The sequence below is a fragment of the Lactuca sativa genome, chromosome 6, assembly GCF_002870075.4.
Source record: "Lactuca sativa cultivar Salinas chromosome 6, Lsat_Salinas_v11, whole genome shotgun sequence".
NCBI classification, from domain to species: domain Eukaryota; kingdom Viridiplantae; phylum Streptophyta; class Magnoliopsida; order Asterales; family Asteraceae; genus Lactuca; species Lactuca sativa.
Genome location: NC_056628.2, coordinates 9,733,647 through 9,805,735, shown reverse-complemented (window position 1 = coordinate 9,805,735; position 72,089 = coordinate 9,733,647). Strand labels below are relative to the sequence as shown.

The 72,089-nt window shown below is 36.8% G+C and overlaps 5 protein-coding genes and 1 pseudogene across 6 annotated transcripts in view; 3 read left to right on the top strand and 3 right to left on the bottom strand.

The window, feature by feature from the left end:
• Window positions 1-17,340: 17,340 nt before the first annotated feature.
• Window positions 17,341-22,219, top strand: LOC111900384 (FT-interacting protein 7). 2 transcript variants are annotated; one of them, XM_052764543.1, is made up of 2 exons: window positions 17,341-17,590; window positions 19,001-22,219. In XM_052764543.1, exon 2 carries the CDS (start codon window positions 19,041-19,043, stop codon window positions 22,014-22,016), a length of 2,976 nt encoding a protein of 991 aa, XP_052620503.1. In that variant the 5' UTR covers window positions 17,341-17,590; window positions 19,001-19,040; the 3' UTR covers window positions 22,017-22,219. The 2 variants fall into 2 exon arrangements, with proteins under 2 accessions (XP_052620503.1, XP_052620504.1); XM_052764544.1 differs by lacking the exon at window positions 17,341-17,590 and adding an exon at window positions 17,897-18,118.
• A 2,141-nt stretch (window positions 22,220-24,360) lies between these two features.
• LOC111900441 (xyloglucan-specific galacturonosyltransferase 1) lies at window positions 24,361-26,438 on the top strand. Its single transcript, XM_023896327.3, has one exon. The coding sequence runs from the start codon at window positions 24,366-24,368 to the stop codon at window positions 26,274-26,276; it is 1,911 nt and encodes a 636-aa protein (XP_023752095.1). The 5' UTR covers window positions 24,361-24,365; the 3' UTR covers window positions 26,277-26,438.
• Window positions 26,439-34,587: 8,149 nt separating this feature from the next.
• LOC111900383 (glutathione peroxidase 1) lies at window positions 34,588-36,086 on the top strand. The gene is made up of 6 exons (XM_023896269.3): window positions 34,588-34,741; window positions 35,061-35,137; window positions 35,212-35,273; window positions 35,345-35,463; window positions 35,534-35,701; window positions 35,793-36,086. Exons 1-6 carry the CDS (start codon window positions 34,700-34,702, stop codon window positions 35,835-35,837), a joined length of 513 nt encoding a protein of 170 aa, XP_023752037.1. The 5' UTR covers window positions 34,588-34,699; the 3' UTR covers window positions 35,838-36,086.
• Window positions 36,087-36,334: 248 nt separating this feature from the next.
• On the bottom strand, window positions 36,335-37,594 carry LOC111900431 (AT-hook motif nuclear-localized protein 5-like; annotated as a pseudogene).
• An 18,083-nt stretch (window positions 37,595-55,677) lies between these two features.
• LOC111900382 (tubulin beta chain) lies at window positions 55,678-57,440 on the bottom strand. Its single transcript, XM_023896268.3, has 3 exons — window positions 56,970-57,440; window positions 56,605-56,874; window positions 55,678-56,471 (listed from the first exon to the last, which is right to left on the bottom strand). Exons 1-3 carry the CDS (start codon window positions 57,361-57,363, stop codon window positions 55,795-55,797), a joined length of 1,341 nt encoding a protein of 446 aa, XP_023752036.1. The 5' UTR covers window positions 57,364-57,440; the 3' UTR covers window positions 55,678-55,794.
• Window positions 57,441-70,614: 13,174 nt separating this feature from the next.
• The window catches only part of LOC111900381 (5-amino-6-(5-phospho-D-ribitylamino)uracil phosphatase, chloroplastic), a 1,891-nt gene continuing 416 nt past the window's right edge, over window positions 70,615-72,089 (bottom strand). Inside the window, exon 1 of the mRNA XM_023896267.3 lies at window positions 70,615-72,089. This exon is cut by the window's right edge and continues 416 nt beyond it. Within this exon, the coding sequence (XP_023752035.1) occupies window positions 70,823-71,899 (1,077 nt within the window). The 5' untranslated portion in view covers window positions 71,900-72,089 and the 3' untranslated portion in view covers window positions 70,615-70,822.

Here is a 72,089-nt window from a genome sequence, read left to right as displayed (position 1 = left end):
CCCCCCACCACGGGGTTGTTGTGAGTAATCACCATAGACTCTCTGAAACACAAATACACAAATCATTAGGGAATGGCTAAAACTCACTCACAATTACCCATCCCTACATGCTTCTTAGTATCCTAAGGTTCTTACTTGGGTCGCGTACAGATCTGGTGCTTTCAATAGTACAGGCCCAATACTACCTTCCACACCAACCCCTATTTTTCCCAATTCCTCCTCCTAGGATCCTAATTCACTAGTACTCTAATCCGTTGTAACAGCCCAAAATCTCAAGTATTGTTAAATTGCATTTTGGGGTGTTTTAAAGGGGAGACTCGGCGAGTTGGAGCAAGACTCGCCGAGTAGGGTCGCAGTTTTGGTCGCGGATTCGCGACTGGACTCGACGAGTCCAGGTATGGACTCGGCGAGTCGACGCTGTTCAGCAGAAACCCTAGCCGTTTGGTTTTGGATCGTATATAATGTCTCTTAGGCCGTCATTGTCCGTCTTTTGGCCGATTGAGAAGAACCCTAATCGTTGTGGACGTCTAGAGCAGGAGAGGAAGCTTTTGGAACCTTGAAGAATTGGTTAGGCAAGAAGAAGAAGAGTTTTGGCCAAAGGAATATCAAGGGGATCGAGTTCTGAGGTTTGGAGACACAGAGAGGGTGTTATTCAGGTAATATTTCGGATCATTTCTGCTATATTGAAGTGTGCACGAATTTAGGGTTTATGAAACCCATTTGGAGATTAGACGGATTGTTGTGTCGTTACCCAATGTTTATAACCTTGTATTAGGACCCTTAGAGGTCCAGAAGGTCCCATGTTTGTTTATTCGGGAATATATGTATCTCAGGAAGCAGTTCGATCGACTGCATGGCGTGGACTCGCCGAGTCGGATGATCAGACTCGGCGAGTAGCTTGAAGATTCACTGGGACTCGCCGAGTTGTTCTTCAGACTCGGCGAGTGGAGTCGGGGTGGCCCCGCGATTCTTCCAGGAGTGACTCGTCGAGTCAAAGAGGATACTCGACGAGTAGAAGGGGAATCTTAGAGGATTGAAGGACGACCAGACTCGCCGAGTCGCCAGGGAACTCGCCGAGTCCAGTCGAGCTGACAATGGACTGTTGACCAGAGTTGACTGGTGTGATTTCTTAGGGTCAGTTAACGTGGAAGATAGAAGTATTAAAAAGGGATATATGATGTTACAGGGAGCTTGTAGCTCGGAGGATCAAGTGCAAGGGATTTTAGGAGTTGCTATCTTCCAGTGTCCGCGAGGTGAGTCTTCTCACTATACCTCACCCGGAAGGGTTTGTTTGTGTGACCGGAAAGTCAAGTATGTTATGTGTTATGTTTATATGCTATAAATGGAAAGTTAACTGCTACGCGTGATTTACATGCTTATATATGGGCCGGAAGGCAAGGTATTATGTGACAGAAAGGTCAGGTATGATATATGATATATGTGCTTTATGTGTTAGAGTATTTGTATTATGTGTTATATATGTGTATGGGCCGGAAGGCAATTATCTTATGGGCCGGAAGGCGATATATATTGTGGACCGAAAGGTCCGGGCCGGAAGGCAATGTTATGTGGATCGAAAGGTCCGGGCCGGAAGGCAATGTTATGTGGATCGAAAGGTCCGGGCCGGAAGGCAATGTTATGTGGACCGAAAGGTCCGGGCCGGAAGGCGTATGTGCGTAAGGTATATTGGGGAACTCACTAAGCTTCGTGCTTACGTTGTTTATGTTATGTTGTTTCAGGTTCTTACAGTAACGCGGGATGGCAACGGTTCGATTGTACACACCGAAGAAAGAGTTGTGCTTTGGAGGATCCTGGTTGTCTATTCAAATGAAAATGAAACTATATTTTGTAATTCGAATGTGAATAAGATTTTAAAGAAGTGTTTTAAAATTAAATTGATTATTTAAATGAAAAATTTTGTTTTTGGAAATCACGGTGTTACAATTGGTATCAGAGCCTTGGTTTGAGGGATTCGGACGCGCCTACGGGTAAATCTGGACTCAAACTGAGGAAGTAAGAAAAAGTTTTCCAAATAAATGGTTTTCTGAAAGTGAATAAGAGTTCAAAGAGAAAGCAAGAAAGAGCAGTGTGTACAATCAGCCAGAGCCAAACGGTGATTTCCCAAAATACTCTTACTTTTGTATTATGAAATATCTATTATGCACTTTATGAGACATTATTGCATGCTAGAGACAGACTAGGTATTTCATATCTTAGGACCAGAGTGGCCTGATTTGTGATGCCTTAGTCTAGGGTTTGCTGTTATATGTGCGTTATGCTTTTGTGTATATGTGATGAGTGAGAGCATCTAGTTGGAACGCACAAGGGGTAAAGCTACGGGGTACAGAGGTACTTCCGAGGATGAGCCGAGAAGGTGGAGCTACCACAGATGGGGAGTCCTATGTATGCTTCAATGCTCGAATGCTGCTTGCTTTGTGCTTTGTGGAGTTGTCGATGATGGGAGTCAGCTACTAAGTGAGTATGACGATACTCAGGAGGTAGAGGGCTGGCATCATTAGGAACTCTTCAGCAGCTGATAGCAAAGAAGTGGGAGGACGGCGGAAGGGACTAGGGAGTAAACCTAGCCAAATGAGTGCGCTGGTAGAGTAGAGGATTTCGCTGGAAAGCGAGCACGCGCGATGAGATGGGTGAAAGAGCAGGTTTATCAGCTACTTAGGAACTCTGGGATGGTCCGTGTGGAAAGTATGGGTAGATGTGGCAGGTAGTATGGGCCCGTACTACTGAAAGCAGAGGACCCATACTTGACACAGGGGGCATTCTAAAGGTCCTAAGGAACAGATTGAGGGGTGATGTTATGGTTCGGATACCATACATCGGAGCGGATACAGAGTGATGTTATGGTCCGGGCACCATACATTGGAGCAGATTGAGGAGTGGTGCTATGGTTCAGGTACCATACACCGAGGCATGTTGAGGAGGGATGTCATGGGATGAGTACCATGGTTCGTAGTGGATGATGCTTTTGGCTATCTTGTTATCCGGTTATCGATCGGACGAGCACGAGCGAGCGGGATGCGAGGGTTCGCGAGACCCTGCGTGATGAGGTCGCTGCATTGTTGCGGGCTGAGTCGCCAGAATTGTTGGGTCGATCAGGACCACTATGATTGAAGTAGTTGGATGAGCGATATGCGGCTTTCGCAGAGACGGCTGCCGCGGCGGTTACAGCGGTCGTAGCAACGGCAAAGAAAGGGGCTAGTTGGGGTTTTCAGTATCGGGACTTCTATTATGCGAAGCCTCCCACATTCGATGGAGTTCAGGACTCGATTGTTGCTATGAGATGGTTATCAGACATGGAGGGGTGTTTCTCCACGAGTTTATGCCCTGCTGATCAGAGGGTGGGATGTGCTCTGAACCTGTTGAGGCTCGGGGCGAAGGATTGGTGGAGATTGACCACGAGGTCATTTTCCGATGCGCAGAGGGCTGCGGTTTCATGGGATCAATTCAGAGGGATGTTCAGTACTCGCTATGTTCCGCGGGATGAAAAGGAGAAATTGGCTCGGAAGTTCTTTAAGCTGAGGCAGGATTTGGAGTCGGTGACTGAGAGCACCGGGATGTTTATTGAGAGGGCGATGTTTTGCCCTGAGTTCGCTTCGGAGCAGGCTCAGATGTCCCGAAATCCGAGCATGCTCAAGAGGGGGGGGGGTATCAGACAGTTCGTGTCTGCGCAGAGACGTGAGGCCGTGTTGGTATCGCAGGAGGCCGCCATGTGGCGTGAGTTAGAGGTTGAGTTGCAGTAGCGTGAGATGAGGCAGGCCCCGATGCAGTCGCAGTCGGCGCCGAAACGGTCCATGACTGTAGACGTTAGAATGGGGGATCGGAGCGGTCACACTTGTGGGAAGTGTGAGAGAGATGGCACCGGAGCTTGTTGGCCCAGTGGTGCATGACGCAAGTGCGGAAAGGAGGGGCATGGTGCACGGGATTGTCGGCAGTCAGTGCCAATTCGGGATTTCAGGATTTGTTATCAGTGTCGGTAGGTTGGACATTTGAGGGTCAACCGTCCTCAGTTTCCTGCAGGACCGGTGCAGGCTCTAGCATCGGCCACCTTGAGGAGTTCAGGAGGAGGACAGGATGGAGCAGAGCCCAAGGGCTCAGGGTCGTGCTTATCGGCTTGCAGCAGAGGGAGACGGAGCAGTGCCGGAGGCAGCTGCGGGTATGATGCTCTCTTGATGTCTTGAGTAGCTTGCGTTGATTGTGGCGTATTGTTTGTGCTGGTGTCGGGTGTGGATTTCGATGCGGTATTCGTTGTTTCGCGGGTTTGGCATGGTCATGAATTGGTGCTTCAGGTTTTCGCTTGGCCTTCGTTGTTCCCTGATGGTTTAGTATGATTATAGTTTGGTGTTTTGGTACCGGTAGCCTTGTGCGGTTTTCGATGCGATATTCAACCTTTGGCAGGTTGTGGGTTTGGTCATGGGTTATTGCTTGGGAATTCCGTTGGTCATCGTTCGTGAGGGTTGATAGTGGAGACGCGGCACTGGGTTGATTGTCGGGTAGCATCTACAGTCGGGGAGTGGATGGTTGAAGGGCTAGATCCTTGTGAGTGGGTTGATCAGGGAGGAGGTGTGTTTTGCTGAGGGTTGCTTGTGCTTGTGGGAAGCAGTCAGTGTGTAATTGTTCTCTTTGTACAGGATTGTTCTGTAAGGTCGTTAATGACGACCGGTGGTAGTTAGTCAGTGCTTTAGTGGGGGAGAATTGTAAAATTCTCCGGGAGATCGATGAGTATGTAAGGGTGCTTAGCTGTTGGGATTCAGCAGTGTTTGTCAGCGCAAAGTATAGGCCGACGAGAGCGAGTGCTGAGTGTGCGGGGCGAGATACAGACCTAGGGCATTTGATTGTGGAGGCCTGAGAGGAGGTCGGGATCAAGCTTGAGTAAGTAATCGGAATTTTGCGATCAGAGTATTGGTACGTTTGGGGTACGTGATGGGTTGTACTGCATTAATCCCACGGGATTATGTTGTGCATGTTTCTAGAGCGGGAACCGGAAGGTTCCCAGAGTTAGAACCTGAGGGTTCGCAGAGTTTGGGTGTACGGACCCACAGAGATATAGCCTCGAGTGGCTAGTATGTGTTATGAGAGTCGGTCCAGTCATACTGGAGACTCTGTTGGTATTGCTGGATTAGCTCGGGATTTGCGGATCGCGTATGTTGCAGTGTGATTGCATTGGAAGGTCTGGCCCCGGGTTATTGATCTTGTTTAGCGGAGGCAGTGATTTTGATGAGTGGAGAGAGTGCGTGGGATTGAGAGCCCCTGCAATGAGAACCAGAGTATGTGAATAGCAGTTACGCAAAAAGGGTGGTGTCGCTTGGGGCGAGCACCGTGGCACCGGTTGGAGTGGCATTATGTTCAAGAGAGTTCCGTGGAAAAGGAAAAGAGGAGGGTATGTAACTCCGAAGGGGTGCAAGTTCACGAAAGTGAAAGCTGCAGAGCAGAGTTATGGTTAGAGTATTTCGAGTATGGTTTTGAGCATCGTGTTCGCGGCAGTGGAGTAGGAACCCATCCGGTTGGGATGTCTGTTGAGGCTCAGAAGGGATGCATGGAGAGAGAAAATTTTAAATTCTCAGGGTGAATCTGATCAGAGTGTAGGGTGGATGTAGTGGTTCACCTTGGGAGATGTTCGAGGATATCATCAGTGTATCGGGTCTTTCCACCTGCGGGTGTTGGGACTAGTTCAGTAGGTGTAAGTGATGGCAAGAGGGAACTTGTGAGAGTTGATCTGAGAGGGAGGACGGATCTCTCAGTCGGTCCGGAATGGGCAAAGTGGGCTTTGGATCGGGGATCCGGTGGTTCAGGGTTTCCTAACCCTTATGGGTTGAGTGATCGTTGAGATTTGGAGCAGAGTGCATCGTGGGTAATTTCCGATTGCAGAGAGTGATGAGCAGTTCAGAGTTCGTACTTTAGTTGACAAAGCAGACTCAGCAGGTTAAAGAGAGTTAGTGATCGTCTAGAGTTAACAGGAAAGTTATGCAGGCAGACGCCGCTGCGAGCATGTGATTCAGGTCAGCGACTTCGTATTTCTGATGGGGTGCTTCGATGTAGGAAGAGGGGTAAATGGGGGGCCCCGGTATGTCGGGTCTTTTCGTGAAGGTGCGAAGGTAGGAAGGGTGGCCTATCGTTTGGAGCTGTCAACGGAATTGGGACGGATCCATGACACTGGTATGTGTCGCAATTGAAGAGGTGTATAGCGGATGAGTCAGCAGTGGTTCTTCTAGAGAACGATTAGGTGGATGCGAGCCTGTGTTACGTCGAGGGGCCAGGGACCGTCGGAGATCGGAAGATCAGGGTTCTGAGGGACAAGGAGGTACCTCTGGTATTGGTTCAGTAGCGGTCTCGGGAGAGATCGGTAGTGTCTAGGGAAGCCGAAATGTGTGATGCGGGAGCAGCATCCAGAACTATTTTCAGAGTGAGACTTCGAGGGCGAAGTCTAATTCTAGTGGGGGAGAATTGTAACAGCCCAAAATCTCAAGTATTGTTAAATTGCATTTTGGGGTGTTTTAAAGGGGAGACTCGGCGAGTTGGAGCAAGACTCGCCGAGTAGGGTCGCAGTTTTGGTCGCGGATTCGCGACTGGACTCGACGAGTCCAGGTATGGACTCGGCGAGTCGACGCTGTTCAGCAGAAACCCTAGCCGTTTGGTTTTGGATCGTATATAATGTCTCTTAGGCCGTCATTGTCCGTCTTTTGGCCGATTGAGAAGAACCCTAATCGTTGTGGACGTCTAGAGCAGGAGAGGAAGCTTTTGGAACCTTGAAGAATTGGTTAGGCAAGAAGAAGAAGAGTTTTGGCCAAAGGAATATCAAGGGGATCGAGTTCTGAGGTTTGGAGACACAGAGAGGGTGTTATTCAGGTAATATTTCGGATCATTTCTGCTATATTGAAGTGTGCACGAATTTAGGGTTTATGAAACCCATTTGGAGATTAGACGGATTGTTGTGTCGTTACCCAATGTTTATAACCTTGTATTAGGACCCTTAGAGGTCCAGAAGGTCCCATGTTTGTTTATTCGGGAATATATGTATCTCAGGAAGCAGTTCGATCGACTGCATGGCGTGGACTCGCCGAGTCGGATGATCAGACTCGGCGAGTAGCTTGAAGATTCACTGGGACTCGCCGAGTTGTTCTTCAGACTCGGCGAGTGGAGTCGGGGTGGCCCCGCGATTCTTCCAGGAGTGACTCGTCGAGTCAAAGAGGATACTCGACGAGTAGAAGGGGAATCTTAGAGGATTGAAGGACGACCAGACTCGCCGAGTCGCCAGGGAACTCGCCGAGTCCAGTCGAGCTGACAATGGACTGTTGACCAGAGTTGACTGATGTGATTTCTTAGGGTCAGTTAACGTGGAAGATAGAAGTATTAAAAAGGGATATATGATGTTACAGGGAGCTTGTAGCTCGGAGGATCAAGTGCAAGGGATTTTAGGAGTTGCTATCTTCCAGTGTCCGCGAGGTGAGTCTTCTCACTATACCTCACCCGGAAGGGTTTGTTTGTGTGACCGGAAGGTCAAGTATGTTATGTGTTATGTTTATATGCTATAAATGGAAAGTTAACTGCTACGCGTGATTTACATGCTTATATATGGGCCGGAAGGCAAGGTATTATGTGACAGAAAGGTCAGGTATGATATATGATATATGTGCTTTATGTGTTAGAGTATTTGTATTATGTGTTATATATGTGTATGGGCCGGAAGGCAATTATCTTATGGGCCGGAAGGCGATATATATTGTGGACCGAAAGGTCCGGGCCGGAAGGCAATGTTATGTGGATCGAAAGGTCCGGGCCGGAAGGCAATGTTATGTGGATCGAAAGGTCCGGGCCGGAAGGCAATGTTATGTGGACCGAAAGGTCCGGGCCGGAAGGCGTATGTGCGTAAGGTATATTGGGGAACTCACTAAGCTTCGTGCTTACGTTGTTTATGTTATGTTGTTTCAGGTTCTTACAGTAACGCGGGATGGCAACGGTTCGATTGTACACACCGAAGAAAGAGTTGTGCTTTGGAGGATCCTGGTTGTCTATTCAAATGAAAATGAAACTATATTTTGTAATTCGAATGTGAATAAGATTTTAAAGAAGTGTTTTAAAATTAAATTGATTATTTAAATGAAAAATTTTGTTTTTGGAAATCACGGTGTTACATCCGTCATGGATATCAAACTACTCTCTTAGTAGATCCCTCAAATGAACATTTAGGTATCCATCCTAGATTACACTTTGACTCAAAATTATCTCTCAAAGATTTCCAGCCATGTACCCCTACTCAGCACACAAACAGAGCAATTAGTAGATAATGTCAAACAATAGCATCCTCCTAGGCTAAGGCATCATGAATCAGGAAACTCTAGCTCTAAATTCTTAAAATACCTAGCCAATCATCTGACATGCAACTCTAATATCTCATAAGTATCTCATCTCATAATATAAACAAGTAAGGGTATTTTGAGAAATCACCGTTCGGGATCTGGTTGATTGTACACACTCCTTTGTCTTGTTTAGAAAAGCATTTATTTTTAGAAAAAAAATCTCAATTCCTCAGTTTGAGTCCAGACATACCCTAGGATACACCCGAATCCCTCAAACCAAGGCTTTGATATCAACTTGTAACACTCAAAATTTTCAAATAAATTTTCATTTTTAAATCCATACAAAACACAGTTTAACATCTCTCATATTCAAATTATAAATGTTTCAAAACCCAAACATCAAAATTGTTTGTCACATATCCCAAATTCCTCAAAACATAAATCAACATGATAGTGTGTACAATCATGTCGGCACTTTCCCGCGATCTTGAGATGTACCTGAAACACGTTTCACACAACACTGTAAGCACAAGGCTTAGTGAGTTCCCCAAAATACCACACACAAAAAATTAGCCTCTCATGGCTATATCTCGATAAGGACCCTCTGGTCATGTGTCTCAGTGAAGACCCTCCGGTCTCACAACTTAGTTGGACCCTCTGGTGCTATCTCAATAAATCCACAGAATAATATTCAACATAAATCACAAAGACAGAAAGCATAATATCAAATGTCTAAATATAATCACAAAAGACCCTCCGGTCGATAACACAAATAAGACCTTCCGGTCGCACAGTGATTACCACTCAGGTAAGTATATTGAGAAGACTCACCCCGTAAGTAAAACAAGTATGTCTGGCACTCCAACTATCGATCTAGACTCCGCCTACATATATCACAATCATCTCTAATTAATAATTTAACTTCAAAGATGTTAAGCTAACTCCTCTACTAAATCTCAAAAAGGGTGAAAAACCATTTTACTTCTCCATGGTCTCCAAAGTCCACAACTTGACCAAACCCTAAAAGTCAATGAAAGTCAACACTCAAATCAACAGTCCATGTTGACTCAACTCGTCGAGTGCATCTATGCGACTCGTCGAGTTCCTTCTGTTCTCTGAAAATCGGGAAGATTCAATTCAACTCGCCGAGTTGTCTCACCAAATCGTCGAGTTTGTACAGTGTCTAGACTATCGGGGGAAAACCTTAACTAACTCGTCAAGTTGGCTTACCAACTCGTTGAGTTCCTTCAGAACTTTCTCTCATTCAGACATTTTTAAGAAAGACTAAGGCCCCAAAATCTAGATCTAGCCTTCTAGGGCTTAGATACCACGTAAAGCTGCAAGCTTTACGTCCATGCATGGCATTTAGGGGCTAACTTTGCCAAAACAAGGCTCAACAAGGGGTTTAAGGCATGAAGATTGGCCAAAGCTTGATAAAGCTTGAGTCTTTAGGCCTAAACGGCCTAATAGTGTCCATATATGAAGTCTTCGCTTCAAAGCATGCTAAAAACCAATAATGACTCAAGAAGAAGCTAGAAATGGCCAAAAACTCTCTAATGGAGAGATCTAACAAACAAGTGATCAAGGTAGTAGCTTTTTACCTTCAGGTGACTGCTACAACTGAATGGATGTTGGATCTAAAGACTCCTTGTTCCAAGCCATTTACTCTTCAAGTTTCTTCAAGGAATGCACCAAAAACACACACTCTTAGCCTTACACACTCTCAAAATGGAGGATAACTCGATTAGGATTTGTCTTTGGGTGGTAAGGTGATGAGGGAGGCGACGTAAAGGACTTAAGGTCCTTTAAATAGGGTGCAAACCTTAAAAATTAGGGTTTTCTCACTCGGCTCCAACTCGTCGAGTTCGGTTCACCAACTCGTCAATTTGGCTCTAAAATCACGCTGCCAATCTCAGTCTCTACTTAACAAGTTGGGGCCTCCAACTCGTCGAGTTGCCCTATCAATATGAATATAATAAAATTTTAAATTTATACCTGGGACTCAGGGTGTTACAAACTTAGATCTAAAGCAATTAGGATTGCATGATCACATAGGATTGTAGAAATGCTCAAAACCCATCAAAAAGTTCATAGACGCTTCTTTCTTCACAGAAATACTAGCACGTCGACTGTAACATCCTGATGATGAGGCATTTCTAATTTTAACCCTAAGTACGAAGATTATTTTCATTGTAGCCCTTGTATATGGGAAATGTTTCAAAATTGCCCACAGTGGCATTTTTTTAAATTTTGGGCGGAGTTCACGTACGTTGGGCGTACGTGCCAGAACCTCAAACCCTAATTTTTAGGGTTTGGACCATATTTAAACATCCTTAAGTACCAAGTCTCATCCCTTCCACCAGCCTCTAACCTCATTTCGAACACTTTGCAAACCCTAATCCATTTGAGAGCATTTGTGAGCCCTTGAGTGTGTTTTGGTTATTTTGAAGGAGGGAGAAAGAAGATAAGGTCATCTTGGAGAAGTGGAACTCTTTGAATCCAGAATAGCAACATCATTTGACACCATTTGAAGGTAAAAACCATGAACTTGATAAAGCATTGATTAAATCTTGTTTATCCATGAAATCATATTCTTTTTTATTCCATAAGCTTAGAAAATTGAGTATGGATTACTCTAGTCCATATAAGCCATCCTTTTAGTCACTTTGGAGCATCTACAAGCATAAAAATGTAACCTTGATTGTTATTTTCCTTCCATTCCTGAGTTACAACTTACAAGGTCTTAATGGGTTAAATAGTTAGAGTTTTTGTTATTGGGCACTTGTTGGAAGGAAATTAACAATCAAGGTTACATTTTTAACCCATTAAGACCTTAGGACTAGATCTTCATAAGAAAATAAGGAACCCATTAAGCTCTTAATAAGAAAAGAAGGAGCCCATCACGTACGTTGGGCATAATCCAGGTATGTTGGGCGTACGAGGTCAACTCCTCGCGTTTCGGTCAAGCTTCGTGTACGCCATGCGTACCAGCTGAGTACATTGTGCGTACTCAGTTCTGTTAACCAAGTTTGACTTTTTGACTTTGGCAAGGATTGGACCAAGTTTGACCTAAAGGTATTTTGGGTATTTTGAGTTGTATTTGATATTGGTCACTATTTGATTAATAGGTGACAAGTGGAGCTGAGATTCGGAGTAGAGACCTATTCAACTATCTATTCAGACCGACAGGTGAGTTTTCCTCATTGTAATTGTGGGTCGAAGGCACCATAATCGGCCCAATGAATCATGTATCTTGGTTAGAGGATGATTCTATGTTGTATTGAGATGTCGGAACTGAATCCTGCTATATAGTATATTGTTATGCGATAGTGATCTATAGATCTGTTTGTTTGCTTGTTAATTGGTTATATGTTATCTGGTATGTATATGTCGACATGTTATGGTTTGGGGGTTGAGGCTTTACTAGTTTGTGTGTGAGCCAATAGACTGAGGGTATTCCAGTCCAATGACTAAGTGGACCCGAGGGTATTCCAGTCTGATAACTGAGCAGACCTATTGTATATTGGCATTCCTGTCTGATGATTGATTGGGTCAGGGGTATTCCAGTCTGATGACTAATTGGACCCAGTATGCAATGTTGTATATGTTATGTTGTGTGGTGGTACTTTGGGGGGGGGGGGGGGGGGGGCTCTCTAAGCTTTTGCTTACAGTTTTCGGTTTATTGTTTTAGGTACTTCAGATGACCGTGGAAAGGAGAATGCGTGATCATACACATCATTCGAAGATATATTTTGAGGGATTTTATGATGTTCTGATCTTGGTAAATAATTGTATTTGACACTTGACTTGATATGGTTTTGGAATTGAAAACATTGGCTTCTTAAATTTAAAAATGAAATTTTTTATCGTGTTTTTGGGATATTACATCGATAAGCATCAAAGAAAATATGACTAACCACATCATGTCGGTATTTGAAACTGTGGAGCTCTCTACAATGAACCGCGTGTTCCCCAAAACTGCTTCCACTAATTCTCCTTGCTACCATCCTTTATATATTTACCATTATCTGCTACGACGAAATCAAGTTTACCATTATTGTTGAATGATATAATAATTCTTTGATAACTAGAAATTCTAAATAGAAATTGTTAAGTGACACAATAAGATTTCATAACTTCATTTTTTTGTTGATTGCCATTAAATGATATGATAAGCTTCCATAGGTAAAAATCTTAGCTGATTATTAGTGTATTAATATGTGTATATATATATATATATATACATTATATCTTAATATTTTAGCCTTTATTATTCTCTTTTAGAACTAAAAAGTACTTATAATGCTTTGAATTATGATTTGCAGCTATTAGTTGTCCATAGAGCACAAAAGAAAAGACTGGAGCGGAAATCGGGCTTAGAGGCTAAAAGAAAGGAAAATTTTTGGAGGAGCCGACTACGCCCCGCGTAAGTTACATCTACGCTAAGCGTAATAGCCAAATACGAGTTACGCCCAACGTAACTGCTTGCATCCGGATAACCTCATCGCGCATTGATCCTTAGTACGCCCAGCGTAATCCGACTTACGCCCAACGTATGTAAGTCGGTTATAAGGGCTATAAAAAGCGATTATCAGCTAACCAGAGGGGGGGATTCGACTTCGAACCTAATTTAGTCGGTAATTAACTTCTGTTAAGCCGTTTTGAGGGTCTAGAAGGCGGCCGGAAGGCCGTTAAGCTAACGGGAGTGGAGATCGGAAGGATTGGAGAGCGGATACATGTCGGTAATCATATGGGTTGTTAACGTGACCATGTTTAGCATTCCACTGTGTTACTATTATGTATTTAGTTTCTGATTTGGGTGTAAAAACCTTTTACTTTGTGTTTATGATTGAATGAAACCTTGATTATTAGACTAATTGCTATATTGAATTTTTTGTTTATGTTTAATTTATCTTGACAAGCTTGTTAAAAGATCCTTACGTGTTAATGATAATTATTTGCTGTTAATTATTAAGTAAATTGAGTTGTATGAACATCTGCTTGATTGCTTGTCTCTTATGATTTTGATGACCATCAAGATTATAAGTCTAGGAATAACGAATGTGAAACTAGGATTAACTTGGGAATAAATAAGTTAACGTGTGAGCCTTGTTTGATGACCATCAACAAGAGGTTAATTGAACGGCCAATTTGATTAACTATATTTACAAGTCTTGCTTGATACGAACTGAACACTAGGAAACATGTTAGTTTAATAAACTGATCACTGTTTGAATTGACTTGTTTGCTAAAGGATTAGTTATAGTGAATGCGAATCTAATCATTTTAGGAATCGGTGAACATGAATAAATGAATTTGTGTATGCAATTGTCTATGTTTTTAAGGTGTAATTTATCTAAACCAAAGTACCTGAAGAGATTTGCTTTCATGTTAGTTTATCGAGAGTTGCTAATTAATTGTTCGTTTGAGATTTAATAACCATTTCTTTATCCTTTCGTGTGTCCTGTAACCTATAATCAAATATTTTAAATTAATTCACCACCGTTCCCTGTGATCGACACCCGACTTACCTAAGCTATACTGTAATCTGACTAGGTACACTGCCTATAAGTGCATAGTTAGTCTAAGTTTGTTAGGTTATAAATATTAAAATTAGTGGGTACTTTCGTGCACATCATGTATGATATGATAAGATTATACACTCAAGAACCATAATTATTAATTGATGTTTTATTTTGGTGAAACTTTGTGGCAAGACCTATTGTTGATAGTTAGTGGTTTATTTTGGGTGAGCCTTTGTCGCGAAAACCATTGCTGATAGCTAATGATTTGAAATGGTAGACTTTGTGGTCGTAATATGATTGATGTATGTTGTTAATTGAAATGATAGCCCTTGTGGTCGTAATACAATTGATGTATGTTGTTAATTAAAATAGTAGCCTTTGTGGCCATAATACCAAAGTTGATTGTTGTAGAATGAAATCGTAGCCTTTGTGTCCGAGATACATTAGGCGAATGGTGTTGATTGAAACAATAGCCGTTGTGGTCGTAATGCCATAGTTGGATACCATTGATTGGTTTCAGGGCAAAACATTTATGACAATACCTATTTTTGGTAGTTGTAGATTAATTTTAATAGAACTATAACTCGTTATTGTAGAAGACACATAAATGGTATTAGTCGAAAGGATTGACATAGTGAAAATTCTTAAAAGGTTGCTTTATATACTTTATACCTGTTGATGTGGCTTTAATTTTACTGATTAATTATTGTCAATGTTATGCCTGTATGTTGACTAGGTAACTCATTAAGTTTGTGTATATGGACCTTTATTTGTTGTTGTGTCTTTCAGATCATATAAACCTAGTAAGGTTATAACACTAGCAACTGAAAAAATAAAAGAACCATTAGATGGATGGTAATGTCAAACTTGGATCTTTGTTGGATTTTGTTGTTTATGATCCATTTGATAAAATACTTGTATACAACTAGTTAATTCAAATGTACACCGAGCTGTTTTGTAAATTAAAAATGAAAATTTACGAGTGTACTTTGTTTTGATTTTTTAGATGTTATAAATTGGGCTCGATGCGTTGAAACATGATAATCTACTTGTGGATACTCTATATTAATGGATGTAACCTTATCTCTTGGAGTTCAAAATACAAACATACAATATCTACATCTAGGTGTGAATCTAAGTACCATGCTCATGTGAATACAACCACAAAAATTATATGGGTAACTTACCTCCTTCGTGAACTTCATGTCTTACCACATGCTTGATATAGTGAGGATTCTTGAAAGGGTTTATATACTTTATAGTTGCTGATGTGAGTTTAATTTTTATGATTAATTATTGTTGATGTTATGAGTGTATGCTGACTAGGTTACTCACTAAGCTTGCTTAACTTGACCTTTATTTATTGTTGTGTCTTTCAGTAAGGTAAACCTCGTAAGGGTATAACACTCGTAGTTGGAAAATAGAAAAAGTGTTAGATGGATTGAACGCTTGTCTCAAATCTTTGTTTGGTTTTGCTATTTATAATCCATTTGATAAATACTTATATACTACTAGTTACTCAAATATACATCGAGCTATTTTGTAAATTAAAAATGAAATTTTCCGAGTGAACTTTGTTTTGATTTTTTGGGTGTTATCGATTAGGCTCATTGCATTGAAACAAGACGATCTACTTATGGATACTCTATCTTTATCGGATATAAACCTAGTCTCTTGGAGCGCAAAGACATCACCTATGATATTTAGTTGTATATTTGAGTACCATGCTCTTGTCAATACAACCGTAAGAAATGTATGGGTAAGTCACCTCCATCGTGAACTTCATGTCTTACCACCTACTTGCCAAACTATTTCATATGAAAATCAGTGATATGTTCTTAAGTCAAAATTATATCTCTTGTAAGCATGTAAATCATATTGACAATGATTGTTTACTTGATGTCACATGAACGATGCCAAATGATGTTACCTTCAATATGTTTGTCAGATTAAAGGGATACTTGGCATGGATCTTTGACGAGTACATGGTAACAACACAACAAACAATCAACAAAATCTTCGGAGACTCCCTATGGATTTGGTTCAACAATCAAGTCAATAAGTATTCAACAGAAAATGTAAGAGTACTAAAGAAATCTTGAGCAAGGAATAACATACCGTGATAGGGGATGTTTGTTCGAGCATTTTTATAGGTGGAGTGGTCATGCCCAAATAGAGATATAAGGCTGTAGATTCCATAGGGAGAAACGATTCTATCAAGATATAAGATTGGTCTCATTGTTAGACATATTGGTGTTATCGGATGTACCATCATAATGATTGCTATAAATCCCTTTTATGTTTACCCCATCATATTCATGTTTTCTTGGATATGAGCCGATCTGAAAGTGGACAATTGGGACTATTCATACTAATGCTTCCTTTGGTGGCTTCAGAAGTTGGTTTCGACACTTCAAGCTAGGTCAACCTAATTATACGACATTTAGTACATTGTACAATCCAAACTAATCATGTTATTTAGGGATGAGCATCGGAACCGGGTACCCGCTTTTGGATCTGGAACCACCTCGGAAATGCCAATTTTGGAACCGGAACCGCTTTCCGATTCCTAAAGTTATGGAACCGCCTTCAGGGGTTTCGGTTCCGGTTCCGGTTCTCGTTTTTTCGGAACCGCTACCCGCTGGGTACCAGCCGGAACCGGTTTATATATATATATATATATATATATATATATATATATATATATATATTATTTCATATAAATATGTGTGTTACTTAGACCGGTTTAGAATATACTGGTCTGATTTTGTCCGTCTTTAGTCCAGATTGATTTGATTTGGATCGAACTAAATTGCGATTTTATCGACAAAAGTTAACAAAATTAATGTAACGGGGTTACCCGCTCCCGGAACCGGAAGAACTGTCGAGAGCGGTTCCGGTTCCGGTTCTAACTTTCTAGGAACCGCCGGTTCTGGTTCCGGTTCTCGTCAAATGAGGCGGATACCCGCCTATACTCACCTCTAATGTTATTGGAGTAGAATGTAATTACAAATAAATGTAATGAACAAATTAATATAGTACAAAAATGAATAGCAATATAGCATCTACAATTATATTATGTCATAAAACATCATTCAATATCCGCATTAATCAACGCGTTTTCTTTTTCTTGTCCTTATCTTTAATAGAGATCATCGATATTCATAGCTTTCGAAGACGACCAAAAATTTGAAGTGAAAATTATGATCTTGTTCTTACAAAAGCGATTCTTTTATATACATGTAGCATCTTATGATGGACTAATTTGATTTATAACTTTAACAGTACATATCCGTCTGAAACATATGATAAAACTGAAAGTAATTTAAATGAAACGAGTTAGATGTCATGTGACTAAAAAAATAGTCAAAACTTTGATTCACCGTCTTCCTGTATGGTCCTCTGTACCCAAGCCAGATCCAATAGCCACGTCACTACGAAGACCTCGTTTTGCGCGCCAAATAAGCAGAAAATACTACTTGAAAAACACTTAAAAAAGATACTAATGGCTCCCTCTTCTGAAATTAAACCTTATTTTATTCCACATCTTATGGTTTTAACACCTTTCTCAGGTATTTTACACACAATCTTGTTTTCTCTCTCCACTTCTTCTCTTTTGGCTTCAAGCTAATTTAAAAAGAGCCTGTCAGATTTTGATACTACTCGCTACCTCACTCTATCTTCAACACAACCAACCCAACAAATTGGTAACCCGAACCCCTCTTTCTAGTGGTGTTCATAGCTCAAAATCAGGTAGTTTCTTTTTTCGCTTTTAGCTCAGAATTCGTGTCATTATTGTTGTTTGTTTTTCTTTGTGAGGATACTGAGATCTGGGGTTTTGTGGGTTCATAGTAATTTGTTTGAATCTACAGCATTGGTTTGTATAAACCGTATGTAAGTATAAGATTCTTGTTATTCACTTTCTTGTTTTTATACAGATTACTAAGAAAAAGACTTGCTTTTTTTTTTTTTTTTTTTTTTAATTATGACTCAATTGAGATCTGATTGCTCTTGGCCTTTGTTGAAATTCTTGAATTGGGTACCCTTTTCCTCTTTATTTTATCTTTTTTACAGGTGTTAAAACTCGCATTATTGTTGATTTAAAACTGAAACTGATGCTTTTTCTGTTCATGTATAGTCAGTTGTAATGTGGGGTTCACATGAATTTCCTTAAATCTCAGGCATCATTTCATGAGGATTCTCTAAGTTTTTCCTGTTCATTTTGGATTTGATATGCAAGTTATAGTGTCATTTAGAATGATCGTAGTTTTGTATTATTGGGTAATATCAGAATTCCTTTAATTTTGCTCAAATCTGACGAATCTTCTTGTCAAATCATATATTATCCAAGAATCTTGAAATTATTTGCTTTTGATTCTTGGTTTTTAATTTACAAATGATCAAAATCTCCTTCTTCTACAAGATCTTAAGCTTTTTGTCAGATTTCTATAAATATATTTGAATCTGAAAAATTCCCAATCTTTTCTGAGAATTTTGAATGCCTTTCTGCTTTTGTTTTTTAATGTTAATATCCAGATCCTCAAAACCCTTTTTGATCTTCACCTACAAGTATAGAGATCCGTACTTATGACGTCTAGGTCAAAGATTCTTCGTTTTTTTGTGGGTTTTACATAAATTCCTTTTAATACGTTCAAATTTAAAAGAATCACTCAGTTTTATCCAAGAATCTTGAAACTTTGTTGCAAATGATTAAAGTGAGTGTCCTTTTTTTTTTTTTGTATGGATTATGAATAACTTTTGTTAGGTTTTACTTTCTGTAGCTTTGTCTTATAAACAGATCATCTCACTATTCTTTTTCTTCTCTTTATCTTTTGATTCATGCGGTGAACAGTCATATAGTGTCATGTGCCTTTACCTTCATTTTAGGGTCCCTTTACTTTAACTTTCAGCCATTACAGTTCCCACTTCTTTAGATCTTAAAATATTATATATTATATTATATTATATTACATTATTACATATATTATATTGTTTATTAGTTTAAAGTTCATGGATCTGTCCTTAAAAGTTCGATTAGCATAGTACATCGTATGAAAAAAGTAACAACTCTTTTCTTATAAAGAAATCTAGATTTTACACAAAAAGACACAAGATTTTTGTTGTTTTCGCTTCTTGAATTTGAATTATTTTCATGTTTATCAGGTTAAATTGGATTCACCATTCTTGAATTTCTGGCAAGAATATGAATCTTAAGCTCGGTGTAGACGTGGCAGGGGCCCACAACCTTCTTCCAAAAGATGGTCAAGGTTCATCCAGTGCTTTCGTTGAGCTCTATTTCGATGGTCAAAAATACAGAACAACAGTCAAAGAGAAAGACCTCGACCCGGTTTGGAATGAAAGCTTCTACTTCAATATTTCCGACCCATCAATCCTCTCAAATCTCACACTCGATGCTTTCGTCTACAACAATGTCAAAGATACCCATTCAAGATCCTTCTTAGGTAAAGTCTCCATAACTGGAACTTCGTTTGTTCCATATTCAGACGCTGTCGTCTTACATTACCCTTTAGAGAAACGTGGAATCTTTTCTCGTGTAAGAGGAGAACTCGGGCTTAAAGTTTATATAACCGATGACCCATCAATCAAAACTTCCGACCCGATTGTTAACATGGCCCAAAACACTAAATCAGTTCATGAACCCGTGAAAAATAGTGAGAAGCGGCACACTTTTCATCATCTTCCTCATGAGACTCAAACTCAAGCTCCAGCCAACACTGGTGTCCCACCGGCCCCACCACCTGCAATGAGATACGGGTATGAACAAATAAAGCCCAACCCGCCACCTCAGCCTCCAAAACTCGTTCGTATGTACTCAGAATCTTCTTCTCAACCCGTGGATTATGCTCTAAAAGAAACCAGCCCGTATCTGGGTGGCGGGCGGGTCGTTGGCGGGCGGGTTATTCGAACCGATAAAGCTTCGTCTACTTACGATCTTGTTGAAAAGATGCATTTCTTGTTTGTCCGGGTCGTGAAAGCCCGTGATCTACCTTCCATGGATATAACCGGAAGTCTCGACCCATATGTCGAGGTCAAAATCGGAAACTATAAAGGTGTCACACGTCACATCGAAAAAAACCAAAACCCAATGTGGAACATTGTTTTTGCGTTTTCTAGAGAGAGAATGCAAGCTTCGGTTCTTGAAGTTGTGGTCAAAGATAAAGATTTGGTCAAAGACGATTTTGTCGGGTTTGTAAGGTTTGATCTAAACGAAGTCCCGTTGCGGGTCCCACCCGATAGCCCTTTGGCCCCACAATGGTACCGGCTCGAGGACAAAAAGGGAGACCGGATAAAAAGCGAGCTCATGTTAGCGGTCTGGATCGGGACCCAAGCTGATGAAGCGTTTCCAGACGCGTGGCACTCGGATGCAGCTACACCGGTTGATAGTTCCGGTGCAGCCTCGACCCTGATCCGGTCAAAGGTCTACCAAGCACCACGGCTATGGTATGTCCGGGTCAATGTGGTTGAAGCCCAGGACCTGGTTCCCACCGATAAGTCCCGGTTCCCGGACACTTATGTGAAAGCCCACATCGGGAACCAGGTCATGAAGACTAAAACGGTCCAAGCCCGTTCGCTTAACCCGTTATGGAATGAAGATTTACTCTTTGTTGCAGCCGAGCCTTTTGAGGACCATTTGATTTTGACCGTGGAGGACCGAGTCGGGCCCGGAAAAGATGAGATTCTCGGGCGGGTCATCATCCCGTTGGCCATGGTTGAAAAACGGGCCGATGACCGGATCATCCATTCGAGATGGTTTAACCTCGAAAAGCCCGTTGCGGTTGATGTTGACCAGTTGAAAAAAGATAAATTTTCCATGAGGATTCATCTTAGGATTTGTTTAGATGGAGGTTACCATGTACTCGACGAGTCGACTCACTATAGTAGTGACCTTCGACCCACCGCAAAGCAACTTTGGAAGCCCACAATTGGGGTTTTGGAACTCGGGATTTTGAACGCGGTCGGGCTCCACCCGATGAAAACCCGAGATGGGCGCGGGACATCCGATACTTACTGTGTAGCAAAATACGGGCATAAATGGGTCAGGACCCGAACCATAGTCGACAATTTATGCCCGAAGTACAACGAACAATACACATGGGAAGTTTTCGATACTGCAACCGTTTTAACTGTCGGTGTATTCGACAACAGTCAGTTAGGTGACAAAGGGTCAAACAGTAAGGATTTGAGAATTGGGAAAGTCCGGATCCGGATCTCGACTCTCGAAGCGGGTCGGGTTTACACCCATTCGTATCCGTTACTTGTTTTAAACCCGAATGGGGTGAAAAAAATGGGGGAAGTCCATTTAGCGATTCGGTTTTCTTGCACGAATTTTGTTAACATGTTGTATACGTATACGCGCCCATTGTTGCCCAAAATGCATTATGTACGGCCTTTCAGTGTGATGCAACTTGACATGTTGCGTCACCAGGCCGTACTGATAGTGGCGGCTCGGTTGGGTCGAGCCGAGCCGCCACTCAGGAAAGAGGTGGTGGAGTACATGTCAGATGTAGACTCCCACCTCTGGAGTATGCGGCGGAGCAAAGCAAATTTTTTCCGGTTGATGACGATTTTCGCGCCGCTTTTTGCGGTTTCAAAGTGGTTCGGGGATATTTGTATGTGGAGGAATCCGATCACTACTGTTCTTGTTCATGTCCTGTTCATCATGCTGGTTTGCTTCCCGGAGCTGATTTTACCCACGGTGTTTCTTTACATGTTTCTGATCGGAATCTGGAACTTCAGGTATCGGCCTAGGTATCCGCCACATATGAATACAAAGATTTCACAGGCTGAAGGGGTCCACCCTGATGAGTTGGATGAGGAGTTTGATACTTTTCCGACTAGCCGGAATCCTGATTTGGTGAGGATGAGGTATGATCGGTTAAGAAGTGTGGCCGGAAGGATACAGACGGTGGTCGGGGACATTGCGACACAAGGTGAAAGGATGCAGTCGCTTTTGAGCTGGAGGGACCCACGGGCTACTGCTATTTTTGTGACTTTTTGTTTGGTGGCGGCGGTTGTGTTGTATGTGACACCGTTTCAGGCGATTGCAGCTTTGATCGGGGTGTATATGATGAGGCATCCTAGGTTTCGTCATCGTTTGCCATCTGTGCCTGTTAACTTCTTCCGAAGGTTGCCAGCTAGGACGGATAGTATGCTTTGACAAGGAATGATGTTGGTTGCTAAGCCAAGTGATTGACAAATAAGGTGTGTTGTAACTTGTGTTGTTTAGGTTGTACTCTGGAAACTTTGGACTCATTTTGATTGTTTAATAAATCCTTGTATGTTGCTAGAATCATTGTTTTTAATTATTCAAACTTTCTAACTTACGATATCAATATCAATAATATCCATTCGTTAAGTTGATTATTGTCTCAATATCAATAATATGCATTATGCGCTTAGCTGCTGATTCCCATAAGGAAGGCTTCTTCGACTATACCCCGTTTGATTAATCTTTTAACGAAAATGCGATTGTGTTTAGAAGGATCCACCGGAGGCAAAGGTCTAATAACCAAATGACTAGATTGAATGACCAATTACAAATACACAAACACACATATAACCAAAATAGAGTTTCGAATACCACTCTTTATTAATCAAATTTCAACCGTTAAAACTCAAACACGCTAGCATATTTATAATCAAACTAAAACCCCAATACGATTCTTAATTATGATTGAAATCATATAAATATAAATAGGAGATAATATAAATCTAAATATTTTATCTAGGAGATATTTTTTCTAATAAAGATATCTTAAAATAAGATAACCATAATAAAATTAGATCCTTGATTTGTCTTTCAAGTACCCTCCATCATCTGCCTCTCTTCATCTCTGATACCTCATCCACAACTTCCAAAGGGCAAACAATTTTTAGACTGTAAAACGAATAAATATGAACCAAACATGATAACATGCACGATCATAGATTCCACCGAACTTTGGAGATATATATGATTTTCTTTAACAACTTCACCTTTATCATTGGTGTCATGGTTATGTATCATACACATAGTCGGTGTTACAAAATGGAATGCTCTCATCTTCACCTTTATCATCGGTGTCATGGTTAAAACTCGCGTACCTAATGGTCTCCTGATACCATAAGGTATTGAGATAGATAGTACCATAATAGTGTATGTGGACCCTAATGGTCTCCCGATGCCATGTAAGGAATATTATTCCTTCATCAATCATGGGTGATTTGCGATTTTTGTACACATTAGATATACAAAGAAGACTTTTAGAATACAACAACATAGGAAAGAAAGTAATATAAAGAGATTATGAAGATTTGTCATGATCAAGAATATCCTCTAATACATTCTCAACAATATTATAATAATACATTGATATCAAATACATATCAATTATTATCAAATGTCCAAATACCGATACATTTCAAGTTCATCGATGTGCCTCACATGAATCGTGCAAAACAAATTTTAGAAATTACCTATGGTATCATATATTATTAAATGCTCATACACCGATACATTTCATTTATTATTATTATTATTATTTTTAAATGATAAATCTAAACTACTCCGTGAATCCACCTATGTCAACGACGAGATTTTTTATATTCATTGATTTGTGTATGTTACATGAATTGTGCAACACGAATGGTAGAAATTACTTAAGATCTCCATTCTCCACAATGCAAAGTTTATAGGATTTTAATGAGGAGCGGGAAAGATGGAGGGAGGTTAATCTCATTGTTAGTGGTAACATGGAGTGTGTTGAATGGAATAGTCTTACGATTACTAGTTGTATTGCATGGTGGGTTCAATTTTTTCATTAGATAATCCATAAATTTAAGTAACCAAAAACTAAGTTTAGATAATTAAATAATAATTAGATTATTTTTTTCACTTAAATGTACTATATTATTTAAGTTATTGTGTTTTATAGGTCTCGAATTATTTAGATTTTTGTGTTGTACTGTATGTATTATAATTGCCTAATAAATAAACGTCAAATGATGAGAACTAATGCTAATGTGTCAGTTCATCAAATTCATTCAAATTTTAAACTTATAGATAAAGTTGTATAAAGAGTGGAATTTGACTTTTCAAATCATTAAATCTTTTTTTAGAGTTCAATGAATGTAAGATGACCTTAGAATGCTAACGTGTCAATTCTTGGTCGATACAGACATCAAACTCAGATTGATCCTTGAGTCGGGCTGTTGATGCTAATTATATTATAACAAACGTGATTTTTTGTAATTGTTAGATGTATGTAACAACCCAATACAAAATACAATAAACGATTGGGATTAGTTTGACGTTTTTTTTTTGCCTTAATTAATTAATGTACATATCAGATCGTGCCTCCAAGTATTTTAAACAAACTAATCATGCATTGAAGCTCTACGTGCACTCATGTTGTTTGACAATGATGATATGCTTCTGTGAAGCCAAGCAAGCAACATTTCTCCTACTAGAAAAGCTCGGGAAGAACTCCAAATCCAAATCAGTGCCATTCTTGCTAGCTTATCAAAAATGGCGACTTTGTTGTCTAAGCGGAGATCAAAAGTACCTAAAAAGGTTGAATCCAGAAGAGGGTGTTTCCGATCGTGTGTGACAATGTTCGTGTATCCTCTTCCCGCAGCTCTCTTTTTCATGATCCTGATGTTGGTGTGGTCTTCCTCCACCACGTATATTTCAGGCAGGATCGTTCATGTGTGTGTCTCTTCTCGTAAGCTGAGCAACCTCTACTGTCTCTCAGCCACCACACAACCGAACGCGGAATTCCATCTTCCATTCACAAATTCCACTTCTCAAGAATTTCTTGAGAAAGAGATTCCTGTTCTTGAAGAAAAACTTGAAAAGGACAGTGGTTTCTCGATTCCTGTCTCGGAAGACATTTCTGTTAACCGAAACCTCCAAGGTGATTCAAATGACGTTGTTCAAAACCCGACTCCTTTACTTGAGAAAAGAGTCACGAATGATGAGGTTGAGGTCATGAGTGACCTCAAAGACGATACCAAAGAAGTTCCCGATGTTGCTGTTGACAACCCGCCTTCTATACTGGAGAAAGAAGTCAGGAGTGATGTGGCTGAGGTGATGCACGACCTTAAAGGCGATTCTAAGGAAGTTTCTCATGATGTAAATCTTGAAAACCCTAATCCTCTGAATGATACGATTGAAGAGATCAAGAAAGCGAGGAAAGAAGTGGAAGAGCAGCTACGAGTCCATAGGTCATGGATCACGAATCAAAATCAAAATCAGAATCCAAACCAGTGTGAAGGTCGGGGAATCTATGTCTATGAATTGCCACCAAAGTTCAACAAGGAGTTGGCAACTGATTGTCACAACATGGTTCCTTGGGTAGACATGTGTAAGTATTTTAGCAACAACGCATTGGGAGAGCCCATACCAGAACTCGGGAACCGTTGGTTCCGGACTCATCAGTACTCGTTGGAATTGATATTCCATTCCCGAGTTCTAAACCATCCATGCCGTGTTTACGACGAAAACCAAGCAAAACTCTTCTACGTTCCGTACTATGGTGGATTAGACATCTTGAGATGGCATTTCAAGAATGTATCTAGCGAAATTAAGGATTCTTTGTCTTTGGAACTTTTAAATTGGCTAGAAATGCAAAAGCCCTGGGATAAGAACCTAGGCAAAGATCATTTCTTTGTTTTGGGAAAAATTTCTTGGGATTTCAGGAGGAAGGAGCATACGAAATGGGGGACAAGATTTCTCGAGCTTGAAGAAATGCAAAACCCAATAAAGCTCATGATTGAACGACAACCATGGGAGATTAATGACATTGGAATCCCTCACCCAACTCACTTCCACCCACAGTCCGATGCCGACATCCGTTCATGGCAACGTACCATCATCTCATCAAACCGGCGAAGCCTTGTCAGCTTCGCTGGCGCCGCCCGTCCCGGCGCCCTGGACAACATTAGGTCTATACTGATAGACCAATGTACATCAACAACCGAAGAACATTGTAAGTTCTTCGATTGTAAGTCAGGGCTCTGCGACGAGCCCAAATCACTGATAGGGTTATTCACAGAGTCTGAATTTTGTCTTCAGCCTCCGGGAGATAGCCCGACTAGAAAATCAGTGTTTGACTCATTGGTGTCTGGATGTATTCCGGTAGTTTTCGACCCGTTTACGGCATACTATCAGTATCCATGGCATTTGCCTGAGGATCATGAGAAGTATTCAGTATTTGTGGATCAAGAAGAGGTAAGGGAGATGAAGGTGAATGTAGTGGAAAGATTGATGAAAGTGACATTGAAGGAGAGGGATGATATGAGAAGATATATAGTCTATGAATTGATGCCAAGATTAGTATATGGAGACCCAAATGCAAAATTTGAATTGTTTCAAGATGCATTCTCCATTACAATAAATAACCTAATCGAAAGGGTTAAAGGTTTGAATTTGGAATAAGTTTCCTATAAAAGCTAAACCCAAGGTGAAGGTTAAATATCATTCAAAGAGGAGAAAACTGAATTTTTGACTATATTAATTTTGTTTTTTGTTTGTTTATTGATGTATTTTTTTAATGATTCATCAGGTTACAAATGTAATATTCATTAGTTGATTTGTTTATATGTTACAGATTTTTGTATTGTAATGATTTTATCCCTGCATGTTTACAAATTAAAAAACAAGTTATCAGAAAACATTTCTAACAAAATGGCTACTTTAATTATAATATGGATGGCATTTTAAATATCTAATTTTCGAGTTAATAACATAAAAAAAAAAAAAAAAACTCAACCTCTTTTTTTGAAGAATAAAAAAACCCTTTTGAAAATTCGAAATGTTTCAAGATGCATCCTCCATTGGAATCAACAATTTAGGTTGTGTTTGACGCGCTATCTGAAAATCTAGCTAGTAGCTAAAAAATTAGCCGATAACTAATAAACTAGCTGATAGTTAAAAAGCTAGATGCTAGCTAATAAGCTAGCCGATAAAAAAATGTTAAGTAAAACCTAACTGAAAGATATAAAATTACATAAAAGGACATTTTCAAAAATAGTTTTTCTATGATTAATTAAGGGTATATTTGAGAAGTTTGTAAAAAAACTACTTCAAGTAGCTTTTTGGCTTACCAAACACGACAATCCAAAAAAGTTCGAAAAATAAACTAGCTTTTCAGCTAGTTGTGATGTCCGATAGGAGTGTGCAAAAAAACCGCAAAACCGAGCCGAACCGGCCAATTCCAAACCGAAAAAATCGAAACCGAAAATAACCGGTAACGAAAAAAAAAACCGAAACCGAAAAAACCAAATATCAACGGGTCGGTTTTTAGTTTTCATATTTACTAATGAATAATTATATTTTTCATTAGTATTGTTTTGATTGATCTACGATTCCAATAACCTAAACAAAAATCCATATCAACAACTCCAATTTTGTAATTCTAAATTCATTTGATTTTCTTGTTATTTTTATTATTGTATTTATTATACAAATTATAATATATGATATTTAAACTTCATTACATTTTTTAAACTTCATTATGTTTTTTGTAAATTCTTTGACTTACTAATTTTAAAAAAGAGATAACTAAAATGGAGTTTGTAGTTTCAATTGAATTTAATTTTTTATATTTTACGGGGTACCCGTGAACCGAACCGTGGTTACCTGCTTTCATACGGTTCGGTTTGGTTCGTTTTTTTTTTTCAATACGGTTCGGTTTCGGTTAGTGTGCATAAGGTACCCGTCCCGTGGTCACGGTTCACAATTTTATTACTATCCGAACCGAACCGCCTCGTGAACACCCCTAATGTCCGAAACAGAGCCTTAATTGAAAGGGTAAGAAATATGAATTGGAATAAGTGTCCTATAAAACCTAAACCCAAGGTGAAGGTATAACCTCATTTAAAGAGGAGAAAGATGAAACCAAACTATTATGTTTTTTATTTGTTCGTTAATGTATTTTTAATTATTTATAAGGCTGCAAATGTTATATTCATATTAGACAACATTTTATATAACGAGTTTAAGATTTTTTTGCAATGTAATGAGTTTATTCTACTATGAAATTAAATTTATTTGACTCTTATCCTCTATGTTAATAAAACAGTACCATTGTGTCCACGTAGCAACTTCTTAGCCCCTCCATGTAAAATTTTCCCGTCTAAAAGTTTCAATAAGAAGTACTGAATATACCCCAAACCATTTCATCGAGATTTTGGTTTTGAAACTGATGATTAGAACAAATATGATGCTAATGTATTCCACAAATAACGCTCAACATTCTAAACTGAAGCCGACAAATCAGTAACTTCAACGAACAAATTTGTGTATATTGTCTCTGCCATTGTGTCCACCGTCTCTTTTTCTATGCTCTGTCTCTCCCCTTTTGCCCTAATTCTTTGGAATTTCCAAATATGAAGCCGATATATATATCAGTAATATTTTGTATCTATTTCCATTTCCCTCATTCTTTGTATCTATTTTTCAAGAAACCCATTAAACCCTAGATCTAAATAATGTCGATGCCACTCCTGTCTTTCTCTCTCCATCTGTAACGCCCCGTTCCTGGTACGTAATTATTTTGATTAAATGTTCTTTTGGGAAGAGCTACTCGGCGAGTTGTAGCCCTAACTCGCCGAGTAGATGTCGAGTGGATGCGGGCTTTAAGTGATCTACTCGGCGAGTCCACGCCTGGACTCGGCGAGTAGGCCAATCAGGAGGAGACCCTAATCCTTAGGGTTTGCACCCTTTTTAAATGTCCTTACAGCCCCATCTCAGCCCCCATCACCCTCAAAGCATTCCTTATCAAAAACCCTAGCCTCCATTGATAAGTTTGAGTGATTGTTGCCTTGTGAAGGGACTTTTGGTGCACCTTGGAGCAAGTGGAAGAAGGGAGAAGTTGAAGAGATCAAGGAGGGGGACTTAGATCCAGAACACATTCATTTGTGGTCATCCATTCTGGTAATAAAGTTTCCATCTTGGTTATTGATCTATTAGATCTTGTTTGTCCCTAAATTGTTGCTTTTAAGCCCTAAAACCCCAAATCCTTGAAGAGAAACCTTATGGTCAGGTTATACTTCAGATCTGGACTCTCATTACCTTCTTAAAGTGTTATGTTTCAGTCATATTGGTGATTAAGGTCACTCTTGAGCTTAGAACCCCATTAAGAGCTTAGTTTGGACATTTGAAGCCCCTAAAGCTATGCATGCACGTAAAGTTTGCAACTTTACGTGATAAGCATGCCTTAGAAGCCTAGATCTGTGGTTTGGAGCCGGTGCATGGCTCAAATCAGGTCTGTATAGAAAAAGGACTAAATGAACTCGGCGAGTAGAACGATGGACTCGGCGAGTCCTATGAAGTTAGCCGTGGACTCGGCGAGTTGGATGAGCAACTCGGCGAGTCCGATGAAGATTGCCTTAGACTCGACGAGTTGTTCTTCAACTCGGCGAGTTAGATGATCTCGGACTTAGTATGTATGCATCGAGGAAGAACGCGTCGAGTGTTCGCTAAGCTCGACGAGTAGAAACGGGTGTAGAACTAGAACAGATGGAAGGGACTCGGCGAGTTGGTGAGCCAACTCGGCGAGTCCGGTCAACCAGGAAGTTGACTTTGACCAGGATGTTGACTTTGACCGGGGGGTAAAATAGTCATTTTACCCTAAGATTAGTTATCAGTATCTGACTTAGTGATTTTGGAAATTTTAGCCGGGGAGCTCCGGTTCAGCAGTCAGGCGCTCAGCAAGCAGACTTTCAGCAGCTATTTCGAGGTGAGTTACCTTCCAGTAGCTGTGGGTTTAAGGCCACAATGTCGGCCCACCAGTAGGAGACGTATGATAGATGATTGTCTCTGTGATATCATCTAGGTTTGCTACTACCTGATATGTTAAATGCTAGCATGATATGTTATATGTGACAGTAGTAGAGTTCGGTTGTTAGGACCGGAGGGTAGTCAGACACCCCAAATACATCTGACAGTATGTGATGTTATGTTTATATGCTAGTATGATCTGTTATATGAGTTAGAGGTAGTAGGAGGGGAGCAGTCCCCGAGTTCGGTTGTTAGGACCGAAGGGTAGTTCAGACACCCCAGATATGTCTGATAATATGTTATGTTATGCTATGTGATATTAGTAGTAGTAGTAGTAGGGGTGAAATAGTCCCCGAGGTTCGGTCGTTAGGACCGAAGGGCAGTCAGCACCCCAGAATGGCTTGACATGGGTAGTCAGCACCCCAGAATGGCTTGACACGGGTAGACGGCACAACGGCCACACGGGTAGACGGCACCCCAGAATGGCCGCACGGGTAGTCGGCACCCCAGAATGGCCGTACTGGGTAGTCAGGCACCCCAAAATAGCCTGACAGTATGTATGATATGTGTTGTATGGTATGTGGTACGATGAGGGAACTCACTAAGCTTTGTGCTTACGTTTTTCAGTTGTTGTTTCAGGTACCTCTTCAGCTAGGGGAAAGGAGCCGGCGCGGTAGCTGTAACGCCCGCAAATCCGGGCTAGTCAAATTAGAGGCAATAGGGGTCGAAAACGACTTTTCTACAAAATATTATTTAGAATAAATAATCTTAACCAAGATGTAGGATATTTCGCAAGGTTTCCGTACATATAAAGAACGCCAAAATCCGAGTTATAACGAAGAAGTTATGACCCGTCGAAGTTTCGCGATGGAACCGGCACGGCACCGGAAAGCGTAAATAGTGAATTCACGATAGAGCGAGATTTAGCCTTAGCAATCTAAACGAAAGTCGTAGAATAGGCTAAACTAAGAACATCGATAAAAAGAACGCCCAAATCTGACTTCGTATGAAGAAGTTATGATTTTTCGAAGTTTCAGACTAGCAGTGTACAACCCGAAATTCGAATATTAGATCAAGCGGTTTTTAGCCGACACGACCTAAACGAGAATCGAAGATCTCGTTGAAAGTAGCGTAACGAGAAAAAGATGGGTGGAAATGGATGTCGGATGAAGAAGTTATGAGGATTTAACGGACCAATCCTGTCCCGGCCCGTTGATAATATAAAATTTAAAATCGAGCAAAAATTAGCCGACAGAGTCTAAACGAAAGTTGTAGAGTACGTTCCCACCTTCGCATGGATATAAAGAACGTCAAAAACGGAGTTCGTATGAGAAAGTTACGAATTTTTAAAGTTAAAGCATGAATCCACGAGGTCTGTTGCGAGGTTGATGACGTGGCTGCATCTGGGCCGCCCATCGCTGATGAAGGAACACGCTTCGGATCTTGACACGTCGCCCTTCGCATACGCCGCGCGTCCGAAGTCTGTACGCCCCGTGTACCCTCGCCCTGATCTACTTCGAGTGTTAGACAGCTGGAAGCTCGCTGGCGCTCTTATCCGATGGCTACGCCCCGCGTAGGTCCGAGGTACGCCCAGCGTACCGAGGCCTCGCAGGGCTATAAAAGGGGGCCGATGGTTCTTCATTTTTCACACCTTTTCACTTCTCTCTCTAACTTCTTTCTCTCTCTAAGTGCTATAAACCCCCCTAAGCCCTAGTTAAGCCCCTTAGCACCCTAGGGAAGCCCCGAGGCTCCCGGAGTCCCGAGAAAAATGAGTTTTTCGGTTTCGAAACGCTGCTCCAATTAAGTCCCGGTTTTCGATAAAATTCGTTGTAAGTGTGCTACGCGTACGCAATTTTTAATATAGCTTTCAAATAATTATAGGAATGTTATTAGGTCCTTAAAATAATTATTTGGGCTATTATTATGAGTTATATCGAGTATTATTAACGCTTAATAATACTCGGACTAATTAATTTGTCGCGGTTATCGTTAAACTAAACCCTAGTGGTATTGGTACTAGGTTTTATCGAAGGAATATCGTTTTGAGAGTATCGAAGCGTTGTCCGAGTGCTGAGTCACCACCTACTCAGGTGAGTGCATAGTCCTTTTCATCTTACACATAGATATGAAGTATTTTATATAAACTATGTCCTGTGTGTGCATATTATTTGAATACTTGTTGTCTATGCTGGATGAACGTTTTATACATGTTTTAAAGGATTTAAACTGTATACGTATTTTATATATACGAATATGTTGGGTATGAGATGGTAGATGAATGATGAGAGATAGAAGATGACGTGAGTATAGATTGGCAGCTATAGACTTAGTGCCTATGGGACAAACACCGGTAGCTATGGACTTAGTACCTGTTAGACGTTGGTAGCTATGGATTTAGTACCTGTTAGAAATTGGTAGCTATGGACTTAGTACCTATTAGTCAGACGCTGGTAGCTATGGATTTAATACCTGTTAGGAATTGGTAGCTATGGACTTAGTACCTATTGAACACTGGTAGCTATGGATTTAGTACCCGATGAGTAAGACATAGCAGCTATGGAATTAGTGCTCTACGAACAAACATCGACAGCTATGGATTTAGTGTCAGTCCTATAATCCTGGAAGTAAGGGACTTCGGAATAAACGAATGCAGGATAGATGACTCTTAGGTTAAATCCTTAAGAGTAAAGAAGATAACGGGGATAGGTAATTGGGTTAATTATTTGATGATTGAACATAACAATTATATTATTGTGGGTTGAAAACCCTATGTACTCACCAGGTTTCCCAACCTGACCCACTCAGTTTATGTATATCACAGGTGATGAAGTGAAGTGACATTACACTGAGAGATTTAAAGAGATGTAGATCACTAGTGTAAATCATTGTAAGTTCTGTTTATGCTTATGTTTCGGTATTAACGATGACATCCCAAACGTTTTAAAATGAAATAAATACGTTTCTTCAAAAATGTTTTAATAACGTATTTACCATATTTTTCTGGGAACAAATTCCGCAACTTTTTTATAAAATGAAGTACTCTGATTTTTATAAAGCATAAACAAAATCGGTCTTTTCTGGCCGTGATTTTGGGGATGTCACAGTAGCGGCATATCACACACACTCTTGTTTCCGCAGTTATGAGTTTATTCTGGGATTGACGCTCTGATATTTTGGTTGTTGACATGTTGTGGATTTCAAATTTGGTTTCCGATGTGAAATGGTTTAATTAAACATTGTTTTTAATTATTAATGTTTTCTAAGTGATGTTTTAAAAACGAAATTTTTGGGTCGTTACACCATCCTTTGTCTATCTCTTTGTCCATCTCTTTCAGGATTTTTTTTTGTGCATTCATTTCTTACAGATGCGTGGGTCTTGAATCCTTCCATGAAGGCCATGGAAAAAGTTGTTGATTTTCAGTCTGTAAAAATCATGACTGCTGCTTTTACACCTGTAAAAATCATTTGCCCACCAACTATTCAATCATTTACTTGATTGAGTCATGGAAGTAATTTTTGATTTTTCACAGTTAATATTAGTTTTAGAAATTCATATAGATGTTTAATAGAGACTGATAAATACTAAACTATGTAATAAATAAAAAGCAATGAAATTCGTGATACTTAGATTGCATAAATTTCTTACTATTGGCAGTTTGTCTTGCATTATCATTTGTCCACCAACTATTCGATCATTTGCTTGACTGATTCATGGAGGTAATTTTTTATTTTTCACAGTTGATATTAGAGAGATTCAGATGGATGTTTAATGGAGACCGACAAATACTAAACTATGTAATAAGTACAAAGCAATGAAATCATGGGGATGATGTTGTTATTCATTTTGCCGGTTTAAAACACCAAAAGATTTTTTCTGTTGGGATTACCTTGCTTTAGTACAATGAATTAAAATTTCCATCTGTTTTGATTTGAATTAATGAATCACTTTGTTTTCTATGTTATGATGCCAATGAACCATAAGGCTTAACAATATGCATTTGTTTGTGATTGGAACGAGAATTGTATCATCACAAAGACAAAATCTTTTTACAAAACACAGTGGAGGGGAGAATCATTGATACAGGGTACCCCAAGGTTTAGTAGACTGGAAAATTTTGAAGTATAACGTTGTACAAAACACAGTGGGAAAGAGAATTATTTTCTTTTAAACAATAGATTTTGGCAGTCACCATTTTAATGTTTATCATTCTGTAAATTTAAACATTTCCAAAAAATAATTCGTAACAAGTTTTAATATTTCAAGTTTATACCGTTATGCTAATTATTTCCTATGAATATTTTCAAACACGACAAAAGCTATTTGGTATGGTTTGCTTCAACTTAATTTTATTTGATATTCATGGGTATTGCAAAATTTCCATCTTTGATGCTTCGATTTACCTATATGTGACCATGTGTATACTTGACTTGTGTATCTATATGGTGATGCAACAAATACAGTAAAAGTTTTAATCTATTTTATAAGTTTTTGTGAGGTGATGAGAAAAAAAAAACAGTTTGTAATAGAAAAAATTATCAAATTGATAATATATTTTTTAGTTAGTTAATATAGTCCATCCATTCTTATTATTTTTAGTGCATCAATTTTCATAATTTTGTATTAATCAAATAAATTTATGATAGTAGTAATTTATTTTCTAATAAATTAATGTAAAAGATCTTTTAAATAAAAATATTTTTTAAATGAGTTTTATTAATAACTAAAAATCTATATCATATGATCTAATTAAAAGATATTTTGAATAAAAATGTTTTTTAACCTAAACAAATAAAAATAAATATTAATTTTATATAATCAATAATATAAAAGTCTAAATAAAACTTATATTTTATTAATTTAATAAAATTTTATAAATATTTACTCGTAAGTTGTATAGACAACATTTTATATATCGGAGTTTAAAAATTTTATTAATTATTACATCTAATGTAAACCTAAATTTATATGAAGAGGTGCGAATCTTAAAGTGCAACTGGCTATCAAACAAAAAGGTCAAGCTCTCTTCTTCTCCCTTCTTTCCTCGTGTAGCCATTATCCTCCGATCAGTCAACCAGACATGACAGACAAACCTAAATCAATCCATGATTTCACAATCAAGGTAAAGAAACCTAGCTTTCACCATGAAGAACAAGCTTATGTTTATTAGGGCTAATTTATTTATTTGCTTTCATTACTTTTATTATCATACAAGTTAACACATTGATTTCTCAACATTTTGATGTTTAAAGATTGACACCCATTGACAAAGAGCTGATTTTCGATGTGTGTTTCAGCTTGATTTTGTAATTTGGGATATAACCCTATGCAATTTGACGCTCCAGATTTGACTTATAAAGTCAAAGCTCAAATTTGATATGGTCATATAACACAGTCATATTTGGATTTGAAAGCTTTAAACTTCAGTTCATTGTATGCAGGATGCTTATGGAAATAACGTGGATCTTGGCATCTACAAAGGAAAAGTTCTACTTGTAATCAACGTTGCCTCCAAATGGTTGGATAATTTAGCTACTTATGTATGATCAATTGATCATTTCAGTTCTACTTATAAAAGATTCTTTTTGACAGTGGATTGACGAATTCCAACTATGATGAATTAAATCAACTCTATGCAAAATACAAAGATGAAGGTTCTTTTTTCAAGTGTATAACTTGTTTGATTCGTGTTTATGAGCTCAAAAAATCGCAAAAAACTTGATAGGTTTGGAGATCTTAGCGTTTCCATGCAATCAATTTGGGGAAGAGGAGCCTGGGAGTAACGAACAAATTCTAGAGTTTGTTTGCACTCGATACAAATCAGAGTTTCCCATTTTTGACAAAGTAAATCCAATTTCAATTTTAAATTATTATAAAATCAACTTACATTCATGATTCATCTAATATGGTGTAGATTGAAGTGAATGGTGATAATGCTGCACCAGTGTACAAGTTCTTGAAGTCTGGAAAATGGGGGATCTTTGGGGATGACATTCAATGGAACTTTGCAAAATTCCTGGTTGATAAGAATGGACAACCTGTCGAACGTTATTACCCCACAACTTCACCTCTCACAATCGAGGTAAAAACTTAATTTTATTCAACAGATTGCTTTTATTGTTGGATAACTTTTATGAGGCTTAAATCTGTGAACTTGACAATCTTTTTTCCAGCGAGATGTGCAGAAACTCGTGGGTGCCTTGGATGCTTCATCATAGAATCACAGAAGGCTTTTTGTTTCCATGAGAGATTAATGTGTAATGGAGTTTGAACTCATGGAGTGACATTTCAAAACAACAACGTTTTAGCATTTCTTAATTTTTTGTTGAAAGCTTAAGAGAAGTGGCTATTTTTTTAGCAAACTTTGTTTCACAATACACACATGTATGTATTCACACAAATGAATTTTCTGTAAAATTAACCACAAACAATACAAATACACAATGACAATGTCACATTTCAAGACATTACTATGACCAAGTTAAAATAATGCTCCTAATGCTATACTTAACAACCATAAAAATGGTCGATTTCCATGTCACCACAACCAATCTAACAACCTTAACATGACTCATGCATGAGTTCATCATAATCTCTAGGTCTTGAAGACTTTTTTTTTTTTCTCTTCTCCATCGTTAGCGTTCATTTACAACATAACTATACACCAACACCAACCATTGTTGTCTTGATAATAAATATACTATCATCATGATCATCATCCATCCATAAGGCCAATCTCATTTCACACCAGCTTGTGTATGTAGTTGCCATGGAATAGCCACCGGAAGTGTTGACTATCATCTATTAATGTTGACTCTGTTATGGCCTTCACCTTCACATCGATATTATTAACACCATACACAAAACTACATACCACTACCTACAAATTACAAACAACAAAATCACATCATTTCATTACATTACATTTGTTTTTTAATTTAAAATAATAATAAATAAAATCATACCTGTACCAAAGTGTACGCGACAAGCCTGCCACCAACTGCACCTCCAATGACATTACCATCACCTGTACAAACTGAGATACTGAGCCTACCGGTTCGATTACCAGGGTCACCATTTTCAGAAGGTAGATATGAACCCGATAAACATAATACTTCAAAACGTCCCTATATATATATATATATATATATATATATATATATATATATATATATATATATATATATATATATATATATATATATATATATATATATGATATGATGAGATTTACATAATAAAGTTAAATCATAAGTGCACATTATGAGAGACATCTGATTAGGTTTAACCTCATATGTCACAGAAGATGTAAATTGGCTAATGTGATTGAAGAAACAGTTCCACTGCCTGACAAGATGCATACAACCCTTGTTCTTTGTTGTGAAAAAGTCGATATCTTTTCAACAACATCCTGCAATAAGCTCTCAAAGCTCAATCAATGTCTTTTTCATAAGCCCTTTACAAGATACATATAAGGGGTGTCACTGTATCAGTATCACTTACTTCTCCTATCGATACATTAATGATGAAAGGTGTAAAAGCCACTCCTTCTGAATTATTCATCCATTTGCCTGTGATTAAAAAGAAAAGCTATATAAGTATATATACAATATCGCACATTTTGGATTGTGAAGAACATACCAACATTAGCGAGTCTCTGTTTCCATCCACTAGCAGGAGGTCTCCTGGGAGCCAGGAGAAGAAGACAATGGCACCGGTGCTAGACACAACTCCATACAAGACTCATCGGACTCAGGGGTGTATTTCCGAGGTCTCCCTCTCTTTTCTTTACAACCAGATCACTTCCACTTCCAAGCATTGTAATGAAGACTACACCACCACCACCACCATCACCGCCGCCGCCATTGCTATTTATCTCGTGGCAGAAACCTGGTGATGAGTTGTGTGATGAAATAATTAATAAATTGTTTAATTTTACTGCACGTTTTTTAGTTGTTGAATAATCCAAAGCCATGTGGGCTAAGTCCGAGTCTTAAGTTAGTAGGATTAGTTGCAGATTTTTAGCACTATTTTGAGTTTAAATAGCTTGCATTTATGTACGTTGAGGTATGACTTCCTCTTTTAATTTCCTTAATAAAAGCTCTAAACTTTAAGCATTTGTGCTATGTTCTCCTTTTGTCACTGTTTCATTGCCATTCTTTAGTTACATGCTTGTGAAAAGCCAACATTTGGTATCAGACTGAATCTCGTATACGCCCAAGTATCAACCGCGTGAAGAAATAACGAGCAACAATGGCAATGGTGACAAAGATGGTCAAATCACTCTACACTATCCGATGCTAACAAGAAGCAATTACGGGGCATGGGCTATTAAGATGCGAGTCTTTATGCAGGCTCATGGAGTCTAGGAAGCAGTCGAACCAAGAACACAGAATACCGTTGTAGAAGTAAAGAAAGACAAGATGGAATTAGCAGCCATCTACCAAGGTATTCCAGAGGACCTTCTGTTGTCACTAGCGGAGAAGAAGACTGCCAAAGAAGCGTGGGAGGCGCTCAAAGTGATGTTTATGGGAGCAGACAGAGTGAAGAATGCAAGAATCCAGACATTGAAGGCTGAATTCGAAACCATGAGCATGAAGGAGACCGAAGCCGTTGATGAATTTGCCACGAAAGCGACAAACATGATGAGCACCATGCGATCCCTAGGAGATACAATGGAGGAGTCTTATGTAGTGAAAAAAATTGCTTAGAGCGGTTCCATCTAAGTTTGTTCAAATTGCTTCCCCACTCGAGCAGTTGAAGAAGTGATCGGAAGGTTAAAAGCTCATGGGGAGCGTATAAGAGGCCATGCTGACAACGATGAAAGAAAACTCCTCTTAACTCACAAAGAATGGTCAGACAGAAACAAGAAGAAATCAGATGGAAGCAAATCAAATCGGGGTGGTTTTGGAGGTTCTCGAGGACGGGGCAGAGGTAAAGGAAGAAACGGTAGTGGTCGTGGTGGCAGAGGTGGATCTCATCACCAGAAAGAAAGCAATCCCAATGCATCGAGTAGTCATGATAAAAGCGACATTCGGTGCTATAATTGCCAAGAGTATGGGCATTATGCAGCTGAATGTAAAAACTCACGAAAGGAACGAAGTCACGAAAGCAACTTGGTACAAGAGCATCATGACAATGAGCATGCCCTGTTGCTGTCAACATGTGAAGATGGAAGCATGGTGTTTCTGAATGAAGAAAATCTCATCTCTTAATTGAGAACCCACGGTAATCCTCAGAAGTCATCTTGCATTGCACATGGTACCTGGATAACAGGCGCTAGTAATCATATGATTAGAGACAAAACCAAATTCAGAAGCTTGAATAAATTAATTCATGGTTTTTTGAAATTTGGGAATGAATCAAAAGTGAGAATTGAAGGTAAGGGCTCCATAGTATTTAAATGAAAGGATGGTGGGCGTCGAAAACTAAATGAAGTATATTACATACCTGATTTATGTAGCAACATCATTAGTCTTGGTCAATTAGCAGAAGGTGGAGACGAGATCAAGATCAAGGATCCATTTTTATAGGTTCATGATTCAATTGGAAAGCTACTCATGAATGTTAGAAGATCAACAAATAGACTCTATAAAATAGAGTTAGAAGAAGCTACTGCAGTGTGTCTTGCTGCAGAAATTGATGATTCAACATGGTTATGGCACAAATGAATGGGGAACATAAACTTCAATTCAATGAAGCAAATGATTGACAAGAAGCTGATCGAAGGGATGCCACAGATAAAAATCCCCTCATAACCCTGTGAAGGCTGCTTAGTGGGAAAGCAAACAAAGAACTCTTTTCCGTCTCAGGAAAACTTCAGGGCAAAGAAGAAACTTGAACTAATCCATGGTGATCTGTGTGGGCCAGTCACTCGTCCTACACCCTCTAGGAAAAGATACTTCATGTTGATTGTTGACGACTTCAGCAGAGTAATGTGGGTGTACTTGATGAAGACTAAGGATGAAGCCCTACAAGTGTTTAAGAATTTTAGAAGCAAGGTAGAGACTGAAGCAGGGGAGAAAGTGAAGGTATTCAGGACTGATCATGGAAGGAAATTCTTATCAAACGAATTCACGAAGTATTGTAAAGAAACTGGGTTGGAGAGACATTATATGTCTCCATACTCTTCACAGCAAAATGGAGTAGTAGAGAGACGTAATCAGACTGTATTGGAGATGGTGAGATGCAACTTGAAGACCATGTCAATGCCTAATGTTCTATGGGGTGAAGCTGTAGCACACTCTATTTATGTTCTAAACATAGTTCAAACGAAGCCCCTGGAAGACTCGACTCCATATAAAATGTGGACTGGGAGAAAACCACATATTGATCATCTTAGGGTATTTGGATGAGTGGCTCCCATGAAAGTTGAAAAGGGGCACTTGAAGAAATTAGAAAATAGAAGTATTCGCCTGGTTGATCTTGGAATTGAAAAAGGATCGAAAGCATACAGGCTATTGGACCCAAACACGGGGAAAATATACGTAAGTCGTGATGTTATATTTGAAGAAAATCGAGGTTGGATATGGGAGAAGAGTGTAAAGATTAAAGCAATACCGGGAGTAATTTTCGCCATCGAAGGATTTGATCTCGTCGGAGAAGTCTATGACGAAGAATGAGAATGCGTACCAGTCACACCGGATCAAAAAAATGGGTCGTCACCTATTTGGGCCAATAGTGAGCAGTCCAATGTTTCGGGTCACCCACAAGCAAGCCCACCGGGTAGTCCAATACCGACAAATACCTCGGTCACACCCAATTCTCCCATTACGATTGATTCATCGACTCAGTCAGCGACTTCGAGCACCGCCTCTAGCTTAACTGGTAGTGGTGCCCCAAAGCGCTTCAGGTTGTTTACAGATCTATACGAAAGCATGGATGAGATTCACATACCCCCTGAAGAACTTATGACGATACGAAACGATGAAGAGCCCACGTCGTATCTTGAGGCCGGTGGGAAAAGGGAATGGCAAGAAGCAATTGATGCTGAATTAGCTTCGATCGAAAGAAACAACACCTGGAGTTTGGTCGATCTTCAAAAAAAATCCTAATATTTTACCCTAATTTACGAAAAAAATCTCAAACTAAATTTTGTATACGAAAAAACATGAATTATCGGTAAAAATAATGATTTGACCCATTTTCTCGGTTTACTGGTTTCATTAATGACTTGGTTCAATTAAAGTCTCATTATTTTACCATAATTTACGAATGGGAATTGATTCGTACACAACAGTTTTTTGTCATACACAAAAATTCATGCATTATATAGTTGTACAATACAACATTTTAAAGCACCAATTGTTGTGTATGGAGAAAAATTGTTGTGTACGGATCAACTCCCTTTACGAATAAGTTACAAACTAAATTTAAGTGATGATTTGACAATTTTCTCCATTAACATACATTTTACCGGTTTCATTGTGAATCTAAATGTGTAGTCATTAAGTGAGCGTATGAGAGGGATATGTTGGCTTATATAATGTTATATTTATCATAAAACTTGATAGCCTCATGTATTGTATATTTTTTGGAATATAAAATGCATCCAATGAAAACCGCTATAATTACATAAACTAGCAATAACTTTATCATTTTTTAAGTCTAAGAAATTTCAAATTGTCGATCTAATATTATGTAACCCAACATATCCATCTCATCAATTCATTTCCCGCCTATTTTTCCCGGAAACACGCATTTTACTGGTTTCATTTCTAACTTGGATACATAGTCATAAATGAGTCAATGAGATGGATATCAAATTTTATGGTAAACATATCATTATATAACCCATTATATCCATCTTATCAACTCATTTAATAGATAGACATCTAGTCAGTTTAATGAAACTGGGAAAATGTATGTTACATGGAGAAAAGTACCAAATCATCACTTAATTTTAGTTTCAGACTTATTTGTAAATTAGGGTAAAAGAATGAGACTTCAGACTTTAATATAACTAGATCAACAATGAAACCTGTTATTCAATGATGGATAACATTTTAGTTTGAGACTTAATTCATGTGACTCGAATTTAAATCCAGTTAATCAAGACTTCTGTATAACACAGTTATTCAATGATGGATAATATTTTATTTTACACATGCAAATTATCATGGATTGTTTGTTCATAATCCTAACCCAAGGGAGATTGGCCAGATGATAGAATTAGCATTTCTTGAGCTTAAACACTATCCTTTAGACGTGTTGATTCAGTTTTGGTCACCCCTAGAAACCGGAAGCATAACAACGTACGATCAAGCTTTTGCCCTTAAGCATCTCGACTCTAATAGCCAAAAACATAGGTTATTCTCTCTTAAGTATAAGTATAGTATCGATGCCAATATGGTTGAAGTTGAAGACGACCCTTTGTCATAAATGGTGCATGTGCCAATGCATTCTTAAATCACATGGCATAGGTAGTTCTGGATCTTAGGGTTCACCTGGGGAATCCATTGGTTAGTTCTGCTTTGGAGTGTGGATTCATGTCTTGTTTTGTGATGCCTATTTGTCATCCTTTTGGTAAACGCTTCTGTGTTGATGTTGTTGAGTGTTGTGCCAAGAACTATGATGATCTTCTTGAAATTTTCATGGGTTTGCCTATTACACTATAGGTTTGGGTTTAAAGTTTCTAATCAACTTGTACTCTAGATTGCATGAACATCCACAAACCATAGTTTTCTTATTTTAAATAGTTAACAACTAGATTATGACTCGCGCTAAACGCGGGGGAACGCATATAAAAAAACATAAAAATGTCCAGATAACTCTTAAAATGAATTTATTAAATTCTTGAATGCATAAATTAAAAAAAAAATTAATATCTTAAAACAAAATAAAACATGACTTGAAGATTAAAACTATAAATAGAAAAACAAAATATTCAATCATAAACTAATATAAAATATTAAAATATCTTCATGAGAAAAAAAAAAACAACGGTTTCGAATACAATTTGAAATAAATACAATCACATATTTCTACTTGAGATAGTAACTATCTCAAAATCTGAACAAAATGAAAATAGTTCATGTGAATGATGTGTTGGACTGACATGCTGAATCGTATTTCCTTTAAAAAAATAAATGAGATTGTTTCGATAATCCCACCATTCATTTTCACCGGCATTGTAATTAGTAACATCTAATTTAACCCACCAATTTTAAATGAAAACCCAAATAGTCCACGAACGATCTCCACTTACAAAAAAATATCTCAATTTTCCATCATACTTGATAAGCCTCGATGTATAAGAGTTGATATCATTAGTAATAAAAGATGCAGATATCACTAAATATTCTTCCGAATATACATTGAATCGCAAAATGTCATAGTTAGACAATAAGAAGTAAACTACACCTCCACTTATAATTGTCTCATCCGAAACAGGATAAACAGAAGATGGTAACCGAATATTACGAAGCTCCCTCTATTCCCATGTATTATGTATTAGAGACAAACAATTTTAGGTGGAAGTAATCAGAGTCCACCTGATCCTTAAGTAGATAACTGCAAAGAAAATAACATATAAGTAATAAAATAATATACCTAAAATATAATACAGATAAAGTCTTACGATGACAATGCATGTGATAATTGAATGATCTTGAAATGCAACGACTTCCAACTCATAACCACCATAGCAAACTTTACCGCAGTGTATTTAGAGATTAGAAATGGTAACAATTTGCAATCTAAAGTCGTTGCTTTACAAACAAATATAACTTTTTTGGATATTCATCTCTATTATCACATTCACCAACAATCAGTCCGCACAAGGAATATGCTAAAATTGAACTTGAATTTGGTATACAACTAATGTCAAAACTTTTTTCACCACATGACGGAACAAACTGGCGCTCTACAGTTCCCCCATGGTTTTTTTTTGTTGAACAATAACTCAAAAAACCACATTATTTCTTCGCTTGTTGTACGTTAGTTTTTCAAAATACTTACTTGTACAACGTAAACTATGAAATGTTTGTAATGAAATTCTAAAAAGAATTTCAATAATCATCTCATAGTCCAATGATGAGAACCGTAAAACAAAAAAACAATCAGCAAAAGAGCATCCTAAATGTAGAAATAAATTCATATGTTACTTGTTTGATGTTAATATTTTTTTCCAATTCATCAATGATTGTATTATCAGCAGTGAACTTTGAGATTTCATAACCATCAACTTTGTTCTCCATGTTACCCTCCTATAAAAAAATGAACGGTTATAAAAATAGATAGACAAAAAGTAAAAATTAATTTTATGTAAATGATGTTAATTTTCAAGAAGTATCTTTGCGTCTCGATCAAATAAAATAAGTGACACCAAACCGGTAAAGTTTTGTACTCTAATGGTGATTTTGAAACTAAAACTATTGATATAAACAAATTAAGTAATATAACATTATAAAATTTAACCGAAGATTATAATAATATTTATAAAAGAATTATTGAAAACCTTGAAACAACATATATGTCTTTGTTCATGCAAGTTGAAGTGTAACAATAAAAAAACTTCTTTATCGTGATTTTGGTTCTCATTCATTAAAATGTTTTTATTGAATTTCTCTTGACATTTAGTACAAGCCAAATAGCATCATTACACATGAGTACACACATGTTTAATCATACGGACAACAATCAATGTTTTTTCTCGAAATATATTGATGTAAATTTAAATTATATAATAAAAAGGTAAAATGAAATATGAGGGTAAAAATAATCCAAAAACTATTTGATATAATATATGTTTTATAAATGAAATTTAAGTATATAAACCTTATCTACTTGTTGGAGATCAGCAATAGCATGAAAATCAAAGTTATAAAGGAAATCGTCATTTCCAGAGTAGACGTTGGAGGAGGAAGTGTTGCTACAATAAGCAGGTGTGCTTTGAGCCATGTTTCTATTTGTCAAAAAACTAATAATTATTAAGATATGTGACTCAACCAAATAATATAGAGCGGGTAAAATAAACAAAGCATGTACAATTCAAAATCATTGATGTTGTCAAGTGTTGTGCCAAGAACTATGATTGCATGAACTTCCACAAACCATAGTTTTTTTTAAATAGTTAACAATGACATTAATCGCCCTGGTCAAATGTCAAAGTCTAACTCCCGATGTCATAACATAAGTTATAAACTATGTGATACTTTTTTGTCCTATTACTAAATACTTTACACTCATGAATAGACTATAAGCGGTTTCAAACATGTCATGGATGAAATTGAAGTGACATTATGGAAAGTATGTGACTCATATAACTTAAGTCTTGCTCAAGTTTCAATCGTCTATGGAGGTGGGAATCTTGTGCCTTCTTCATTGTCTTTGGAGAATAAACATATGAAACCAATGTTAGCACTCAAATTGTTTGCTCTTTATATTGATGAAGGCGATGAAGGTAAATTGGTATTCTTCGACCATTGTGGTTCTTATGATATGGTTCCTTTGAGTATAGAGAAAGAACGTGTTCGGAACACACTTGAAAGTTATCAACCATGCTTCTGTAAAAATATATATGGGATAACTAATATTGATCAGCTACCCGCTATCAATACCATTACAAAACTTAATTGCTTTGTGGTTACCTCAAGGAGCATTGACACTGATAATCCTTGTTATGTTTTTGAATTCTTATATATGGCCCCAGTATCGAAACCATTTAACCATGATAGGGTCACTAATGTCAACACTGAAGATATGGTTGCCAAATTTCAAGTTTGGCTCTGGTGCACAACTTGGTGATGAATTACGTGTTATTGATTGTGGAGACGTTCATGGTAATGATAATGTATACAATGTTTTAAAATTACAACCTATGTGTTTTTACATTATTCAAATGGGGTAGGTATAATATATGTCTCTTTTGCAACAAATATGTAAGAGGCCTTATATCTCTACCCAGTTACTAAAGCTCGTTTTTCTTTTGGATATTGTTTTACAGTTTGTGTGCCTAAATTGAAATGCATGCGCAGATTAGTTTACTGGCCAGGACGAAAACTTGTGAAGAGAAAGGTAAACAATTTGTATTTATTCATTGACTACTATATATATATATATATATATATATATATATATATATATATATATATATATATATATATATATATATATATATATATAGGAGAGAGTTCAATTGAGAAAAAAAAAGGTTGAGAATGGGGGAATCATTCTCAGCCACTCATTTATTTTTGCCGCAAAAAGCCTTTGTCGTACCAGCGGAAATGGGAAAAGAATAAACATGTGTTTTCTAACAAAACATATTTCCTTAAACTATGCTAAACATTACCTTAATATATACAAAAACGTAGTCTTTTTCGTTTTTTTTTTAATTTTTAAGAGCTGTTTTTATCGAAAAATTATTTTAAATATACCAAAATTCATGATTTTTTATTCTCTACAAATAGACATCCATATTGATATAGTTTTAAAATAAAATAAATTTTTTTTTTATATCTTCAGCTATCGTTATTCATAAGTGAATAAAAATGAATCAAGTTTTTTCTACAGTACATTCGTTATTCACTTATTAATAAAAACTATGATTAATTTTTTTTTTTACATTTTAAGTATCATTCATATATGAATATAGTATATACTAAACATAGTATATTCATATTTAAATATTAGACGATTCATTCACTTGTGAATATTACATAGTATATTCACTTGTGAATATTAGATGGTATATTTACTTATGAATATTAGATAATATTTTCATATCTGAATATTACATAGTATTAAATGGTATATCACATGTGAATAATACATAGTATATTCACTTGTGAATATTAGATAATATATTCACTTATGAATATTACACAATATATTCACATATGAATATTACAATGTGTTTTCACAAATATATATAATTTTTATATGTTATTCACATATGAATAATATACAGACTTGCATATTCGTTTTTTTGTTTTAATAATCATATACTGATTCAAGTGAGAAAACATATTCATATATGAATATAACGTGGTAATTTAGTTTATGCATTTCATCAAACAGTTGGAGTGCATATAAGTTAACTATTTTTAAAATGTTAAAACATCAAGTTATCAATTCCAAATTATCATATACTTCCGATTTCGACTTCAGACGCGACACCTATGTCTGATCGATTTCTTATTTTGATTTTGATTTCCGAAAATCCGATCGGGAACCTGTGAGTACCGATTATGAGTCCTTCAATGTCGACTGTGACTGCGAGTCAAGAACTCTGATTCCAATTTCATGAACAACGAAGAAATTCCAATTCCAACTGATTTCGTTTGCGAATCTGGGAAATTCCAGTTCCAAACTTTAACAAATCGATGAAATTGATGAATTTGGGTTGCGAATTTCTCTTGAACGGCGAACCTCCCAGCTACGAATATTGATGATTGATTAACACTGGATGACATTGATGATGGTTTAGTTGAAGAAATGTTGATGATTGTTGAAGGTTGGAGGAGAAATTTTGAAGATGAACGAAGTCACGAACTGTTATCGAATTATAGTTACGTATTTGACATTGAAGGTTATTAACATATTTACAAGTTTGCCACCGTGTCTTTTTATGCTTAGATTAAATGAGTGACTGAGAATGATTCCCCCATTCTCAACCTTTTTTATTTTCTCAATTGAACCCACCTATATATATATATATATATATATATATATATATATATATATATATATATATATATATATATATATATATATATATATATATATATATATATATATATATATATATATACCCTTAATTGTCAAAAAAATTATCATATTTACCCAAATTATCATTTTATGACTTGATATAATCGTAAGTGTCTCTCCTAGCATGTTTTTTATTTGCTGATACAGACTAATACACACAAGGATCAAGGTGACAATGTAGTCCTGTGGTTAGCTGTCAATCCACTCTATGCAGATACCTTGGACGTAAGATATACAAATTGCGTTTTCCACCCTCATTAATACCAACATTTGAAGTTGTTGAAGAGGAACTTTCCAAGAGGTCGTTTAAGTATATTTGTGGTAATTTTGAGCTTACATACCGTGATGAAAAAGGATAAACGAATTGTTTGGTTTCTGATGAAGACGTGGGGGATTGTCTCAAAAGTGCGACTAGTGCACTTGCCGCACTTGCTAGGATCTACGTACAAAAAATCGTTCGTATTGATTAGGTAAAAAATTAACAAATTGAATTCTTTTTTAGGGTATTCTTTATTTGTTGACTTTGGGTATTCTTAACAAATATTTGTATGAAGTATCCTCATCTATTTAAAACAAATGTTGGCTTACCATTAAATTTCACTTCTAATTTTGACCTCTTTGTAAATGGCATCTTCAGTTGTTAATTTTATTCTAATAGCTTTCTTCGATAAGTTTAACTAATAGATCTAAAATGTTTTATAAACCTTTTTATTTAATTAGTCATTTTTTAACAAAAAATCATACTTTAATACGAAAGTATTTAATACAACTATATCAAATTTTTATTTATATACTTAAAATACAAAAAAAATAAAATTATAGTTATAGAAATAAAATAAAAACAGTGTAAATATTATATAATCGTTATAAAATTAATATATTCTAAATATAATGTCATTTAATGTTTAATAGAACTAATTAATAAGTAAATAAATAAAATATTATATATATATATATATATATATATATATATATATATATATATATATATATATATATATATATATATATATATATATATAATGTTTAGAAAATAATTTTAATTATTTATTAATTATGAATATTTGATTATCGTTTAATCGTTTTCCGAATTTCAAGACTGCAAAACAACTTCGAGTCGACTTAGCGTCCCCTAGCCCCTAATCAAAAAGAAATTCAGTCTTCAATCTCCAAAATCACGACTCTGTATCTCCTGTCTCCGTCAATTGAGACATCGACTGTCGCAGTGTCGCACGCACACCACTCGTCGTCATCACTCCTGTTTATGACTTTATGTTTAATATTTAACACTTTATGACTTCATTTTAATTCTATTTTTTAATTTCATTTTAAAATGTGTTGCTTATTAAATGGGTTATACTGGTTGGGTTCGACCCACCGACCCACGAACTCACGAATCCATATACTTATACGGGTTATTTAGGTTGGGTTGGGTTGATTTTTTCAACCCACCAACCCATATATTATATGGGTTGGGTTGGGTCAACGTATTCTGACCCGCCTACCCGCCAACCCGAACCCAACCCAATTGTCAGGCCTACTAAGAAATAGTGAACATTGCCTTTTTTTGTCACAGTTGCCCCTGGCTTTCTATCTGTCCTTCCTATTTTTGAATGGAATGTATTTTGGGTGCTATTTGAAAATTTGTTGAGACTTTGCCGTTTTCGTATCCAATCACGCTTTCACTGTTGTATTTGTTTTAATTTTTTTTATGGATAATATTTCGGCATTTTGTATATCCTAAAACGTGTTGTTTCTATCTTACTTTCACTGCTTTTCGACCCAATCAGATTCCGATCAGTGTTATTCTTCTTCACGTGCTTCCGATCAATGTTAATCCCTCCACCCATCCACCACCGCAGATACTTCTTAATTCTTCATTATCGCTCACTTCCACTGCAAACTTCCATACGCTCCAAAACCCACCGTCTCTCTCTAAAGGCATCGATGGGTTCCTGACTGACGCGATTTATCGGAGGCTCGGGTTCGTGTGGGGCTTTCCAGAACAACCGAATACTCCTTCTTCGATATCATCTGATGCGTCCAGATTGGGTGGATTAAGGCACCCATGAGTGGTTCATGTGATCCACGCCCAAGACGAGAACAAACATCAGCGAACGTGGGCATCCGATAAAGGGATCGATGGTGCTTAACCGTAATCTATATAGTCACTTCTGTTTCTCTTCTCCAATCTACATATGGGTGCTGCTGTTGGTGGGTTGTACACTATCAACCCTCTCATACACGTTTACTGGTGTTTTACCTGAATTTTTTAATTTGATTATACAGATTGAATTCTTATTCCATTCTATTCATTCTTGGGTTTTTTTTCGATTTCATCATGTTTCAAGTTGAAAACCATGTATCACAGAGGACATAATCGATTCGTCTGTGTTGCTGTCACGTCACGGGAACAAAAAATATGAGTGCAGCCGCTGATGGTTATAGTGTCGAACATCGGAGGGTGTAGTGGTGGCGTCCCGCTATTACAAACGATGGACGTAAGTTCTTCAATCCATACTTCACCACTCTGTTTGAACTGGAAAGGATATGGAGAAGCATATTGGTAAAGAGAGAATGTAGCATGGGTAATAAACATATATTTAGATATCTAGATGTATCATTTAGTTATATGTCAAACAAAATTAACATTAAGCGTTGAAATACTTGGAAGAAACTTTTATAATAATATAATTTATTTGGTCTTACAATTCAATTTTTTTATTTTTTATAATTCAGGTATCATTCTGATTGAGAAGATAGTCGGTACTGTAGAAGAAGATGTTGCTGCCCTCATAAAGGTTAGATATCTAATATCATATGAATTATGTATGTATTTCTACTTATTTCTATTTTTTAATTTAGAAACAGGAAAGCGGGACTGACGAGGCTATCGTTAGTAATCAAAATATGGCTAACATGTTTCTATTTTAGATGCATATGAAGTGTTCTATGAAATGCCCAAATGAACCTTCTGTTTATAAAAGTACTTTTCAAGTCCTAAGAAAGGACATCATGTAGTGGTGTTTGAGAAGATCGTTAGCATTCACAATTTAAGCTTGAAGCCAAGCATATCTTATCTCTTAAATCAGTACACCTACACCCGTAGTAAATGATGATGTCAGCCACTAGATACGGCCATTACATTCTACCCATATATCATGGTCCTTTTAGCATCGCAAGTATACAACTTCAAAAATGAGAAATATTGTGAGTTGAGTATAGAAATTACCTAAAAGAGTTATCTCTTCTCAATCTAAATTGAAGGAAGAGAAAGAGAGAGGAACATAACGTGGTTCATGATGAATATGCACCTGGAAAAATCGGGTATGGCTTTTTATTTATTTATTTTTTGTTGATGTATATTTTATATTTTTTACATGTTTTCTTATAATTTGTAGTGTGGATGCGATCAAGAATTTTGAAGTGGAAGTTGGTATGAACATGATAGAAGTAGATGGACGTGCGATGGCCCCACGACAACTCAAACTCGGTTCTTTAGATGGTAAAAAATAGCAGCAAAGACAGAATATGCGATAGCTGAAACTGCCAAGAGAAGAATACAAGTTACAATAAAAGCAGGCTCATCACGTGTCCATTGGTTTTTTTCTGCAAGGGTTAAAAGGTAAAACGCAGACAATATCATGAAATCCAGATATAATTTGTATTACATTATTTATATTCATTATTAGATAGCCTAAAAAGAGATTGACTGACGCTTATGGTACTTCGTGTATATGACAGGCAACACTTTTGGAATTTATCCGGAAAATTTATTGATAGCCAAGTTGTTAGTTGCTGCTGATAAATATGATTTGTAAGGGTATATCTGTCAATTCTGTTAGTAGCCCCCTACCACTTGCAGATGGTTATTATGCCAAAGAATTGAAAGTTGTTTGCTTAAGATTTGTTGTTGAAAAAATTACGGGTATACTCTCATTTTACAAAAGTGTTTTTTCCAATCAAACCATTAGGTCCATACCTACCGGTCACCGCTTCTAGCTCCTACATCGACAATCAAATCAAATACGTACACGAATGTTAGACCAGATGTGACCGTCTTCACGGTTCTTCTCATACACTTTCGTGTCCGTTTACACCTGTCACCGTTCCTGTGCATGTATATATATATATTTTTTAATTTAGTAACTGTTCTTGGAATTCTGTAAAATGGTTTTTTTGTAAAGAATTTGTGATTCTGGACCGTCTCTTAACTTGATGGAACTCACATCGGTGGTCATAAAGCTCTTAAAGGTCTGATGCTGATGATTTCTCGGAGACACACAAATCCTCGATTTTCTTTTATTTTGTCCACGTGTTTGCTTTTTCTTATGTTCACCGTTATGCTAGTCAATTGTGGTTAATTATAGCTTTTCACCCTCCTCACAATCGCTCAAAGGAGAAGGACCCAGACTCCGGACTCTTCCTAAAATAGCTGCACTCCATCTTTGAAAGTTGAAATGGGTAATACACATCTCTAGGTGTTTCGATTTCTAAACAATTAAATCCAATTTACTTGATTTCGACTTTTTTTTTCATTTGGGAGTTCATATCTGCTCCTGTTGAGGTTTTCTCTTGTGGTTTTTGTAGTAAATAATGATTCCGTGGAGTATTGTGGAGAAGGAAGCAGGTTTTACCAAAGCGATTGGTGGTGGTTAAAGCAAGAATTGAATGTGGAGGCGAATATTTGGTCTTTAGGGATAACAACAACTGAAATGGCAAAAAAGGAACCTCCGTTACCAAATCTTCATCAATGAGAGTACTTTTCATTATCAGGTCTTGATTTTTCCCTTTATTTCATCATTTCAAGATTTTTCCTTGAATAAAGTCTCTTTGTTTTGTTTATTAGTTTTTCTATTTTCAATATGTATATTGATTGTTTTTATACTCTTTATTTACATACTGTTTTAGACAAATGGAACTCCAACTAAATAAATGCAACATTTTTCCAATATTGACCTTTTTCCCATTAACAAGCATTGTAATAATGATTTTGACTAAAGTCATTGACTTTGTTTGTGGTGTAGTATAATTTTGACCATAGAATTGGATTTCTGAGTGAATTTGCAGGTCAGTGGATGAAGATTTGTATTTAAAGCTAAACCCATTCAGAAAATGGAGTTGATTGTGTCGACCCTATTGCAAAGTCTCAGGTAGACATCCGCTGTTAGTTGTAATTTTTGATTTTCTTGATAGGTCATTGATTCATTAACGTCTTATAATCAATTTTTATAGGCAACTGATTTGTTGACTCAGTACTGCAGCCATGGAAGCGTATTCCAAGATCCTGAAAGACCTTCCCCACATGTAACAATGAATGATCTTATATTATCATCTAAACAGATAAGCATCAAATGTAATATATACTATGCCTTCACACCAATATCAACTATGTGACGTTCATGCTTTCAACTACCTCCTACCGCATTAAGTTGCAAATATGCATATTGATGTAGACTCAACAACATATCATTAACACTTAAACAGAGTAGTTTGCATTCTACAGTTAACTAATATTTTTAACAAAATTCATAGCTATGCCATAACGTTCCACAAACAAATTGTCCATAAATTACTATATAATCCTTCATATTCATAAGAAGCATCAGATGCCAAAAATAATGATCATATCTGTTTACATCCATCCCCGCAACATGGGGCTCCTCATCTAGTTTAAAATTAAATTTGATCAAGAAGTAAAATATTTTTATGATTAGATTCTATTTAAAACTAAAAATTCGTGAAAACGTAGTAGTTTTTAACAAAACTATATTCATAATATTTTTTATCAATCATTAAAAGTTTAATTCGTTGAGCTTTTTTTAATGACTTTTTCAAAAATATGTATATATGTATATTTTTTAAAAAGATTTTTTATTTTAATTATTTTTTTTGAAAACGCTTAAAAAATCAACAGCGACTTTTTGGGCTCTATCATTGATTTCTGGGAAAATGACTTAGGAGGGTAACTACCTTTTATCCGTGTTTATATATTGGCAACTTCTTTTTTTGTACATAATAAAGCAACTAACTTGTTTTAACTGTTTAAATTACACAAATATTACCGGATAATATCTGTTTTAACCGGTAACTCAAAGGGAAAATAACTTAGGAAGGTAACTACCTCTTATCCGTGTTCACATATTGGCAATTTCTTATTTTTTGTACATAAGAAAGCAACTAACTTGTTTTAACTGTATAACATCCCAAAAATTATGACCAAAAATAATACTAAAACCATAATTGTCAAACCATTAATTTAATACTCCAACATCGGGTCACGCCCGGCATCAGGCCCTGCCTGGCATCGAGCCCTGTTCGGTATACAGATCTGTTTCTCTTAGGCCATACATAAAGAAACATACTCTACTGTATCCTTGTCCTAAGAAACATACTCTACTAATAATGAGATACAAAACTTTGTCCGTACTCAGCTAGTTCCAACCAGGGCTTCAGCAGTGCAAGGTGAGTCTCCTCACTGTGTGAATGTGTCTAAGGCCACAATGCCAGCCCATGTAATCTATGAGTAGGAAGACCTGGGGGTTAGCCCTAGGCATTGTATGCTAGTATGTTATTCCAGACCAAGGTCCGATGTCGGGCGGGTGCCCGAGGAATGTTTGCATGTTAGATTATACTTGTTGACTGTGTGATACTTGTAAGTGCCTGGTAAGGAGGTGAGTGTGGACGAGGTCCCGTATTTCATCACTAGCTGAGTATGGACGATGTTCCGTATCTCTTTATTAGCAGAGTATGTTTCTTAGGACAGAGATACAATAGAGTATGTTTATTTATGTGTTAGCATGTTATATGATTGTATGTGTTTAACGGGCGGGGCCTGGAGACAGGCGGGGCCTAAGAGAGACAAATTTGTATTTCGAGCGGGGCTCGATGCCAGGCAGGGCCTTATGCCGAGTGGGGCCCAATGCCGGAGTATTAAATTAATGGTTTGAAAATTATGGTTTTAGTATTAAATTAAAAACGAAATTTTTGGTCATGATTTTTGGGATGTTACACAGTTAAAACAAGTTAGTTGCTTTCTTATGTGCAAAAAATAAGAAATTGCCAATATGTGAACACGGATAAGAGGTACTTACCCTCCTAAGTCATTTTCCCTTTGAGTTACCGGTTAAAACAGGTATTAACCGGTAATATTGGTGTAATTTAAACAGTTAAAACAAGTTAGTTGCTTTATTATGTACAAAAAAGAAGAAGTTGCGAATATATGAACACGGATAAGAGATAGTTACCCTCCTAAGTCATTTTCCCTTGATTTCTCAAATGTGATCCTAACACACACACACTCTCTCTCTCTCTCTCTCTCTCTCTCTCTCTCTCTTTATATATATATATATATATATATATATATATATATATATATATATATATATATATATAATGGGTTCTAAATAACGTAATATGTGACTTGGTGGCAATGTCAAATATTCTACAATTATTAATTTTTATATAAATATATTACTCAAGTCACTATTTTATCAAAACTTGAGGAAAAGTCTAAACTTTTGGAGCCATTGCAAAGACATAGCGAACATTTTAGAGTCATCAATCATAGAAAGTTATAATGAGACTGTGAATATAATATTTAACATATGAAATTTTATTTAAACATGCAAAATTGAAAGAATTATTATTTAGTTTTTTAATATTATAAAATATATTTCGTATTTTTCTTATAATATTAAATCTTCATTTAAATATCATTTTACGTTATTCTTTATTTCGCAACTAATTTCTTACCGAATGTAGCTTATTAATTATTATTTTTTAAAACAGTGAAAATATCATTAAACAAACTGACAAGCTGTTAGAATTTCAGGTATAAACTAATTTTTCAAATAATTGGTCAAGATTAATAGATAATAACTAGTTAATAGTTATTATATATATATATATATATATATATATATATATATATATATATATATATATATATATATATATATATATATATATATATATATATATATATATATATATATATATATATATATATATATATATATATATATATATAAATTGTGTGTTTAATAATAACAACTTATTAAAAATTATTTCAAATAATAATAAGTTCTATAAAACTCATAAACTCATTTGAAGTGCTCAATCTCATGAATCTCCTTTGATAGCTTGTTTCTTGTGTTTGGACCCATTAAAGCTTTGTTTGCATTTACAGCTACATAGATTCAGTTTTGGCCTATAAATCTTCATTCCATGGCTATATTGGCGAATTTGATAAAAGTTTTGTGTTTCTTACTTTTTGATCATTATGTTTTTTGTATTCTAAGTTTCTAACAATATATATTATTTATAATCATTATTATAACTTCAAAAGACAATAAATCAATATCTTATTCACAATACACTCATATAGACCCAAAATACCACACGATATAAAAATCATTTCGAATACTCAGCATACCCCAAAATAAAATAAAATAATATTCATACTTAATTTTCTTCTTCTTCTTCCCCGTACCCATCATCCTCAACATCGTCGTCGGCCACCGCATCCTGATACTGCTGATACTCCGACACCAAATCATTCATGTTGCTCTCTGCCTCCGTGAATTCCATCTCATCCATCCCCTCACTGGTGTACCAATGCAAGAAAGCCTTCCTCCTAAACATCACAGTGAACTGTTCGGAAACTCGCCGGAACATCTCCTGAATAGATGTCGAATTCCCCATAAAAGTCGACGACATCGCCAACCCCGTCGGAGGGATGTCACAGACGCTCGATTTCACATTATTAGGGATCCATTCAACGAAATAAGATGAGTTTTTGTTCTGTACATTGATCATTTGCTCGTCGACTTCTTTGGTGGACATTTTGCCCCTGAACATGGCAGAGGCGGTGAGGTAGCGGCCGTGACGTGGGTCGGCGGCGCACATCATGTTCTTGGAATCCCACATCTGTTGGGTGAGCTCCGGAATGGTTAGGGCACGGTATTGCTGTGATCCACGGGAGGTCAACGGTGCAAATCCGACCATGAAGAAGTGGAGACGTGGGAATGGAATCAGATTCACGGCGAGCTTCCGGAGATCGGAGTTGAGTTGACCAGGGAAACGGAGGCAACAAGTGACCCCACTCATGGTAGTTGATATCAAGTGGTTCAAGTCCCCAACTGCATTAAGTAGTTGTAAATTGTACCAATGGTACAACTTAAATAAGCTACAATTTGACATATTCTTATAACATTTTGTTACAAGTTTGCAGCTCAAAATAAATGAAATGAAAGTATTTCTTAGAAGACTTACAACTTGGGTTTGTGAGCTTTAGGGTTCGGAAACATATATCATACAAGGCTTCGTTATCGAGCACCATACATTCATCAGCGTTTTCGACCAACTGATGGACAGACAAGGTGGCGTTGTAGGGCTCAACCACCGTGTCTGACACCTTCGGTGATGGAAACACTGAAAATGTCAACATCATCCTATCTGGATATTCCTCTCGGATCTTTGATATCAATAAAGTACCCATACCGGATCCGGTACCACCTCCAAGCGAGTGACATACTTGAAATCCTGTCACATAATAAATTTAAATTTATTATTTATTCACTTTCAAACAGTTTTATTTGTGTGATTTTTTAGTAGTATATTATTATTGATAAGTATACCTTGTAAGCAGTCGCAGTTCTCAGCTTCCTTACGAACAACATCAAGAACTGCATCAACTAACTCGGCACCTTCGGTGTAATGTCCCTTGGCCCAATTGTTTCCAGCACCGTTTTGACCGAAGATAAAGTTATCGGGGCGGAAAATTTTCCCGTAAGGTCCGGCGCGCAGACTGTCCATGGTACCTGGCTCTAGATCGACCAATACAGCTCTTGGGACATATCGACCACCACTGGCCTCGTTGTAGTACACATTCACTCTCTCTAATTGCACATGACTGTTTCCGTAGTACTTCCCACTCGCGTCGATTCCATGTTCATCACAAACCACCTCCCAAAATTTTGCACCGATCTGGTTTCCGCATTGCCCGGCTTGAATATGAAGGATTTCTCTCATTTTTCTTGAAAAATTAAGTGTTTGATTCTATTAAAAAAAAAAAGTAGGATTGAATAACTTGGAATGAGAAGAAGAATATTGGAGATGGGGTTTTGTAGGATAAGCAAAGGAGGGTCTTGATGGTGACTTTGATTATTATTATTATTTTTGTTGTTGAAAATTACAAAAAATAATAATTTTAGAGAGAGAAGAAATTAATAATTGCATGTGAGTGTGTTTCTTCTATTTTAATTGTAATTTAGAAAAATAAATAACAAATAAAGATATTATGAGTTGTGCATGTGAGGAAGATGCCAAGACGCATAATGTTATCTCTCAAGTGGTCTTATTCATTTTAAATTGCCAAATTTGCCCTTCATTTCCTTCATCTTTTTATTCTAAAAGATTTATGCTCGTGTTTTCAGTATATATATATACTCGGACTAAGAGTACATAATTAACATCTCTAAGGTGAAAACGTAAGAAACTTCAAATCTGGAAAGAGTTGCCTTAAATTTGAGTTAATATGAATAATTTCACTTATTGGTGAAGATATATTTTTTTAATATGTTTTTTTAATGTTTAATTACAATAGAAACAATGTTTGCTAATAAGGACAGTTTTTCAATAATTTGACTTATTGGTGAAGATATGTTTTTTTTTAATATGATGTTTAATATGTCATGTCTCATGCAGATGGTATAAGCAACAAACAACTATTATGACATATTTAGTACTGTTTCAAGAATTTAGAGCAAGAGGGACAAAAATGTCAATTTCCAATCAATCTTTAAAGGGACCTTTATTAAGATTTAGCTTTCTTTTCAGGTTAAAATAATCAAATTTAATACATTATATGATCTTATTAGGTGGAACACAAATTATTAAACATGACTATTTAGATTTGTCGGTGTTGATGAAGAAAAATGTTATATTTCTTAATTCTTAGTCATGGGTAAACTTTTGTGATTGCCGATATAATTCTGATCATGCATCATTTATATAACAACTTTTATCTCAAACACTATAGAGCAAATGTAATCTCTAAGTTATAATAATCCATCCGACTCTTTTAAACAAGTGAATAACTGATTATTTTTATAAAAAAATAAAACAGATTATCAAATTTATAATATATATTATATAATGATTGAAAAGACATTATATGGAATATTTTTTTATATAAACATATAAACTTAATATACATGTTTTAAATTTGTCACATAATACAATTATACAATATCAGATTTGTTTGTCTGTATGAATTCATGCAGTAATTGATGATAATGCATTTTCAAAAAAAAAATGATTTTTGACAAGTTAAGAAATCAAAATCAAATGATTTTCTAAGATATAAGGTTAATAAATGGTAAAGATGTAATTTAGCTAAAATGGCAGATATAGGATCTAATTTCTACTTGTTGGAATATCATTTTCATGTTGTCATAAGAACCAAAGCAACAATCAAGAGGTAAGCTGTCGAATTTCCTTTTATATACATATACAATATATATAATTTTGGATTTGATGTTATTAGTATTATTGGGGATCCGAGAAGCCCCTGCTACCCCTTTAATTTTTTTGGGCAGTGGAAATTTTCTGTATAATGCAATTTTTCCAATATGCTACCTTTGAGTGGTGCGTCACTATCTGTAATTATAAATCATTGTTACTATTTATTGTAGCCATTAGTTCTCTTTGTATCAAAACTTTAAAAAAATCTTTCAAGAAAATAGGTTTTGAGAATTTATTTATTAACAATTTAAAGCTCCTGCCTCTCAATCATTCCAACTAAACGCCAATAAGAATTGAAATCCAAATAATCATATAATTTAATTGACTATTGTCACCTGACTAAGTCATTGTTCTCAAAACTAAAAAGGTGTGATGTTAAATCAAAAAATTGTATCACTTTACCTATTTAAAGTTTCGGTGAACATGAACTTTTTTCTAAGTCAGTCACAAGATGTAGATCTAGTGACACATAGTTGAATTTTGGCTACTTTAGTGCTTTTAGAGATAGAATACTTTCATTTAATGTTTATTTTTTATCGGTTAAAAAAATAAATATAGGCTATCAAATAACATGTCTTGTTTTTAATGGTAGTAATGAACGAATATGATAGGCTCTTTGCATATGTTATGTACTTTAGGGGACACGAGTCACTTTCTTATTTGAAACCGTACACTAAGACTGAGGGGAATCATACCAAAATAACCAAGCTCCACCGCACCTCTTGGTGTTGCCGGATTACTTTTTGTCATCAGAAGGGAGTGGTTGCCGAGTGTAGGAGAAAAGAGGGAGAAGAGAAGGTGGAAAGAAACTCGGCATCTTCCCGCCGAGTTTAGATGCCGACCTCGGTACCGAGGAGAAGGCCCTTTGCCGAGCCACGTAGGCGTTGCCGAGGAGGGTGTTGAATCCACATCGCCGAGCCTAATCGATCAACTTTGTTTTTCTATGAATAGAAGGTTTCGGATTATTTGTAATTAGTTTGGAAGTTTCACGCGGTAATTCTCTCAAAAACATTTGACTAGTTAAATATATTTAATGTTATATCTTCGTGTTTATCATGTGATTTCTTTAAGGGATAATGACTTAAAAGGGTAATATATTCTTCGATCTGTACATATTTGGTCAGTGAGTTTATTTTTTGTTCACATTTACCACTTAAATTTGTTAAACTGTACACATTCAGTCCTTATGACCGGTTATTTCAGGTTAACCGGTAAAAATGTTTTAATAGGGTAATATATTTCTTATTTTGTACACATTTAGTCCTTAATATTTTTGTACACATTTAGTCCTTAATTTTTTTTTGTTGCATTTTTTTTGTACTCATTCAATACGTATGAATGTTTTTTTAAGTTTTCTCACAACATCTTACATGGAACAATCAATAATGAGGTGTTTTAGACTTTTGATGTTTATGTCCATCGCGATCTCGACTACTTGGTTGCTTAGATCATGTGTTTTGAACATCATAAATTTTTCATACTATCTCGGATTTTAACGATCTTTATATCTATGTGTTTGTATTTTAGTCTACTATAACTTTCGTTTAGATTACTCTCGTTAAAAAGTAATATATTTTTTAATTACGATATTTATATTCATACATTTTTTAATGAATGCATTTATGGATGTTTTTTTATAAAATCTTAAGTAAAAACATATTATATTTTAACGAGAGTAATCTTAACGAAAGTTATTGCAGACTTAAAAAACGAACACGTAGACATAAAGATCATTAAAATTAGATGTCGTATAAAGAAGTTACGACGTTCGGAATACAAAACCTAAGCCAAACCACAAGACTTATTCAACCAAGCAGTCGAGGCCGCGATGAACATAAACATCAACAGCCACAAACACCTCATCAATCAAGGACGGATGGAGGATTTGGTAGTAGGTGTTGCCGGTCCGTAGTAGGTGTTGCCGGTAAGTAGAAAAATTACACTGTGTACAGAAAAAGCAGGGGTTGTCGGTGCCACTGCGGGCACCCAAAGAGAACCATCCCTGTCATCATTGATAGTCTCATGTTAGATGTCGTGAGAAAAACTTTAAATAAATCATTCATAAGTATTGAATTGGTACAAAAACAAAAAATGACTTATTTTGAAACAAAAAAAAAATTAAGGACTAAATGTGTACAAAAATATTAAGGACTAAATGTGTACAAAATGAGAAATATATTACCCTAATAAGTCATTTTTCCCGGCTAACCTGGAGTAACCGGTCATAAGGACTGGATGTGTACAGTTTAACAAGTTGAGGGAGTAAATGTGGACGAAAAAAAAACTCAATGACCAAATGTGTACAAATCGAAAAATATATTACCCTTTTAAGTCATTATCCCTTTCTTTAATTGTGCAATAAGGCCAAACGGGACGGAAAATGCCTCCCTTTGGTGCCGCCCCTAAACCTAATATTCCTTGTTATTCTCGCTTCCTTGTCCCTCTTTTCCCCAAAATCCTTTTTTTCGTTTTTTACCTGGTTCATACTTTTTACATACGTTTATCTCATTTAACATTATACATTTTACTAATAATTGAAATATAATACAAATGTAAAAGAGGGTTGAACCCACTCTCATCCCCAACCCTAGAATCTTGTAAAAGTATCCTTATTTTGGAACTAGTAAGGGGGCACGACGTGCACACAGCCCCTCTTGTGTAGTTTATTGTTGGCGTGTCCAAGTATGATCCCAACCATCCTTCATTCCTCACAACAGAACAGCAAAAAAATGATCATTTTACATTTAAAAAAATGAAATTATTTTCTATTTTCTTTAGAAATACTTAATTACTGACAATAATATTTCCACACCACAATCTTTCATTTTATACTCTTCACACCTTATTCTTTCTCATCTATTTTTTTACTCAAACACACCACCACCTAAACTCAAACCAAAACGGTATGCTCCCTCTAAACACAACACCTCAACAATCCCCGTATCTCGACAAAAACCTTTTCCAACAACAATTTCAACAAAAAAAACCCACTAACAAAAATCCCAGTTTGTCAACCACAACACGGGCATGAATCGGCACCAAATTTGGTTGCCGAAACACAACCACTAGAATTACATAAAGCTTCTAAAAAAATGGCGACAACACAAAAAGGTCCTAGGAGTTAGTATGAAGTCGAGGAAGACCTAATAGCTCATGCTTGGATATCCATCTCCAAAGATAACCTTACCTAGAACCACCAATCTGCCAAAAGTTTTTGGGACCCGGTTGGTGCGTACATAAACCAAACATTACCTCCCTGGGACACAGCCTGTTCTATGCTCCAGCTTGAACATCAACGTCAGCACGCTCGCGATTCCCTCTCTCCAGCTGATGTCGCTGTTGCCGCCACCCATGAGACTCCAAATCCCGCTCCTAATTTTCCAAATCGGCGTGACAATCCTACCCCAAATCGCCGACAATCTCAGCGGCGCTCTTCTTCACGTGGACCTGGAACTCCCAATTTCAACAAACGACCTGCTCCAACTTTTAATCGACGTGGACCTCACAATAACCCACCTCGATCTCCATGGGCCAACTCTCCTGCACTACCATTTTGGGCCTCTTCTCCTTGGTGGACTTCACCACCACCATGTCCTTACCCAACTATGCCAGGGTGGGCTTCACCTTGGAATCGCCCACATAATCGCCAACCTAATCACTTGTCCAACAACGCACAACAAGCTAATAATAATCAACAGGCCCATCTCTCCGCTGTCAATCCCCTCGAATCAACAGAACTCGGCGCAACCTTTAATGCCATGACCTTGGAGGCTAACGACAATCAATGGTACATGGATACAGGTGCCACCACTCATCTCACAGCCGATGCAGGTAAAATATCTACCCCTTCTGTGACATCTATTAAGTCTGTATTTGTTGGAAATGGAAATCGGGTGCCAGTCCTCGGATCAGGTCATTCGACCTTACCCTACCCCTCCAAACCAATCCATCTTAAAAACATACTTTACACACCTGGCATTGTTAAAAACCTTGTATCCGTACGAAAATTTACTCGTGATAATTTTGTATCCGTTGAATTTGACCCTTATGGTTTATCTGTGAAGGATTACAAGAGTGGGAAACTCTTGACAAGGCACAATAGCATCGGGGATCTTTATCCAATCAACGACCCTACTATCGCACCAAGTTTATCTTTTTTTGTTTCTTCTAATTCATCGTTTTGGCATAATAGACTCGGACATCCGGGTCATCATGTAATGGATTTTCTTAGTTCTAATAAACTTATCTCTTGCAATAAACTTGATCATTCTTTTGTATGTTCTTCATGCCAACTCGCTAAGCACAAACGTCTCCCATTCACAGACTCAACATCTACCACTCTAACACCCTTCGACCTTGTCCATGCTGACTTATGGACATCTCCCTTGCCAAGCAAAAGTGGTTACATATATTATCTTCTCATTATCGATGACCACACAAACTATACCTGGGTCTTTCCTTTAAAATTTAAATCTGAAACTTATGACAAATTCAAAAGCTTCCACAAATTCATACAAACTCAATTCCACAGACCCATCAAAACCCTTCAATGTGACAAAGGAGGAGAATTTGACAATCACCACTTCCATCAATTTGCCACAGTCACCGGTCTTCATATCCGATTTTCTTGTCCACACACCTCCCAACAAAACGGGAAAGCCGAACGCGTGATTCGTCGCATCAACGAACTCATGCTCTCTCTCCTCACTCATGCTTCCATCCCACCTAAATTTTGGGTTGATACACTTCACACAGCCACTTATCTTCACAATATCCTACCCACTAAACTACTTCACTTCCACACTCCAACTTCCGCACTCTATCTCAAACACCCCACATATGACCATCTACGGGTCTTCGGTTGTGCGTGCTACCCCAACCTTTCTGCCACTCGACCACACAAACTCTCCCTTCGATCCACCACTTGTGTATTCCTCGGATACCCAACCAACTACCGTGGTTACCGATGTTTTGACTTATCCACTGGTAAAATCATTCTCTCTCGTCATGTCACGTTTGACGAAACAACATTCCCTTATGCCACTATCATATCAAACCCGCCACCAAATTATTCCTTCTTAGACACCAACCCCTCACCCCTCTTATTTCAAACTCCCCAACCCTCTTCTCCAACTCAACATTTCCCCACACCCGAACCAACTCCCGAGACTCTAACAAACTCTCATCCATCTGAAACACCCCTCTCACATCCCACATCTCACATGAATCCATCACCACCCTTACCAAATAATCCACCCCTCATCACATATTCCAGAAGATCAACTCCTCACCCTCCATACCCCCCTCCCCTATCACAAACCCACCCCATGACCACTAGGCATCACTAAACCAAAAAAAAACCCATTTAATCTTCACACCACCTCCAACGACTCAACCATTTCACCCCTACCCAAATCCTATAAAATGGCAATATCTGATCCTAACTGGCACTCGGCTATGACCAATGAATATAAGGCCTTAATAGAAAATCACACATGGGATCTAGTGCCCCGACCACACGATGCTCACGTTATACGATGTATGTGGTTGTTTCGGCACAAATTTCATGCCGATGGGACACTTGAAAGATACAAAGCACGCTTAGTAATTAATGGTAAATGCCAACAAGTTGGCATGGATTGTGACGAGACTTTTAGTCCTGTAGTGAAACCTACAACGATTCACATTGTTCTCAGCCTTGCTGTGTCAAGATCTTGGCCTATTCACCAGTTGGATGTCAAGAACGCATTCTTACATGGGGATTTAAATGAAACTGTATACATGTTTCAACCACCTGGGTTTGTCGATGCCAAAAACCCATCACACGTATGTTGCCTACGCAAATCCCTGTATGGACTCAAACAAGCTCCCAGGGCCTGGTACCAAAGGTTTGCAACATTCACTCAAACATGTGGCTTTAAAAGCACCAACAGTGACAGTTCTCTTTTTGTCTACAAGCATGACAACCAAATGGCATATCTTTTACTTTATGTCGATGACATCATCTTAACTGCATCCAGCACATCTCTTCTTCGGCACTTCATTGATCTATTATCCAAAGAATTTGCAATGTCAGACCTTCGCCATCTTCACCACTTCCTAGGCATCCAAGTTCAACATCAAAATAATGGTATATTCCTTTCTCAAGCTCAATACGTCAACGACATCTTAACCCGTGCCAACATGCACAATTGCAAGCCAAGTGCAACCCCTGTCGACACAGGCTCCAAACTTAGTGCCACCACCGGAAAACCAATGTCCGACACCTCCCTTTACCGTAGCCTTGCTGGTGCTCTCCAATACCTCACTATCACACGACTGGATATAACATATGCGGTCCAGCAAGTGTGCCTCTTCATGCACGATCCTCGTGAACCACATTTCAATTTTCTCAAGCGCATTCTTAGATATCTCAAAGGAACCACTGATTATGGCCTTCACATCACTCCCTCAAAGTCTACCAAACTGACCGCATATTCAGATGCCGACTGGGGGGGTTGCCCTTACTCTCGACGCTCCACTTCTGGATATTGTGTCTTCCTTGGAGATAACCTAGTCTCCCGGTCCTCTAAACGATAACCCACAGTCTCTCGGTCTAGCGTCGAGGCAGAATACAAAGGGGTTGCAAACACCACAGCTGAAACCGCATGGATTCGCAACCTGCTTCTCGAGCTACACCTTCCGGTGCGCCAAGCCACGGTCATTTATTGCGACAACATATCTGTTGTTTATCTCACACACAACCCAGTCCAACACCAACGCACGAAACATGTTGAAATTGATATTCACTTTGTCCGAGAAAAAGTTCGTTTGGGTTCTCTCTGTGTGCTCCACGTTCCCGCGGATTACCAGTATGCCGATATCTTCACAAAGGGATTACCACGTCAGCTTTTCACCCGCTTCCGTTCCAGTCTCTCCATCCGACCAGCTACAGTTTCGACTGCGGGGGACTATTAGCATAATATATCTCTATATATATATTTGCATTTATTGTATTTATTGTAAATTGATAATGATTAGTTGTTTTCCTATTTTAGCTCTATGTAAATCCCTGTAATCACTCTTGTACCCTCTGTACATATAGAGGTCTCCTCATATCAATAAGACACACAAAATTCAGAGAATAACAGTTTTTAGATTTCACGTGGAAATGGGAAGCGTGTTTATCGGAATAACGATGCCTTTGCTGCCAAATGGCACGACTTGAGAACTTAAATAGTCATAGCAATATGTGTAAAAGTGAAAGAAATGATTTCTACAACTTAAATATTGCTCTTCAACGATATCGGAACAACAATGATAGTAAAGCATTTACCTATCACAAAGTATGAGAAGTTCTCAAAATGGTTCCAAAATGGCACTTAAGGTGAATGTATTACACAATCAACAAAATCCAACAAATGGTACAAAACATCTAAATCAAACGAATACACGCAAACGGCAAACTCTCGTACATCAATCAACCTCAACAATGATGTCAAAGAGATTACATTGTAAGACCCCATTCAACCACCGATTGGAATGATAAAGGGATGCAAAAGTAAAAGCAATTAGAAAAAGGGAAGCCAGGAAAAGTTTGAGAACATCTTCAATTGCAAAAAGCATAATAATAGAACTTAAAAGGGAAGCCACACATGAAAAAAAAAAAAAAAAAAAAAGAAATGCAAATCTTGAAGATGTCCACCGATGATGTTGCACTAAAGGACCTCGACATGACATTAGCAATGAAAAGGAAAATCCATGAAAAAAGTAAAAACCAAATGTAAATTTTATTTAAGTTTATTATTGTAGTTTTATTAGTGTGAGTTTTATTTAATTTTATTAATATAATTTTTTATTTAATTTGTATTTAAATGTGCATGTCGTCAAATAACACAATGTTTTTATTTTATTTATCTGATGTGGTTAGTCTATTATACAGTCTTCAATATTAAACGTGACAAACTATATTACACTACTTTAAGGGACACGGATCACTTTCGTATTTGAACTTGTAGTCTAGTTGCAACTTTGTTTTAGTTTAAATAGAAGATTTTAGATCATTTTTAACTGTTTTGAAGTTTCACTCTGTAATTCTCTCAAGAAACATTTGATTAGTGAAATATATTTAACATTTTACCATCGTGTTCATCGTTTGATTTCTTAAATTAAAAAATAAAAATAAATAACGTCTCGTTCCCGAGTTTAATAAAAGAAAAGAAGAGAAGAGAAAAGAAAGTCATGAGAGAAAAGAAGAGAAAGGAAAGGAAAACAAAATTTTCTTTTGTGTTCCCGAATTGGAAAGAAGCGGAAGAAAAATGAATCATTTTGTTCTTTCTTTCCAAATCCTCCCAGATCGGAAGGAAAGTTAGGAGGGAAAGTGATCCTCTCATTTCCCTTCACTTCCTTCCATTTCCCTACTTTAATGAAACTCGGAAATACCAATTTCTTTTATTTTCTTTTTATTTCCACTCATTTCTTTTCCTTTCTCTTGTTAAGTTGAACTCGGGAATGGGGTGTAAATAAAGGTCAAGAAAAGCCTCCCTCGTAGCCACCCTGAAATCCCTTGTTTCCTCCTCCCATGCCCCCGTAATTCTTTGTTACCCTCGCTAGTCGGCTAGTCGCTTCCTTCTTTTTTCTGTTTTCTTTTTGATATCATTTTTTATCTAGTTCGTCCCTTTTACGTATGTTTATCTCATTTAATATTATATATTTCATTAATAATTGAAATATAATACAAATTTTCCTATAAGATTACTATATGCTTAATATTTATATTTTATTGATAAAATTATTTAGATATAAGGTTTTTTTGGGCTCTCAGGGCCTCAAGAGGTCCATTGCCCTTGCCCCCCAATATTAATAGATGGTTGCCCCATCCCTAAATTCTTTTAGAAAGTACCCCTTATTTTGGAAAGGAGTAAAACTTTCTGCGATTTTTTTGTTATTTTTAAGGTATGAATCCTGGCTTTAGATCTAAACTGATTATCCCTTTTGTGATTACGTGTTCCTTTTGCTTGTTAAGGTGGATTATCGTAGCCTAATTAGACCAAGAAACCGACTACATGATGAATTTGTTATTGACAAATTTCAGGTCAAAAGAAAGATTAGATTCTAATGTTTGGTCAATTCGTGATGTAGGCCTGTTTTATTTTTTGTTGAATGTAGTGGGCCGAGCCCATGAAAAGGAAAAGAAAGGAGCTGCCAGCTGACTGTTTCTTAAAACATGTTTATTCCTTGTTCTTTGAGATAATTTTGTGGAAAAGGTTTAATGCAAAAGTATATTCAGAATTTAATATCAATTAATGATATCTGTCATCACCCATCACTATTACAGTTTACAAGCTTAAGATCTGATTTAATCATTCTTAAAACTATTTTGAAATTTATAGAGAGATTATACATTAAATATAATATTCTTTTAGTCGAATAGAATGTGATGTTTAGAGGCATTTTAAGGATATTGTTTTAGTTCTTTTTAATAATGTTAATAGTTTCCTAAACTTGATACGCTATGAGTCCCCAATTAAGGTTTTCGACAATTATAAATAGGTTGTTTATCATCTAAGATATTAATTACAATGAGTTTTGATAATTGATGTGATTTATATGCGATAATCAATGATTTATATGCAACAATCAATTCTTGAAGAACAACGATTGTTCTTATTTTTGTCTTTGTCAAGTATCATCATTCATTCATTTTAATTTTGTTCCGTATCTTTATACATCATTATATGTTTTTTGTAGTTTACATTTGACTTATACAATTCGTGACCAACTACATGTTGTTAGACTCGTTGAGCATGTCAATATGACCTTTAAATTGTTATTTTGATGCATATATGACGGCAATGTTAAATATGTTGTATTTCATAAGCTTTTCTAAATTTGAAATAATTTTAAAAGTCTTCATTAATTATTCATCTAAATTGTTATCCAGTTTAATGTTTATGTATGTGATATGATTGTTCGATAGGGATGGTGATAGAGATGGTAACGAGAAGGATATTTGTCATTTCAGTCATATATCCGAATACAAAATCATATCCTTATCATGTTCCGTTGGTTACTTGATTAGTTAATAACCATCGAGTTTGCGGGTATATATGCGAATTTCATGTATCTCACTTGTTATTAAAATTTACCCTTTGAAATTTCCATTACCTAAAACTTGATTGCAATTTCATCCAAAAATATATATATATATATATATATATATATATATATATATATATATATATATATATATATATATATATATATATATATATATATATATATATATATCTTAGAGTGCATTTAGTTGTAGAAAACAGTTTTCGGTTTAGTGGGAAAAGATTATACAAAAAGATTAGGGTTTTCATTTTTAGTGTTTAGTAGAAAATTTAAAAAACAGTGTGTGGTTAAAAATAATTGAGTTTTTATTCTATCATTTTAGAAAAATTCTAAAACATGTTCTAATGTGTATCTTCTATTAATTTTTATTTTTCATTTTTTTAATTTCAAATAATACAATATTTAACATATTACTTACATAACATTTAGGAAAGGTTGTGCATTATTCTCAAGGGCACATCAAACTATAGCTCTCCCACGCAAGAATTACAAAAATGCCTTGTGTGTTATACATTTGAAGAATTTCATAATACATTTTGCATGAAATAGAAAAAAAAATTACAAAAATTGTCCCGGCATAATAACAGGAAATGCAAAATTATAGAAACGGTCCTCTAGTAATAATAAAATTACAGTATTTCTCCTTATATCTTTACATTTTCGTTGATTGGGATAAAGATGGGTACGGAGTGGTAGGTGTGATGATGGGGTAGCCGAGTAGAGATGGGGCGTAATTGCGGATGTGGCATGTAAGTATAAATGTAAGGTATAGGTGTAAGACCATTTGCATCCGATCTTGCAGATGACTTCAACTTGCCACATAGATATATTCCACGTAAGCTTACTTCTTGCAAACATTGCAACATGATTTGTAAGCCCATCATCCACTAACTTCTTCTTTTTTTCAATTTTTAAAAATCAATCAAATATTATATCTTTACTTTGTCTTTCTAAAATTGATGAATAGCCAAAGTGGTCCATCATTCGCAAGGATTTAAATATTACACCGGTATGAATACTTTAAGGACTACAGTTTAGAATATATATATATATATATATATATATATATATATATATATATATATATATATATATATATATATATATATATATATATATATATATATATATGAAAAGTTCTAGGAAACAACAATTAGTACTTTTAAAGTTATACTTAATTAAAATAATTTTAATTTAAATCTCTGTTCTTACAAAACTTTTGGAATATTTTTTGAATGTTTTATAACTCTTTTTCATTTTTCTTAGAAAAAAAATTGAAGAAAACTAAAAAAAATCAGTCAAACTAAATTTTTTTTACGACCAAGCGCATCGTCAATGATTCATCTTTCCAACAACATCAACTATCTAATAAATATTATATAAATATAAAAACAATATCGTCACTCTCTATTTCTTAATTTCCTTGATCCTACATAATCATCACTTCATCATTGTCAAACCAATGTCCTATACATAAATTTAAAAAAAAAAAATCCGCTATTTAAATAAATAATTAAAAGATAACATATGTATGATGAATTTTCAAGTGTTCAATAGAGTATATATTTACATCATCACCAACATCATAATAATTATACTCGATTGTTTGACAATATGCTTCAAAGAGACATATACATGAATTGAACAAGAAGCAACAACTTTGAAAATTCAGAGATTTATATATATACATATTAAACACATATTATATGATACATACACCATGCTATAACCGGTAATCTAATCAGACTACCACTTTACATTTTCCATTTCCCGCATTTATAAACTATAAAAAGTACACCAAATACACAGTTCCATCGTTTCAAATTAACACTATACCCATAAAACTACTGTACAAATCCAACACAATTCACCACAAATCATCATCATCATCATGCTCATCAACAGCCACCCTTGAAGAAGGAAGCACATTCCCCTCCTCCAACTCCATTTCCACCTCAGTTTCAGTTTCCACATCAGCAAGATTCTTCAAATCAACAACCGACAGCTCATCAAGCCACCTCACCACCAAGTCAGCAGCACTAAGCTCATAAACCGGATGCTTACTAGCCACAGCCACACACTTCATTTTAGCATCATGAGCAGCTTCAACGCTCAAATTAGAATTCCCAAACACAATACATCTCTCAGGTATAAACTTCAACAACTGAGCTGCATACATGAACATTTCAGGATCAGGTTTCCCTCTATAAACATCTTCAGAAGTCACCACAACACTGAAAACACCATTAATCCCAATTGCACCAATCGCTTCTTCAAGATTCTTTCGTGGCCGAGTTGAGACTAAAGCCATTGGGATGTTGTAACGTGTTAGAACATTCACAAACTCGCGGGACCCATCACGGAATCTGTAGATTCCACCTTGTAGGGCTTGATGGATTTCTTCTTTTCTTGATGACATTCTTTTCAATTGAGATGGATCTCTTGACCAACATAAGACTTCTGAGATTGCTTGTTCGTTCTTCATGCCTTCGATTCTTTTCAGGAGAAAAGCAGGAGGTGGGGATTTACCTTCTTCTTGTGAAAGTGCAAGCCATGATTGTTTTTCAAGATCTGGGTTGTCTTCTATCAAGACTCCTTCCCATTCGAATATGGCACCTAACCAGCCACAGCCCATTTGGTGTTGACGAAGTAATGGGTTTTGTAATGATGGGTTATCTGCTTTATTGTTTGGAGGCCATGACCCTGGTTTTCTGTCTAGGTTATGGTTAGTGTTGAATTGGTTATCGGAATTCTTCTGAAATCTGTCTTCTTCTTTGAAATTGTAGATCTCTCTAGTCAACTCCATTGCTTGAGCTTTGATTGCGTAAACCTTGGACAAGCGATTAGGGTTCATTGAAACCCGTTTACCTGACGACTGTCTCCAATGGTGCCCTAAAATTGGTGTAGGCCCTAACAGGGATGTTGCAGCCATTGATTCGAGCATTTTTCAGACTTCAAATTACAAGTTTGCGAAGCTCTTAAAAATTGCGGAATCGAAAACCCTAATTTACTTGATTGATTCCGTGAACGGATGAGTATTAAATTGAAGGAATCACTTTTTGTGGGAAAACTAGATTAATTATTCTTGATTGTCACCAAAAGGGGGAAAGGTACAACAACAATAAAGATACAAA

Coding starts and splice junctions, on each gene's coding strand:
- LOC111900384 (XM_052764543.1), top strand. CDS start 19,041: ATGAATCTTAAGCTCGGTGTAGACGTGGCAGGGGCCCACAACCTTCTT.
- LOC111900441 (XM_023896327.3), top strand. CDS start 24,366: ATGGCGACTTTGTTGTCTAAGCGGAGATCAAAAGTACCTAAAAAGGTT.
- LOC111900383 (XM_023896269.3), top strand. CDS start 34,700: ATGACAGACAAACCTAAATCAATCCATGATTTCACAATCAAG. Junction 35,464..35,533: donor AGTTTCCCATTTTTGACAAA/GTAAATCCAATT, acceptor AATATGGTGTAG/ATTGAAGTGAATGGTGATAA. Junction 35,702..35,792: donor CTTCACCTCTCACAATCGAG/GTAAAAACTTAA, acceptor TCTTTTTTCCAG/CGAGATGTGCAGAAACTCGT.
- LOC111900382 (XM_023896268.3), bottom strand. CDS start 57,363: ATGAGAGAAATCCTTCATATTCAAGCCGGGCAATGCGGAAACCAGATC. Junction 56,875..56,969: donor GAACTGCGACTGCTTACAAG/GTATACTTATCA, acceptor ATTATGTGACAG/GATTTCAAGTATGTCACTCG. Junction 56,472..56,604: donor AAAGCTCACAAACCCAAGTT/GTAAGTCTTCTA, acceptor TACTTAATGCAG/TTGGGGACTTGAACCACTTG.